This window comes from Bubalus kerabau, chromosome 11 (genome assembly GCF_029407905.1).
Source record: "Bubalus kerabau isolate K-KA32 ecotype Philippines breed swamp buffalo chromosome 11, PCC_UOA_SB_1v2, whole genome shotgun sequence".
Taxonomy (NCBI): Eukaryota; Metazoa; Chordata; class Mammalia; order Artiodactyla; family Bovidae; genus Bubalus; species Bubalus kerabau.
Window position 1 is genome coordinate 54527726 of NC_073634.1, and position 72089 is coordinate 54599814.

Here is a 72089-nt window from a genome sequence, read left to right on the forward strand (position 1 = left end):
TATATTCATTAGTATACTGTATTGGTGTTTTTCTTTCTGGCTTACTTCAATCTGTATAATCGGCTCCAGAAAATTTTGGATTTTTAGAGTCAAAAGTGGAGAAGGCAATGGCACCCCACTCCAGTACTCTTGCCTGGAAAATCCCATGGATGGTGGGCTGCAGTCTATGGGGTCATGAAGAGTCGGACATGACTGATCAAGTTCACTTTCACTTTTCACTTTCAAGCACTGGAGAAGAAAATGGCAATCCAACTCCAGTGTTCCTGCCTGGAGAATCCCAGGGACAGGGGAGCCTGGTGGGCTGCTGTCTGTGGAGTCGCACAGTCAGACATGACTACAGCGACTTAGCAGCAGCAACAACAGTAGCAGCAGTAGCAGAGTCAAAAGTAATGTCTTTATTCTATAAGGTTCTTCCATGATTTGTTGTTGTTTGCTAAACTCCATGAAAAAAATCTAATGAAATAAAAATATGTGCGCTCTTTATCTACTTTTCTCCCAAACCTAGAATTTGGTTTCAACCATAGTCTCTTGCTTTGTCAGCACATGTGTCTCCTCAGATAATTCATTTCTGAGTGCTAGACAAGAGCCCAGTTTCGGGCCCTGGAAGGGGTCTGCCTTCCTGCAACAAATGGCGACTCTGGCGGGGACTCTTCTTCACTGAGACTGACATCCTGAGCGCTCGGGGTACTCAAGGGCCAGCTTGCCTGCCAATGGACCAGACCCAGCGGCCACAACTGGGACCCTTTTGTCCCTGATCTCCTCCTAACACAGACAACCGGCCAGAGTGCCCTCACCGGCCCCTACAGTGGATTGGTCTATAGAGAACACAGCTGACCTGATCTCACCTTAAAATGATGCTCAAGCAGGAGAAACTACACTACACCAGGATGAGAAGATAACGACATCAGAGGTACACAGCTTGTCCAAGATGCTGGACCTGATTTGTATGATCATTTATGTTTTCTTGACTTCTTAGACCTCTGCATATAAATAAAATGCTTTTCTATCATAGGCCTGATTCTATGCTAGTTTTAGAAATCAATTCAATTGTTGGGTTTGTGGCCAATTACCTGTGTCTAGTTCTGGGTTACCTTGTTAAATTTCTCTACTATAAGACTCTAACTGGTTGGCCCTGAGAAAATTTACTTAAAAAAATTATAGTCATATTCAGGTTACTGTGATATTACTAGATATGATCCCCTCACTGGGCCAATTAATTATGCCTGCTCTGACTCTGGCCATAAATTTGAGCTTTTTTTCTATTACTCAAGCTCAATCAGAGCAACAAGAAAAGTTTAATCAAAGCAGGAAAAAATCTCCCACAATTATGGGATGGATTTATATAGATAACACGAGGCTATGGTAACTTAGGTTTAAAGTCTCCTCTGTGTTGGAAACAATTAGATCATACTAAGTGCAGACACACTGAAACCATACTCACAAAAAACTAGTCAATCTAATCACACTAGGACCACAGCCCTGTCTAACTCAATGAAACTAAGCCATGCCCGTGGGGCAACCCAAGATGGGCGGATCATGGTGGAGAGATCTCACAGAATGTGGTCCACTGGAGAAGGGAATGGCAAACCACTTCAGTATTCTTCCCTTGAGAACCCCATGAACAGTATGAAAAGGCAAAATGATAGGATACTGAAAGAGAAATTCCCCAGGTCAGTAGCTGCCCAATATGCTACTGGAGATGAGTGGAGAAATAAATCCAGAAGAATGAAGGGATGGAGCCAAAGCAAAAAGAATACCCAGCTGTGGATGTGACTGGTGATAGAAGCAAGGTCCTATGCTGTAAAGAGCAATATTGCATAGGAACCTGGAATGTCAGGTCCATAAATCAAGGCAAATTGGAAGAGGTCAAACAAAAGATGGCAAGAGTGAATGTCAACATTCTAGAAAGCAGCAAATAAAATGGATTGGAATGGGTGAATTTAACTCAGATGACCATTATATCTACTACTGCAGGCAGAAATCCCTCAGAAGAAATGGAGTAGTCATTATGGTCAACAAAAGAGTCCGAAATGCAGTACTTGGATGCAATCTCAAAAACGACAGAATGATCTCTGTTTGTTTCCAAGGCAAACCATTCAATATCACAGTAATCCTAGTCTATGCCCCAACCAGTAATGCTGAAGAAGCTGAAGTTGAACGGTTCTATGAAGACCTACAAGACCTTTTAGAGCTAACACCCAAAAAAGATGTCCTTTTCATTATAGGGGACTGGAATGCAAAAGTAGGAAGTCAAGAAACACCTGGAGTAACAGGATAATTTGGCCTTGGAATACGGAATGAAGCAGGGAAAAGACTCATAGAGTTTTGCCAAGAAAATGCACTGGTCATAGCAAAAACCCTCTTCCAACAACACAAGCGAAAACTCTACACATGGACATCACCAGATGGTCAACACTGAAATCAGATTGATTATATTTTTTGCAGTCAAAGATGGAAAAGCTCCATACAGTCAACAAAAACAAGACCAGGAGCTGACTGTGGCTCAGAACATGAGCTCCTTATTATCAAATTCAGACTGAAACTGAAGAAAGTAGGGAAAACCACTAGACCATTCAGGTATGACTTAAATCAAATCCCTTATGATTATACAGTGGAAGTGAGAAATAGATTTAAGGGCCTAGATCTGATAGATAGAGTGCCTGATGAACTATGGAATGAGGTTCGTGACATTGTACAGAAGACAGGGATCAAGACCATCCCCATGGAAAAGAAATGCAAAAAAGCAAAATGGCTGTCTGGGGAGGCCTTACAAATAGCTGTGAAAAAAAGAGAAGTTAAAAGCAAAGGAGAAAAGGAAAGGCATAAGCATCTGAATGCAGAGTTCCAAAGAATATCAAGAAGGCATAAGAAAGCCTTCCTCAGCGATCAATGCAAAGAAATAGAGGGAAAAAACAGAATGGGAAAGACTAGAGATCTCTTCAAGAAAATTAAGGATACCAAGGGAACATTTCATGCAAAGATGGGCTCCATAAGGACAGAAATCTTATGGACCTAACAGAAGCAGAAGATATCAAGAAGAGGTGGCAAGAATACACAGAGGAACTGTACAAAAAAGATCTTCATGTCCCAGATAATCATGATGGTGTGATGACTGACCTAGAGCCAGACATCTTGGAATGTGAAGTCAAGTGGGCCTTAGAAACATCACTATGAACAAAGCTAGTGGAGGTGATGGAATTCCAGTTGAGCTCTTTCAAATCCTGAAAGATGATGCTGTGAAAGTGCTGCACTCAATATGCCAGCAAATTTGGAAAACTCAGCAGTGACCACAGGACTGGAAAAGTCACTTTTCATTCCAATCCCAAAGAAAGGCAGTGCCAAAGAATGCTCAAACTACCGCACAATTGCACTCATCTCGCATACTACTAAAGTAATGCTCAAAATTCTCCAAGCCACGCTTCAGCAATATGTGAACTGTGAACTTCCTGATGTTCAAGTTGGTTTTAGAAAAGGCAGAGGAACCAGAGATCAAATTGCCAACATTTGCTGGATCATGGAAAAAGCAAGAGAGTTCCAGAAAAACATCTATTTCTGCTTTATTGACTATGCCAAAGCCTTTGACTGTGTGGATCACAATAAACTGTGGGAAATTCTGAAAGAGATGGGAATACCAGACCACCTGACCTGCCTCTGAGAAACCTATATGCAGGTCAAGAAGCAACAGTTAGAACTGGACATGGAACAACAGACTGGTTCCAAATAGGAAAAGGAGTTCGTCAAGGCTGTATAGTGTCACCCTGCTTATTTAACTTTTATGCAGAGTACATCATGAGAAACGCTGGACTAGAAGAAACACAAGCTGGAATCAAGATTCTGGGAGACATATCAATAACCTCAGATATGCAGATGACACCACATGCAGATGATATGGCAGAAAGTGAAGAGGAACTAAAAAGCCTCTTGAGCAAAGTGAAAGACGAGAGTGAAAAAGTTGCTTAAAGCTCAACATTCAGAAAACAAAAATCATGGCATCCGGTTCTATCACTTCATGGGAAATAGATGGGAAAACAGTGGAAACAGTGTCAGACTTTATTTTTTTGGGCTCCATAATCACTGAAGATGGTGACTGCAGCCATGAAATTAAAAGACGCTTACTCCTTGGGAGGAAAGTTATGTCCAACCTAAATAGCATATCCGAAAGCAGAGACATTACTTTGCCAACAAAGGTCCAGCTAGTCAAGGCTATGGTTTTTCCTGTGGTCATGGATGGACATGAGAGTTGGACTGTGAAGAAGGCTGAGCGCCATAGAATTGATGCTTTTGAACTGTGGTCTTGGAGAAAACTCTTGAGATTCCCTTGGACTGCAAGGAGATCCAACCAGTCCATTCTGAAGGAGATCAGCCCTGGCATTTCTTTGGAAGGAATGATGCTAAAGCTGAAACTCCAGTATTTTGGCCACCTCATGCGAAGAGTTGACTCATTGGAAAAGACTCTGATGCTGGGAGGGATTGAGGGCAGGAGGAGAAGGGGACAACAGAGGATGAGATGGATGGATGGCGTCACTGACTCGATGGACGTGACTTTGAGTGAACTCTGGGAGTTGGTGATAGATAGGGAGGCCTGGCGTGCTGCAATTCATGGGGTCAAAAAGAGTCGGACATGACTGAGCAACTGAACTGAACTGAACTGAATAATGAACATATGTTTTATATCATCAATTCTGGACCTCATTCTCATCTCTGACGTGTTCAGATAATTTATTTACTTTCTTAATGTAGAAGTATTACAAATCAAATGAGAAACAAATAGAAAAAGAGATAAAAGCATACCAGACCTTTAAAGGCTTAGAAACCTATCCCTAAAAATCTTAATACTTAAAACAAATCTAAATTTAAAAACAGTGCTTAAAAATCAGGGGATATAAAGTTTCCATCAGTTCATTTCAGTCGCTCAGTTGTGTCCGACTCTTTGCAACCCCATGGACTGCAGCATGCCAGGCCTCCCCAGAGTTTACCCAAGCTTATGTCCATTGAGTCAGTGATGTCATCCAACAGGCTCATCCTCTGTCATCCCCTTCTCCTCCTGCCTTCGATCTTTCCCAGCATTATGGCCTTTTCAAATGAGTCAGCTCTTTACATCAGGTGGCCAAAGTATTAGTGTTTCAGCTTCTACATCAGTCTTTTCAATGAACACTCAGGACTGATCTCCTTTAGGATGGACTGATTGCATCTCCTTGCAGTCCAAGGGACTCTCAAGAGTCTTCTCCAACACCACAGGTCAAAAGCATAAATTCTTTGGCACTCATCTTTCCGTATAGTCCAACTCTCACATCCATACCTGACTACTGGAAAAACCATAGCCTTGACTGGATGGAGCGTTGTTGGCAATATGAAGTTTAGGCTGCACTGATTAATTTGCATCCTACACTAATAATAACCAAAATGTCTGGCCTTATACATGCTGTGACATTGCTAAATTTTCCACTTTGTTCGATTTTCCTATATGTAATGCCCCCCCCCCTTTCCTTCTTATATCTCACTCTGTATTTTCTTGCATTGAAAGATGCTGAAACTGATCAGCCTTTCCCACTACTCAGAATTTATACTGAGTGTGTTAGTGAAACCCCTGACTAAAACCGCCCAACCTGGCCAGGTCCCAATGTAACCACTTGTATGAGTCATCTTAAGTAGAGGTCTTGGTACGGAATGTGGAACCACCAAGCTTCTATCAACCAGAATTCAAGAAAAGTCAAAAGGAGAGAAGAAATTTCAGTCCATATGTCCTATCAAACTCCCAGAATCCTTCTCACTGGAGTCCATCTTGGCAGAGCAATGCAAACACTACCAGGAAGCACTCTGACTCATAATAATTAGCCAGAGACAACCTAGAAAGCAATTTAATTACCATAAAACCAAAGACTGCAAGCCATATGGCAGAGCAATTATCCTGAGCTCCCTCCTCCTGCTGCTCTCTGTCTAGGCACCCCTTCCCAATAAAATCATTTGCTCAATCAGCAAGTCTGTTTCTTTGAATAATTCATTTTTAAGTGCTAGACAGGAGCCCAATCTTGAGCCCTGTAAGGGGTCCCCCTTCCTGCAAGAACTGTAGAAACAGGACTAGAATTTTCTTTAAAATAAATCATTTTGGAAAGACTTATTGACTATAGATTTGTTCCCCTCCTTTTTAAAAATTCTTTTGTTAGCATGAATTTTCAGAAAACAAGATTTTTGAAAGCAGAATTATTTGGCATTCAATATATTTAAAAATTGATCTAACCTTTAAATCAGAAATGCAAAAACCTTCTTAAAAATTTATAAGAACTTTTATTTCCTTGTTTCTGGCCTTAATTTCTATGCCAAAGCACTGTTAAATAATAAATTGCATAACAATTACCTTTAACTTTATTAGCAATAACTTTCTACATAAACAATAGACTTACATCCACAGCTACCATCTGCATCTTACTTAACATTATTTTAATGAATTTTTCTTTGCACATGGAAAACTTCAATAATTTTACATAAATTTCCGGTATATATTATTTATTCTAAAAGCAGAGGGAGAGTTGAAGTGATCTGACATGTGAATGATCCCCTGTCACAAAAATGTTTCTGAAAAACTGAAAACAAAATTTCAAATTTTATCTGACTGAGATAGTTACTGATTTACATGAATTGCAAAGTACCATTTATAATGATTTGAAGTTTAAATATTTACTAACATGCTTTTGACCCAGTTTTAACATTTCTGAAATTATCGAATATTTCAAAGTGCTTTCTCTTTCAGAAACACATATTAAAAAGAATGTTCCTTGGAGACCTTATATTTCTCTTAGCTATAATTCTACTATTGACACTACATTTACTGCTGTACACAGTCAATAATAAAATAAAATATAATGAAAATAATGAAATAAAAAATATGTGCTCTCTTTATCTACCTTTCTTCTAAACCTAGAATTTGCCTAATTTGCCTAAATATTTGCCTATTTCCATCAGTATATTCTGGCAGCTAAGAGAAGTTTTCGCTTTTCTCCAATAAAATTTTGCCTTTTGATATTTTTTGTTTTGGTGGTCACATGCTTGATTCCTCACCTAAAGGTCAGACCTCTGAGTTGTAACTGGAGTTGATTGATTGTGTCACAACAATTAGATTTTAATCTCTGTTTGGTCTGGACTTTTGAATATCCCAGTCACTTGTTCTGGCTTTGTCATCTCCATTTCACTGACTGAGCTATAATCAGGAGTGGGTCTACTTCATGAGTGCATGCTAAGCTGCTTCAATTGTGCCCAACTTTTTGCAACTCCATGGACTGTAGCCTGCCAGGCTCCTGTCCTTGGTATTTTCCAGGCAAGAATACTGGAGTGGGTGGTCATGCCCTGCTCCAGGGGATCTTCTCAACCTAGGGATCAAACCTGCATCTCCTGCATTTCAGGAAGATTCTTTACTGCTGAGCCACCAGGGAAGCAGAGGTCTACTTCAGGGCCTCTTATGTCTTCAATTCCTGGATTCCCCAGTGTGTTCTATCCTCCATGCTCATGGTGTCCAGTTATTTGTTTAATCAACACATACCTTTGGAAAACTCTGAACCAAAAGTGTGTTTGTGATGGGTTATTGTCTATCATTACAAATGATACACAAAGTGAAGAGTGATTTTTCTAACTAGATCTCTAGGCACCAGCATTTGCTTGACAAGGTTTCCATCTGTGACTGGAATACCAGCCACTTCCTGGGCATGGACATGCCCAATTTCCTTGCCCCTGCATAGATGTGAAACCACGTAACTCAGACTGGGACTGGAATCCATGCAGTCAGGGCTCAGACTGGCCAAAACCCAGATTGGGAATTAAACCAATGATCTGTTAACTGAGATCACACACCTAGTTTCAGGACTTAATGAAACTTGGGTTTTTGATGTCTCATGGCAGGGAGAATTCAGTGACAGACAAAGTGACAGGTAAGAAGTGGATTTATTTAGATAGAAACACACTCCATAGATGGAGTGTGGGCCATTTCAGAGAATGAGAGCAGACTGTAAATATGGCATGGTTAGTTTTTATGTGGGAATTAAAAAACAACAACAACAACAACAACAACACTATTCCTGGATAGCTCAGCTGGTAAAGAATCGCCTGCAATGCAAGAGTTCAGTTCAGTTCAGTCACTCAATCATATCCAACTCTTTGTGACCCATAGACTGCAGCATGCCAGGCCTTCCTGTCCATCACCAACTACTGGAGTTTATGCAAACTCATGTCCATTGAGTCGGTGATGCAAGACCCTGATTCAATTCCTAGATTGGAAAGTTCCCCTGGAGAAGGAATAGGCTACACACTCCAGTATTCCTGGGCTTCCCTGGTGGCTCAGATGGTAAAGAGCCTGCCTGCAATGCAAGAGACCTGGGTTCGATCTCTGGGTTGGGTAAGTCCCCTAGAGGAGGGCATGACAACCCATTCTAGTATTCTTGAATGGAGAATTCCTGCAGACAGAGGAGCCTGGCAGGCCACAGTCCATGGGGTCACAAACAGTTGAACATGACAGAGAAACGAAGCACAACACAGCACAGTTTTTATGGACTGAGTAATTTCATAAGCTAAAGAGTGAGAGGATTACTCCAACTATTTCAGGAGAAGGGAAGATTTCCAGGAACTGGGAATTTGGTCTTTGATGCTTGGCCTCAGAACTGTCATGGCACTGGTGGATCTGCCACTTAGCTTACTTATATGGCACTAAGTGCATATACTGAGGCTCAGGGTCAAGTGAAAGTAGAATCATCAACCATCTTGAGCTTATTTGTTGCTAATCAGTTTATATTATGTCCTCAACCTTTGTCATTCATTTAAATAAATGTTGTACCCTGCCCCCTTCCCTCCTGTTTCAGCTGGAGGACATCTTATGTTTTCACATCTAAATCTTCAAGATTTTGGTTGCAATTCAAGTCAGATTTAACTCAGTATTCAAAAAACTAAATCATGACATACTGTCCCATCACTTCATGGCAAATAGATGGGGAAAAATATGGAAACAGGACAGACTTTATTTTCTTGGGATCCAAAATCACTGTGGACAGTGACTGCAACCACAAAATTAAAAGATTCTTGTTTCTTAGAAAACAAGCTGTGACCAACCTAGACAGCAGGTTTATTAAAAAGAAGAGACATCACTTTGCTGACAAAGGTCCATAGAGTTAAATATGATTTTTCTAGTAGTCAAGTATGGATGTGAGATCTGGACCATAAAGAAGACAGCGCCAAAGAATTTATGCTTTGAACTGTGGTGTTGGAGGAGACTCTTGAGAGTTCCTTGGACTGCAAGGAGATCAAACCAGTCCTTGGTGAAGGACAGGGAAGTGTGGCATGCTGTAGCTCATGGGGTTGCAAAGAGTCTGACACTACTGAGAGACTGAACAACAACAAATCAGATTCTAATTCCAGGGCACAAATCAATAGAAAATAGTGCCTTAGAAAATGTGCCACAAGCAGCAGCCTCATTGTGTACTCTGTTTATTCTTATGCTGCAAGTTTATCATCTTGGGTTGAAAACATAACAAAGATACCATACTTAGACATAACTCAAGGGCACAAGCAAAGGAATGTTAAGGAACTTTTAGGAGCTAGTCATTAGGTATTATCTAGTCAAAGACCTCAGGGAGTTCTTCCAACTTCCTTTCCTCTTACTGAATTCAGAAACAGTGTGCAAACATAGTAGAGATGTTTCTAATTGAGTTTCTAACTAATACCAACCAGACCTCTTGAAAAAAAAAAAGTCCGGAGGAAGGAATGGAAGTATGGGGTAAGGAATAAAACTCACAAAGAAACAAGTGGCTTGAATAAACACAATCAGGTAAATGTGAATCATTTTGCTTAGTAGGCAAAAGGTCAATGCAAATGGAAGAAGATGGAAAGTTGTTCCCTACAGCTGGCTAGAGTATGTTTCTTATATGGGAAGACAGAAAGTGATGAGTTTACAATCTGCAAATGAGATTTTAGCTACTGTCTATCTGTCTTCTGGACATGAATGTTGCATTCATTCAATTACTTGTTTATTTTCTTGAACATATTCTTTGAAAACTTACTAAGCATTAGACGTTGTGATCAGTCTTGGAAAGCAAATGATTAAGAGGTCACAATCAATTTTTTTATACCAGAAATAGCACATGTTTACAATAGAGTGAGATAAATACAATAAAGATAAAATATTGGGAAATTGGAGAAGAAAAGAGCTAAATGTTTCTTGACAAGTCAAAGATGGTTTTGCAGCTGAGGAGACAGATAGGCTGTGTCTTAATGATTATACATGTGCATTCTGTATGGAGAAAGCAAACAATAAAGATGTAGAGTTAGAAATTGCAGATATCCATTGGATCATAGAAAAAGCAAGAGATTTCCAGAAAAACAAACAAACAAACAAACAAACTACTCCTGCTTCATTAACTACACTAAAACCTTTAACTATGTTGGAACACAACAAATTGTGGAAAATTCTTAAAGTGATGGGAATACCAGACCACCTTATCTGTCTCCTGAGAAACTTCTATGTAAAGTCAAGAACCAACAGAACAATGGACTGGTTCAAAATTGGGAGAGTAGTCCTTCAAGGGAGAAGGCAATGGCAACCCACTCCAGGACTCTTGCCTGGAAATCCCATGGACGGAGGAGCCTGGTAGGCTGCAGTCCATGGTGTCGTGAAGAGTCTGACACGACTGAGTGACTTCTCTTTTACTTTTCACTTTCATGCATTGGAGAAGAAAATGGCAACCCACTCCAGTGTTCTTGCCTGGAGGATCCCAGGGACAGGTGAGCCTGGTGGGCTTCCATCTATGGGGTTGCACAAAGTCGGACACAACTGAAGCAACTTAACAGCAGCAGCAGCAGTCCATCAAGGCTGTATATTGTCACCTTGATTATTGAACTTATATGCAAAGTACATCATGTGAAATGCTGGGCAGGATGAATCACAAGCTGGGATCAAGATTTTCAGGTGAAATATCAACACCTCAGATATGCAGATGATACCACCCTAAATGCCAGAAAACAAAGGGAAACTAAAGAGATTCTGGATGTGCCATGGGTGTACACGTGTTCCCAATCCTGAACCCCCCTCCTATCTCCCTCCCCATACCATACCTCTGGGTCATCCCAGTGCACCAGCCCCAAGCTTCCTGTATCCTGAATGGAACCTGGACTGGCAAGGCAAAACCAATACAATATTGTAAAGTAATTAGCCTCTAAATAAAATAAATAAATTTAAATTAAAAAAAAAGAGAGAGAGATTCTGGATGAAGGTGAAAGAGGACAGTGAAAAGGCTGGCTTAAATCTCAAAGAGAAAAAAAAAAAAAAAAAAGACCATGGCATCTGGTTCTATCACTTCATTGCAAATAGATGGGCAAAAAATGGAAACAGTGACAGAATTTATTTTCTTGGTCTTCAAAGTCACTACAGACAGTGATTGCAGTCATGAAATTAAAAGATGCTCACTACTGGAGCAAAACCTATGATAAAGCTAGACAGCATATTAAAAACAAGAGGCATCACTTTGCTGACAAAGGTCCATATAGTCAAAGCTATGATTTTTCCAGTAGTCATATATGATGAGAGTTGGGCCATGAAGAAGGCCGAGTGCTAAAGAATTGTTGCTTTTGAACTGTGGTACTGGAGAAGAGTCACTTGGACTGTAAGGAGATCAAACCAGTCAGTTCTAAAGGAAATCAACCCTGAATATTCACTGGAAGGACTGATGCTGAAGCTGAAGCTCCAATACTTTGGCCACCTGATACAAAGAGCTGACTCATAGGAAAAGACCCTGCCTGATGCTGGGAAAGATAGAAGGCAGGAGAAGGGGATGACAGAGATGGTTGAATGGCATCACTGACTCAATGGACATGAGTTTGAGCAAGCTCTAGAAGATAGTGAAGGACAGTGAAGCCTGGTATGCTGCAATCCATGGGGTCACAAAGATTCACTTATGAGTTAGAAGTTAGATTGTAATAGAAGTTCATGTAACTTGTATATAACATGTGATAGAATTTGACGTGGATGAGAGAAAACCTTGGAGTTCAAAAATATGTAATTTAAACTATTTACAAGAGAAATTTTAGAATGTATAATAAAACACATAACTCACACCTGAAACTGACTTAATGTTTTATGTCAACAATTCAAATTGCTCAGTTGTGCCTGCCTCTTTGTGACCCCATGAACTGTAGCCTGCCAGGCTCCTCTGTCCATGGAAGTTTCTAGGCAAGAATGCTGAAGTGAGCAGCCATCCCCTTCTCTGTGGGATCTTCTTGACCCAGGTATCGAATCCATGTCTACTACATCACAGGCAGATTCTTTACCATCTGATCCACCAGGAAAGCCCAAGCCACCCTATAACTCAATTAAAAAAAATAATAATACAATAAAGCAAATGCACCTGAGAAGAATAATCAGTTTGGTAAGCAAGCATTCCCAGAAAATCATTACTAAATTTTAAACATAATTATAGAAATACAAAATCTGACTAGTCATTAAATAAATCTCAAAATCACACTTTCTAAGGTTTTGCTTACACTGTACCTTTTCAGAGAGATTCTACTCAATCCATGTGAAAGTAGAAAACCACAACCTCCCATCCTTTTAAATTATTTTATTTTTTCTTTGAAGTTTTATACAGAACTTATCACTAAATTACTCATTCCATTTCATCATTATTTGTTCGGTCTTTCTCCTCCTTGAAGCTCAGTGAGAACTGTATTATTTTGCTTACCACTGCATCATAACTGCAAAAATTGTGCCTATCAATTGATAGACACACCAAAAATGTTTGTTGGTGAATAAATCCATACAGAAATTAAAACATCTTTTACTCATAATATTGATAAAAATTAAAAATAATGATAATGATGTCAACTATTAAAATAAACTATGTACTCATATAATTAATGTGAGTTTAAGCTGAAATATCTACTTTGGAGTTGAACTTTCTCTGTCAAAATTAAAATATATAACCCTCTTAAGAATATTTCTTCAGTTATATTTGTACAAATGAGGGAAAAGATATAAAAATTCTACAAATTGAAGTAACATTGTAGTATCAAAATACAACTATTCATCTGTGTGGGTAAAGAAAGATAAATTAGAGTATATTTTAAAATATTGGGAAAACATTACAAATAACGATAGCTACAAATAAAACTGTTCATAGTAATTTTTAACAAAAAAATGCAAATTCAGAAATAGCATTACCATTGAAAAATGAAGTTTGCTTTATATAAATGTCATGATATAAAATTGTGACATTTTATAAACTAAGGAAAAACAGATTCCTTCTGGGTAATGATGTGCCTACATATATTTGAGCCAGAACACAAAAAATAAGATTTAAAAACACAACCTGGGAACAACATTGGCAGCTCCAGCTACTTCACACTTTATCTGTGCCTTAGGATTACTAGGATTCTTGACACTATTTGAAAAGCTTTATATTGAATAAGGTGTCAGATTGTTGTAAAATTGAATTTTACTTGACAATCTAACCCTTTTTTGTAACCTCATATGGTTCTTCATATCCATATATAAATACATATGCAACTGTGCATAAACTGTGTGTTTGTGTGCGTGTGTGAGTTTAGAATATCTTTAGAGAGATTCATGGGAAACTCTCAAAAGTGATTACCTCTAGGGGATTTAACCAGCAAAGCAAATTGTGAGAAGGACGTTTTTTCTTTACTTGAGTGTGTTATGTGTTTACATACGCTTGAATTGAATTTGCAACAATAATAACAATGATAGCAAAACTGAAGACAATTAAAATATATTTGAATTAAGAGTATATTCATGAAAGAAATTTTTTCAGAAGGTATAAATACATCTGAATTTTAGAAAAAACTATTTTGGAATTGAAGAGTATGAAGTAAAGAGGTGAGATGGTGGTAATAACATCATAAAATAAAAAAATTGGTCCAAAAAACCAGGTATGAGCATGAGGAAGAAGTCAAGCTCATGTAGGAGACACAGAACTATGGACTTAATGAGTTAGAAATGTAAAATATTAACTGGCTCCCTGCAGTGAATGAGAACACAGAAAATACTAAAAATGGCTTTTAAATTTCTAGAGTGAGAGACAAGAAGAATTATTTAGTAACTCAGAAAAATGCAGGCTAGTTCTGTCAGTTGTCTGGAGAAGAGGCAAATCTTCCAGGAGGAAAATTACAATAGAAAAGCATCAGTGCCAAGATTAAGCTACAAGGTAAATAAAATGGAGTTAAACTGATTGTGTTCAGAGGTTATCTGAAGTCATTAAAATGATGGAAATCCTAGGTTAAATTAGATCAAGAGATATTAAACTGACAACATTAGGTTAAGCAAACCTTATCCTTGAGCAAAAATCTTGATTTTTATTACTGATGATATTAATATGAGTGATAGTATGGTTCTTCTTATAGTCAAGTTCATACATCTTCTATCATTTTCCATATACAAAATTTACTTTGTAATAGGCATAGTTAAATTATAGATGGAAAACTGAGGCTCCAACAGAATATCATGTAACATATGCAGCAAAATTATTGAGTGGTTAAACTGGAATTTGAACTTAAGCAATGAAATCATCCCACACTTTTAAGCCTTATGCTCATAATTGCATTGGGATTTAGAGTTATTTTGGATACCTTCAAATGATATTAGAATATTTCTATCATCTCTACCTAAGGATAAACCATTCATGAGTATTTAGACAGTGGCCTGAGCATCAAAGTCCTTTGGGGATCTCATTCAGGTCTGAATTCAAAGGGCTGGAGTGTAAAGGGAATTATTTTATTCTTGTCTCTAAATTTCATTTTTAATAGCTTTCATTCAAGGTTTATATGCCTCCAAGAAACCTCAAGTCAACAAAGATCACTTGTGATAAGGACAATGTGACAAACCACAAAATCATTCAATAGGAAGATCAAATGAATCATTATACTTAATAGGATTTGTTTGAAACATGCAATTTTCAGTGACAGCAAAACTTCTAGATTGTCCTTGCTAATGAGAGTAAAAGTAAACTGCATTATAAATTTTGCCAATATATCTCTTTTTGATCTAATTCTGATATTTTGTCTTGTTGTTTTTATCCCATTTTTCAAATGTTAGTTCACAATTTTTGCCTTGTTTTATTTTTTGTTCTCTCTCATTTTTGTTGGCCTAGCCTTACCTTTAATTCATAGTTATGAATAACACATAATTTGAGATATGAATGAAACAAAAGTGAAGTTTCCAGAATGTTTCATATAAATCTTCTTGAGGAAGATAGGCATATGGAAATTGAGACAACTCCGAAATTAGTTATTAATAAGTAACTCGATCTCTAAATTCAGAAAAGTGGCCTGGCTCTCTACTAAAAACTAAAATAAATTATTTTTCCACTTACAGGATAGCGTGAAAAAATTATTTTCTATTCAGAGTGTGTTTTCTTCTATGTAATATCATTTAAATTAGATTATAGACCTCCAGCTAGGGAGTCCTCCTTTTGGAATTTAGGAGTCTGAGTTTAAAAAGATGAAGATAAATCTATAAAACCTCTAGTGACAGTGCTTTAAAAAGTGGCGTGTGTGCTTTGCATGCTAAGTCGCTGCAGTTTGTCTGACTCTTTGTGACCCTCTGGACTGTAGCCCGCCAGGCTTCTCTGTTGATGAGATTTTCTAGGCAAGCGTACTGGGGTGGATTGCCATGCCCTCCTCAAGGGGATCTTCCTGACCCAAGGATCATACCTATATCTCTTAAGTCTCCTGCATTGGCAGGTGAGTCTTTACCACCTGAGAAGTTCACAACCTGGGAAGCCCATAAAAGAGTAACGGTTACTTTTAAAGATGGACTTGATAGCTAATTTAAGGCTGTAAAAGAGAACAAAGTTATCCAATTTCCAGAAACTTAAATTTACATTAGCTTCAGTGAACATCTCAGTTAACTAATCTAGCAATAGACTCTGTTCAGAGGTACCCTAAGTTCTCACCATATTATGAGTACATTTGATTATGATCCTGCTTTTTAACTTATTCACAGATCACATCATGTGAAACACTGGGCTGAAAGTGTTACAAGACGGAATCAAGATTGCCAGGAGAAATATCAACAACCTCAGATATGCAGATGATACCAGTATGATGGCAGAAAGCAAAGAGGAACTAAAAAGCCTCTTGATGAGGGTAAAGGAGGAGAGTGAAAAAGCCAGCTTAAAACTCTATATTAAAAAAATACTAAGATCATGGCATCTGGTCCCATCCACTGCATGGCAAACAGAAGGGGAAAAGATGAAAGCAGTGTCAGATTTCCTCTTCTTGGGCTCTAAAATCACTGTTGATGGTGACTGCAGCTATGAAATTAGAAGACAATTGCTTCTTGGCAAGAAAGTTATGAAAAACCTGGATAGTATGTTAAAAAACAAAGACATCACTGTGCCTACAAAGGTTCAAATAGTTAAGGCTATGGTTTTTCCAGTAGTCATGTACAGATTTGAGAACTGGATGATAAAAAAGGCAGTGCACTGATTAACTGATGCTTTCCAACTGTGGTGCTGGAGAAGACTCTTGAGAGTCCCCTGGAAAGCAAGGGGATCAAACTAGTCAATCTAAAAGAAAATCAACCCTGAATACTCTTTGGAAGGACTGTTGCTGAAACTGAAGCTCCATTACTTTGGCCATCTGCTGCAAACAGCTCATTGGAAAAGACCCTAATACTGGGGAAGATTGAAGGCAGAAGGAGAAGCAACAGAGAATGAGATGGTTGGTTGGCATCACGAATTTAATGGACATGAGTTTGAGCAAACTCTGGGAGATGGTGAAGGACAGGAAAGCCTAGTGTGCTGCAGTCCCTGGGATCAAGAAGAGTCAGACATGACTTGGCAATTGAACAACATCATCAAAATAGTGAAAGATTTGTTTTTAATAATATGTTGAAGAAGGTTATTATGATAGTTAACTATGAACTTCATTAGAAAAAAAACATAAAGTGTTTTACTCATTCAGTTTAAAATTATAAGTTAACACTCAGTTGAGTTAAAATCCAGAAGTATGCAATATTATCTTAGAATGAAAGGTTACATTTTATTTAGAAAAAACCCAGTGACCTCAAATGTGATGGTGTCACAACTGATAGAAAATTTCCTACTTAGAGATGCTTCCCTTGTGGTTCAGAGGGGAAAGAATCCACCTGCAATGTAGGAGACCCAGATTTGATCCCTGGGTCAGGCAGATCCCCTGGAGTAGGGAATGTCAACCCATTCCAGTATTCTTGCCTGGAGAATTCCATGGGCAGAGGAGCCTGGCAGGCTACAATCCATGGTGGCACAAAGAGTCAGACACAACAAGTAACTAACACTTTCACTTTCAGAATGATATATGATAAATATGGCAATTCAAATTGTTTTTCAATGAAGCCTAGACAGTTTCATATTCAATATCTTTCCTAATTTCAGAGACATTTGAAGTAGAAAATTAATATAGTAGATGAAGAATCAAAATCTGCATATTGCTTATTTTTTGTTTTGAGTTTCACAAGTATAAATTAATTTGATAGTACCAAGTGAGTATGAAACTGGTATCTTTTAGATTAAAAAAATTATCAAAAATAAGATGATAGTTGCATCAGTCAAGATGAGATATGAGTCAACTGATCTTATGTATGGAAACTGTACATCTTCTGTATATGATTATGAAGGATGGGAATATCAATTAAGGGAAGAAAATGGTTGGCATATTGCTTGACACAAATAACAGAGTGTATAACACACACGTGTATTAAGGATAACATGGTGTTATTTATTCAAATTTATTCAAATACAGTAAATAAATCCATGTTCTTTTAGTATTATTGGCTCAGTTCAGTTCAGTCACTCAGTCGTGTCTGACTCTTTGCAACCCCATGAATTGCAGCATGCCAGGCCTCCCCGTCCATCACCAGCTACCGGAATTCACTCAGACTCACGTCCATCGAGTCAGTGATGCCATTCACCCGTCTCATCCTCTGTCGTCCCCTTCTCCTCCTGCCCTCAATCCCTCCCAGCATCAGAGTCTTTTCCAATGAGTCAACTCTTTGCATGAGGTGGCCAAAGTAGTGGAGCTTCAGCTTTAACATCATTCCTTCCAAAGAACGCCCAGGGCTGATCTCCTTTAGAATGGACTGGTTGGATCTCCTTGCAGACCAAGGGACTCTCAAGAGTCTTCTCCAACACCACAGTTCAAAAGCATCAATTCTTCGGCACTCAGCTTTCTTCACAGTCCAACTCTCACATCCATACATGACTACTGGAAAAACCATAGCCTTGACTAGACGGACCTTTGTTGGCAAAGTAATGTCTCTGCTTTTTAATATGCTATCTAGGTTAGTCAAAACTTTCCTTCCAAGGAGTAAGCGTCTTTTAATTTCATGGCTGCAATTACCATCTGCAGTGATTTTGGAGCCCCAAAAAATAAAGTCTGACACTGTTTCCACTGTTTCCCCATCTATTTGCCATGAAGTGATGGGACCAGACGCCATGATCTTCATTTTCTGAATGTTGAGCTTTAAGCCAACTTTTTCACTCTCGTCTTTCACTTTGCTCAAGAGGCTTTTTAGTTCCTCTTCACTTTCTGCCATAAGGGTGGTGTCATCTGCATATCTGAGGTGATTGATATGTCTCGCGGCAATCTTGATTCCAGCTTGTGCTTCTTCCAGCCCAGTGTTTGTTGTGATGTACTCTGCATATAAGTTAAATAAGCAGGGTGACAATATACAGCCTTGATGTACTCTTTTTCCTATTTGCAACCAGTCTGTTGTTCCATGTCCAGTTCTAACTGTTGCTTCCTGACCTGCATACAGCTTTCTCAAGAAGCAGGTCAGGTGGTCTGGTATTCCCATCTCTTTCAGAATTCCTACAGTTTATTGTGATCCACACAGTCAAAGGCTTTGGCAAAGTCAGTAAAGCAGAAATAGATGTTTTTTCTGGAACTCTCTTGCTTTTTTGATGATCCAACTCTATGTATATTATAAAAATCTATGAAACTGAGATATTTTGAAGCTGCTTGATATAAAAATATTTTATTAGCATGATTTACTTAATACAATTTATTAAAAGTAGATATTTTTTTATATATTTGGATATAGAGTTTATAATGTTTTTTTTAAAAAAATACAGGATCACAAATCTGAGATATGAAATTCAAGTATCATAAATATAATAGTTTTATAGATGTTTCTGGGGATTAAAATATCAGTGCTACTACCTGAAATAAGCATTGACTACAATAACATATCTATCACATATGCAAATTATTTCTTATGGCAGAAACTGAAGAGGGATTAAAGAGCCTCTTAAAATGAAAGAGGAGAGTGAAAAAACTTGCTTAAAACTCAACATTCAAAAAACGAAGACCATGACATCTTGTCCCATCACTTCATGGCAAATAGATGGGGAAACAGTGGAAACAGTGTCAGACTTTTCTGGGGGGGCTCCAAAATCACTGCAGATGGTGATGGCAGTCATGAAATTAAGACACTTATTCCTTGGAAGAAAAGCTATGACCAACCTAGACAGCATATTAAAAAGCAGATATATTACTTTGCCAACAAAGGCTCCTCTAGTCAAAGCTCTGGTTTTTGCAGAATCATGTATAGATGTGAGAGTTGGACTATAAAGAAAGCTGAGTGCCAAAGAATTCATGCTTTCGAACTGTGGTATTGGAAAAGACTCTTGAGAGTACCTGGACTGCAAGGAGATCAAACCAGTCAGTTCTAAAGGAAATCATTGGAAAGACTGAAGCTGAAACTGTAATACTTTGGCCACCTGATGAGAAGAACTGACAGTTGAAAAGACCCTGATGCTTGGAAAGGCTGAAGGCAGGAGAAAGGGACAACAGAGGAGGAGGTGGTTGGATGGCATCACCGACTCAGTGGACATGGGTCTGAGCAAGCTCCGAGAGTTGGTGATGGACAGGGAAGCCTGGTGTGCTGCTGTCCATGGAGTTGCAGAGTCGGACATAACTGAGTGACTGAACTGACTGAGCATTAGCTTCTACTTGTGAAAATATGTACCATTATTCTTCTTTTCCTCCCTATAAAATGTGCAAAAGATAAAAGCAAAAACAATGCAGTCAACTGATGAAACAAAATTTATGCCTTTAAAGTCTTAGCTTTTCAAGATTCTATCCACTCTTACTCATTTTCCCAATAAACAACAAATTGCAGGTCCTAAAATAATGCAATAGTTTATTAAATTTCATCTTTGCTCTGGTGTCCTTCTATTTAATCCATCTTCAATATTCTATTGTTAAAATAAATTAATACATTCTTAGAGTTAGGATAAAGCCAAACCTCTTTTCTGGCTTAGTTTATTTCTTTTTGTTTGTTTGTTTGTTTTCACTTGCCAGCCATCCTCTGTTCACTTTACTATTTTTTTTTTTTCTGGCCATTAATGGATATCATGCAACATTACACACATGCCCTGATATTTGAATTTTGCTATCCATGTCTTAGACTTTCTTTTTAATTTTGAGGTATCACTTTTCCTTCAAGGTCTTCCTTTTTAAGCTATTTTAATATTCTTGGTCTAGTTATAAGTTTCTCTTTGGATAACATAACACAGTTTACTTTTCTTTTTAGCATAGAATATCACTTTTAAAAAACTCAACTCTCTCTCCCGTTATTTCTAAAGTACTTATCAAAAGCAAAGACTGTAGTTTCTTTCATCATGGGGTTTTTATTAGCTAGAACAATGATGGCTTTAAAGATGCATTTCATAAATGTTACCTGGATTAAATTAATCTTAAATAATCACAATAATAATTTGTTAACTTCTCTAACAAAAGTCTCATACAAATCATTTCACCAAGAACTTATATGAAACTTGAAAAACCTCTGTATTTAATTATCCAAACTGTGACTAATAATGACTGAATTTTGTTACAAGATGTCATGCTAAGACTTCTTATAAGACTCCAGGAAAAATAATAAAAAGAAAAACATTTTTATTCTTCTCTTACACAAGTTTTTATCTTAATTAGTGCTTTCTATTTGGAGACATACACAAATGTTTACCTTGTTCATTTAAAGGAATACATGAGCATGCCAAGATGTTTTAAATAAGTACAAAATAATACGGAATATAATAATACTTTTTTGTTTCTTCAGACTTTAGTCATATTATCTGAGGATGGTAAAATGATGAAACCATATTTCCAGCTTTATTCTATTTGTAGTTCTCTAATAATACCAAATGTGGCACTTATATTCCTATTTCTTGATGTATGAACTTAAAACTGATATTCTGAGATATAAAATGAGAGTCAATGAAATATTAGCACATGCATGGCTTATTATTGGTATTTTCTGCATTCCATATTATTTTCAATATATAAAATGGCTATAAATATCATTAATAATATGACTATAAAATTGTAGTCACTCAAAATGATTGGTTAAATTGGTTCTGTAGAGAAAAGACATGATCCTGAATTATTAAACATATACCTTCTAAAGAAAGGTGTGCAAAGAATCCAATTCTATCTATATACTCTATTTTCAAACATAATTCTATGAATTTTAAAGGCAAATAATAAGCCTTCTCTTGGAGTTCTCTTTAGAATCTTAAGAATAAAAGATGTTGGAGATGACACAAGTTGGGATCAATAGCTTTCTCACTTATCCAGCAAAAGAATTTTTTTGAGAATTCTATTTTATGAAATTATTAAATACTTCCTAACTATGTAACATATTTAGTAACCACTCCAATCACTTTAGTGTAATAATATATACCCATAATGGAAAAACAATTTTATTTTTCAAGCTTTATTTGTTGATATAAAATATTATCAGCAAGTCCTTCTAGATATAATATACCTATGTCATAGTAAAGAGAATAAAATAGTAGATATACATCTATATGTTTTATTAAAAAAGAATGTTTTAATAATTCCAAGCTAAAGGAATGACAAATTTAAAGAAATGTGAATCTCAGAGGACACCAGTAAAGTGAACAACAGAAAGTAGAGAAAGGAAGAATAGTTGCAAAATCTTTATATTATAGTTCCACTGAGTTAACCTTAACTTTAATAAAAATTTGATTCAATAAATCAAGTATTAATATAGGATATATAAAATGATTTGAAATATAATAAAATTTTATTAATATCATAAATTCTTCATTCCCCTCTCATAGATATAACTGAAGTTTTCCAACATTAGCACCAACCCCTGTAACTAGAAGTAAATAAAATGTATGTATATGTGTGAGCATATGTGCTGTTTGCTAGCATGTATATATATATATATTTGTGATTTAATCAATTGCCTTAAACAGAGAAACTAGATAAAATTAAAGAAGATTCAAATGTCAGTTAAAATGGAATAATTCCACCTCAAGTTTTCTTTCTAAATGATTATTATTAAAATCTGTAGAAAGATTACAAAACAAATCACCAGCAGTTCAGTTCAGTTGCTCAGTCGTGTTGGACTCTTTGCAACCCCATGAACCGCAGCATGCCAGGCCTCCCTGTCCATCACCAACTCCTGGAGTCCACCCAAACCCATGTCCATCGAGTCAGTGATGCCATCCAACCATCTCATTCTCTGTCATCCCCTTGTCCTCCTGCCCTCAATCTTTCCCAGCATCAGGGTCTTTTCAAATGATTCAGCTCTTTGCATCAGATGGGCAAAGTATTAGAGTTTCAGCTTCAACATCAGTCCCTTCAATGAACACACAACACTAATCTCCTTTAGGATGGACTGGTTGGATCTCCTTTCAGTCCAAGGGACTCTAAAGAGTCTTCTCCAACATCACACTTCAAAAGCATCAATTCTTCAGTGCTCAGCCTTCTTTATAGTTCAACTCTCACAACCATACATGACCACTGCAAAAACCATAGCTTTGACTAGACAGACCTTTGTTGACAAAGTAATATCTCTGCTTTTTAATATGCTATCTAGGTTGGTCATAACTTTCCTTCCAAGAAGTAAGCATTTTTAAATTTCATGCTGCAATCGCCCTCTGCAGTGATTTTAGAGCCCCCCAAAATAAAGTCAGCCACTGTGTCCACTGTTTCCCCATCTATTTGCCATGAAGTGATGGGACTGGATGCCATGATCTTAGTTTTCTGAATGTTGAGATTTAAGCCAACATTTTCACTCTTCACTTTCACTTTCATCAAGAGGTTTTTTAATTCTTTTTCACTTTCTGCCATAAGGGTGGTGTCATCTGCATATCTGAGGTTATTGATATTTCTCCTGGAAATCTTGATTCCAGCTTGTGCTTCCTTTAGCCCAGCATTTCTCATGATGTACTCTGCATATAAGTTAAATAAACAGGGTGATAATATACAGCCTTGATGTGCTCCTTTTCCTATTTGGAACCAGTCTGTTGTTCCATGTCCAGTTCTAACTGTTGCTTCCGGACCTGCATAAAGCTTCCTTAAGAGGCAGGTCTGGTATTCTGGTATTGCCATCTCTTTCAGAATTTTCCACAGTTTATTGTGATCCACATAGTCAAAGGCTTTGACATGGTAAATAAAGCAGAAATGGATGTTTTTATGGAACTCTCTTGCTTTTTTGATGATACAGTGGGTGTTGGCAATTTGCCATCTGGTTCCTCTGCCTTTTCTAAAGCCAGCTTGAACATCTGGAAGTTCACAGTTCATGTATTGCTCAAGCCTGGCTTGGAGAATTTTAAGCATTACTTTACTAGTATATGAGATGAGTGCAATTGTGTGTTAGTTTGAGCATTCTTTGGCATTGCCTTTCTTTGGGCTTGGAATGAAAAGTGACCTTTTTCTAGTCCTGTAGCCACTGCTGAGTTTTCCAAATTTGCTGACTTATTGAGTGCAGCACTTTCACAGCATCATCTTTCAGGATTTGAAAGAGCTCGACTGGAATTCCATCACCTCCACTAGCTTTGTTCGTAGTGATGCTTCCTAAGGCCCATTTGACTTCACATTCCAGGATGTCTGAGTCTAGGTGAGTGATCACACCATCGTGATTATCTGGGTCATGAAGATCTTTTTTTTGTACGGTTCTTCTGTGTATTCTTGCCATCTCTTCTTAATATTTTCTGCTTCTGTTAGGTTCCTACAATTTCTGTCCTTTATTGAGACCATCTTTGCATGAAATGTTTCCTTGATATCTTAATTTTCTTGAAGAGATCTCTAGTCTTTCCCATTCTACTGTTTTCTTCTATTTCTTTGCATTGATTGCTGAGGAAGGCTTTCTTATGTCTGCTTGCTATTCTTTGGAACTCTTCATTAAACTGAGTATATCTTTCCTTCTCTCCTTTGCTTTTCACTTACCTTCTTTTCACAGGTATTTTTTTAAGGTCTCCTCAGACAGCCATTTTGCTTTTTTGCATTTCTTTTTCTTGGGGATGGTCTTGATTCCTGTCTCCTGTACAATATTATGAACCTCCATCCATAGTTCTTCAGGCACTCTGTCTATCAGATCTAGTCCCTTAAATCTATTTCTCACTTCCACTGTATAGTCATAAAGGATTTGATTTAGCACATACCTAAATGGTCTAGTGGTTTTCCCTACTTTCTTCAATTTCAGTCTGTATTTGGGAATAAAGATTTCGTGATCTGAGCCACAGTCAGCTCCCAGTCTTGTTTTTGCTCACTGTATAGAGCTTCTCCATCTTTGACTGCAAAGAATATAATCGATCTGATTTCGGTGTCAACTATCTGGTGATGTCCATGTTTAGAGTATTCTCTGTTTTGTTGGAAGAGGGTGTTTGCTATGACCAGTGCCTTCTTTTCGCAGAACTCTATTAGCCTTTGCCCTGCTTCATTCTGTACTCCAAGGCCAAATTTGCCTGTTACTCCAGGTGTTTCTTGACTTCCTACGTTTGCATTCCAGTCCCCTATAATGAAAAGGACATCTTTTTTGGGTGTTAGTTCTAGAAAGTCTTGTAGGTCTTCATAGAACTTTTAAACACCAGCTTCTTTAGCATTACTGGTTGGGGCATAGACTTGGATTACCGTGATATTAAATGGTTTGCCTTGGAAACAAACAGAGATCATTCTGTCGTTTTTGAGATTGCATCCAAGTACTGCATTTCTGACTCTTTTGTTGACCATGATGGCTACTCCATTTCTTCTAGGGGATTCCTGCCCACAGTGATAGATATAATGGTCATTTGAGTTAAATTCACCAATTCCAGTCCATCTTAGTTCACTGATTCCTAGAATGTCGATCTTCACTCTTGTCATCTCCTATTTGACCACTTTCAATTTGCCTTGATTCATAGACTTAACATTCCAGGTTCCTATGCAATATTGCTCTTTACAACATCGAACCTTGCTCCTATCACCAGTCACATCCACAACTGGGTATTGTTTTTGCTTTGGCTCTATCCCTTCATTCTTTCTGGATTTATTTCTCCACTCATCTCCCGTAGCATATTGGGCACCTTCTGACCTGGGGAGTTCATCTTTCAGTGCCCTATCTTTATGCCTTTTCATACTGCTCATGGGGTTCTCAAGGCAAGAATACTAAAGTGGTTTGCCATTCCCTTCTCCAGCGGACCACATTCTGTAAGTGGATCAATTCCACTTCAATTTTTCTTTCTAAATGATTATTATTAAAATATGTAGAAAGATTACAAAACAAATCACCATAGGACCCTAAAAAATAAATAGTAACAGACGATTTGTGAATGAGTTAAGTCAAAACTTGAAAACTACCAATACAGTGGTGGTGATTTTTTCTTTCCTTTCTTTCTTCTTTTCTTCCACCTTCACTCATGAATGGGTAGAGTGAGCATTTGTGTATCAAGCAAGGATGTTAAGATCTCAAAAAATTAAACTATATTTTTAGCAAATGAAAACTGAACATCTGTAAGTCCAAGGGTTTGAAAAATATCATCATTTTTGTGTGAACTTTTTTGTTTGTTTGTTTTTTAGTTTTTTTTTTTTCTTCTCATGTTCCTGCCCCAGTTACACAAAACATAAAAACATTGCTGTCATAGTGAGAAAGACACTTAAAACTCTAAGAGAAAACATATATATGTGGATTGGGGGGGGGTGCGGGGGAAAGGAAGAAAAAAAGTCATATGATGAGTGCCAGGAAAATGCCTATGTTTTTTTCTTTATTTTAGCACCATTAACCTGAGAGCTACTCAGTATACAGTCTGTTCATGGTTAAAACTGAAAGAACCCCATAACTGTAGCTAGATGACTCAGGAAAAGGTACTGTGGAAACAGAGAGGAAGCCACTTGAGAAATCAATCCCTTAAAATAGTATATGCAAAAAAAAACAATTTATTTAAGCTTTGCCTTAGCATTATATACATAAAAGAGTTTCCTAAAGCCTCTGATAATAGAATTTAAACAGCTATCCAAATTTAAGAATGAACACAGAAGTGAAACATAAGAGGGACAACTGCAAAGATCATAGCAAAAGATTTGGAAACTGAACTGACATTGTAATCCATCACCCATAGTAGATGAGACACAAGTGACTGTTTGAAGTTAGGTCTGATTCCTTGTTAAAATAAACAAAAGAATTCAAGATTCTCCAGATTAATTATTACAAAATGAAGAATCAAAACATAGTTTCAAAGCTAGATAATATGTTATCTAGTATACAATTCAAATTTACTTAGTGTACCAACAACCAGGAAACCTAACCAATTCAAAAGGGAAAAGACAAAGAGAGTGGCCAAGATGGCAGAATAGGAAGACCTTGAGCTTATCTCCTCCCAGGGACACACAAAAATTACAATTATTTACAGGACAGCATTTACAAGAGCAACCTAGAGAGTAGCAAAAATATTTTCTGCAGCCAGATATAAAGAAGCAATCATGATTAGATGAGTAAGAGGGTCAGAGATGCAATGCAGTAAAGATCCACAAATGAGAAGGTAATTTCTAGGGCAGAGGTTCTCCCCAAGGAGCAAGGGTTCCAGGCCCCACATCGGGCTTCCCATCCTACAGGTCCTGCCCCCAGAATGTTTAGCTTGAAAAGTCAATTGGATTTAATCTTGGGAGAGTCAGATGGCTGGGGGAAATAGTGACTTCAGTTTTAAAGGTACACACAAAATCTCACGTGCTCCAAGACCCAGGGCAGAAATTGTTACTAGAATGGACTCTGGAAGAGTCCCATCCTCACCTGCTGACCTTTGAGAATCTCAGGGAGAAGCCAGAGACACCTGAGCCTCACCCTGCAGAACACAGATGCTGACAACATTCTTTTGGGAGAGCTCATCCCATGTGAGTACATTGTTGCTGGTGAGTGCCATTTTAGCATTTTATTCCCAACTTATCAGTGCCAGGTCCTGGCCCAATCATAAGTCAGTCAGCACCAGTCCTGGAATACCCTAGACTAGACAATTAGCTGGTTAGGCAAACGGCACCACCTACCAGCAGACCATCTCCCCTGGGTACCCCTGAATTCCCAACTGTTGGGAAATTCATGTCCACACACCAGAGGGCAGTCCATAACCCTGAGACCCCCAGACCTCCTGAAGCTGGACATCAGATGCAATCCAGCCCACCAGCAGGCTGGCAGTAGCCCAATCACTGGCTTCATACACCAGAGGCTGTGAGTTGCTGGGCCCTGGCCCCACCTACCTGCAGACCAGCACTGACTCCAGGAACCCCAGGGCCCTACAGTAAAATATCCTGGGCCTGGCTCTGTACCAACACTAGCCGTGAGTCCTTCTAGGCCTCAGCACTGCCTACCAATAGGTAGACATTAGCTCTAAGACCCTCTACCCTTCTCCATAGCCAGAGAACTTAGGCACAGCACACTGCATCAGTGAGCTGACACTAGTCCCAGGACTCAGCTTCACCTACTACTGTGTGTACACTATTCTGGCACTTCCTGGATTCTGACCATGCCTGCCAGTAGACTGCCATCAGACTCAAACTCAGTCCTATGACCAGCCATGTCAAGACCTGGTCAACCACTGGCCAGAAGCAACCTAGCAGGTACCCTGGATCCCAGTCTGCTCAACAACAGGAAAAATACAGTTTGGGTCTGTTAGTCTTGTCAGAATTTGGCCCTGCCTACTAGAAGGCCATAACCAGCTGTAGGTGATGCCAGACACCATAGCCAACCTTGTCAAGAATTGGCTCTATCTAGCAAAAAGTTGGTTTAAGGCTTGGGATCCTCAGGACAGGATCCCATACAACAGCAGGCTGACACTAGCTCTGGGAACTTCAGCCTTCATAGCTAGTTGCCTTGTGACCAGACAGTGTTCACCTGTGGACTGGCATCAGGATCAGGACTCCCCTGGAAGTGCAGCCAACTACAGAAGGTGCCTTACCCATCAGTGGTCTGCATTTGCTGCACAATCTCTGGCAATCAACCAGACCAGGGCCCAGCTACATCTGTTAGTATGCCCGTAGTAGACAGCCTACCAAAACAAACGTGCAGCCTCTAAAGCGGGCATATAACCTTGTAACAAAAAAGGAGTGTGTTACTGGGCCCCATAGGACATTTCTTACAGAAGAGTCTTTCTGCAGGGTCAGGAAACTAACAATTTTCCAAACGAAAACAGTATATAGGCCAAACGAGGTGACAGAGGAATACACATTCCAAAAGAAAGAATAAATAAGGCTCCAGAAGAAGAACTAAGTGAACTTGAGATAGGCAATCCACCCAATAACAATTTTTAAGGTTAATTATCCTAAAGATGCTTTAAAAACTTAGGAAAATTATGGATAAACAGAATGAGAAGATAAAAGTTTTTAGCAAACAGAAAATATAAAGAACAACCAAATAGAACTGAAGAATACAATTAACAAAATTAAAAATATGTTAGAAGAAATAACAGCAAATTAACAGATAGAGATGACCAGAGCAGTGAACAGGAAGACAGAGTAGTAGTTTAGTAGTTCACCAAAGTAGTTCACTAAAACGAAAAAGAATATGATGAGGGCAGTTTAAGAGACCTCTAAGACAACATCACAATAAACTGTGGAAAATTCTGAAAGAGATGGGAATACCAGAACACCTGACCTGCCTCTTGAGAAACCTATATGCAGGTCCGGAAGCAACAGTTAGAACTGGACATGGAACAACAGACTGGTTCCAAATAGGAAAAGGAGTATGTCAAGGCTGTATATTGTCACCCTGCTTATTTAACTTACATGCAGAGTACATCGTGAGAAACTCTGGGCTGGAAGAAGCATGAGCTGGAATCAAGGTTGCGGGGAGAAATATCAAGAACCTCAGATATGCAGATGACAGCACCCTTATGGCAGAAAGTGAAGAGGAACAAAAGAGCCTCTTGATGAAAGTGAAAGAGGAGCGTGAACAAGTTGGCTTAAAGCTCAACATTCAGAAAACGAAGATCATGGCATCTGGTCCCATTACTTTATGGGAAATAGATGGGGAAACAGTGGAAACAGTATCAGACTTTATTTTTGGGGGCTCCAGAATCACTGCAGATGGTGACTGCAGCCATTAAATTAAAAGACACTTACTCCTTGGAAGAAAAGTTATGACCAACCTAGATAGTATATTGAAAAGCAGAGACATTACTTTGCCAACAAAAGTCCATCTAGTCAAGATTATGGTTTTTCCAGTGGTCATGTATGGATGCGAGAGTTGGACTGAGAAGAAAGCCGAGTGCCAAAGAATTGATGCTTTTGAACTGTGGTGTTGGAGAAGACTCTTGAGAGTCCCTTGGACTGCAAGGAGATCCAACCAGTCCATTCTGATGGAGATTAGCCCTGGGATTTCTTTGGAAGGAATGATGCTAAAGCTGAAACTCCAGTACTTTGGCCACCTCATGCAAAGAGTTGACTCATTGGGAAAAACTCTGACACTGGGAGGGATTGGGGGCAGGAGGAAAAGGGGATGACAGAGGATGAGATGTCTGGATGGCATCACCGATTTGATGGACGTGAGTTTGAGTGATCTCCGGGAGATGGTGATTAACAGGAAGGCCTGGCGTGCTGCAATTCATTGGGTCTCAAAGAGTCGGACACGACTGTGGGACTAAACTGAACTGAACTGAACTGAACTGAAGATAACATCAATACTAACCATTACTTTATGAGTCCCACAAAGAGAAGAGAGAAAGAATATTTGAATATATAATAGCTTGAAACCTCCCTAACCTGGGAAGAAGCACGGAGTCTAAATTGTATCATCTTAAGGGGCGGACTCATTTTGATATTTGGCAAATCTAATACAGTTATGTAAAGTTTAAAAATAAAATAAAATTAAAAAAATAAATAAATAAATAAAAGCAACACAACATAAAAAAAAAAAGAAAGAAAAAAAAAAAGAAGAAGCAAAACCAAAAAACACCAAGACATATTGTAGTTAACATGACAAAAAATAAAGATAAAGATAGACTATTAAAAGCAGCAAGGGAAAAACACATTACATACAAGGGGATATCCTTAAGGCTATCAGCTGACTTTTCAGCAGAAACTTTGCAGACCAGAAGGGAGTGACATGGTATATTTAAAATGATGAAAGAAAATATAACCTACAAGCAAGAGTTGTCTACCTGACGAGGCTTTCATTCAGATTTGTTGAAAAGATCAAAAATTTTGACAGGCAAAAGCTAAAAGAGTTTAGCACCACAAAAGCAGCTTTAAAAGAAACAAACAGCAACAAAAAAGGAAATATTAAGGGCATTCTTTAGCTCTTTTTTATTTATATTTCAGTGCAAATTAATTTCAGATTCTCTACTGAGAGTATAATCTGACAATTCCAGTAGTACTATGTGGAATAGGGGTGGCAGAATGCCAAGGAATTGATGCCTTTGAACGGCCATGCTGTCCAGCCATCTCATCCTCTAATGCCCTCTCCTCCTCTGCCCTCGATGGTTCCCAATATCAGGGACTTTTCCAATGTGTCATCTGTTCACATCAGATGACCAAAATACTGGAGCTTCACTTCAGCATCAGTCTTTCCAGTGAATATTCAGAATTGATCTCCCTTAACATTGACAGGTTTGATATCCTTGCTGTCCAAGGAACTTCAGGAGTCTACTCCAGCATTACAGTTCAAAGGCATCAATTCCTTGGCATTCTACCATTCCTATTCCACATAGCACTACTGGAATTGTCAGATTATACTCTCAATAGAGAATCTGAAATTAATTTGCACTGAAATATAAATAAAAAAGAGCTAAATAATGCCCAACCTGTGTAGAATTTCTGATTACTCCTTACTGTTGTTTCAAGTATTACTCATTATATACATTTTATTTAAGATACTTAATAGGAAAATAAAGTGCCTGAACCCTTCAGAAATAATTTGATTTTAGAGATAAACTGAGATGATTCCAGTATAATTTTAGAGTATTTCAGCTTTATTTTTACATCCTGTAAATCCTTTATTTTCTCCTCATATTTCCCAATTTATTAAAGATATAGAAGGACACATACAAGTTAGAATTAAAGCATAACTTAGCTGTAGATGACAAAGCATTTGATATTTTTAAAATACCTGTTCCTAGAAAGACAACAATCTTGATAATGAATGTTGATCCTCAAAAGAGAAGCAGAGAATCTATTGATCAAACCAAGTTAAGCCGTTAAGCCTTACTGCAGTACAGGAGAAAAATCCCTTAGTAGAGAATTAGTAGAATTCTTCCTAGAAGGAGAAAATCAGGAGAGGGTATTATTAGAGTTTAAGTTAGGATAGAGGGGAATTTGTAAAACAATACTTTTGGATTGTGAGTCCAGGGCAGCTAATGTCTTGAAGCTGTGTGGATTCTTAAGCTGTTCATCTTAGCACATCAGTAGATACTTCATATTCTTATCTTTCAGGAGCAAGTGTTAAACTTACTTAACTGTAGCAACAGTTTTTTTTTTTTTTAATCTTCTGCTGTTTAGCATAGAGACAGGAAAGGTTGCCTAGTCCCAGGGATAGGAAAATATGTTGGTTTCAGTTTTCACAAGTCTTTATTGAGAGATAAAAAATTATATGAATTCTCTGTTTTTCCCGTTCATAGGTCAAATGGCAGACCAGAGGACTCTATCATTATCATTATTATAATTCAATGGACAAAAACTCAAGATAAAGTTTTTAAAAAGCCAGATTATTTTGAACAGGATAAGGGAAAATTAAGTAGGGAAACTAGACAATGAAGTTTATTTTGTTTTCTTGGTTTACTCTGCATTTCCCTTGGATATGACAAGACCCTGTATGAAGTAAAGTATAGTAGTGAGTGCTGAATCACAACATCTTTTTGCTGGCTAGAAAGAGAAGCTAAAGGATGCTCAATATTTTCATTAATAACAAGTCATTCAATATACTCTGTACCCAAGGGAATAAAAGTTTACCCCCATCTCTTGAAAAAGAAGTGTGAAAAAAATTTAGATGTGTTTCAAAATCATCACAGAGGTTAAGTATTTCAAGAACAATGACTGAGAATGATGAAATCTATCATGACTCAGGGAATGAAATTTTATTCCTACTTACATGTAAGTTTATACCTTACTGTCATGATATCATATGATATATCATATGATTAATGATATGTCATGGGTACACAGTCAATGTATATGCATTGTCTATATTGTTATAAAGACAGAAAGCTAATTTCAAAGAGAATGCATTTTTATTTTTTAAACTTTTTTAATAAAAATGAAGCCATTTATTACAAACACAATTAAAATAGGTTTCTGACTCAGAATTGCCAATTAGAACAAAATTGATGAAAATAATGCATCTCAATTAAACTAAATTATAATTAATTCAAACCTATTTGAGTATAAACGCCTAAAGTATAAACTGAAGAAACTATACTGTATATCTTCCTTTTTTGTTGTTGTTGCAGCAATAAAACGATTATCATTGTAAGTCAAGTAAGTCAGACAGAGAAGACAAACTTTATATAATATGACTTATATGTGGAATCTAAAATTGTGATATAAATGAACTTATTTACAGAACAAAACAGACTCATAGACATATAAAATAAATAAACCAAAGGAGAAAGGTGCATGAGTAAGGGATAAATTAGAAGGTTGGGGCTAAAATATACACACTATTATACATGAAATAGATAATCAAGGACCTATTGTACAGTACAAGGAACTCTACATAATACTCCATAATAACTTAAATGGCAAAAAATCTGAAAAAAAAATAGATATAGGTATATGTGTGACTGAATCATGTTGCTGTACACCTGAAACTAGCACAACATTGTAAATCAAATATACTCCAATATACAATAAATTTTTAAATAGGAAATACACTTTTAAATGTTGATATTTTATCACAAATTTCTCATTAATCTCCATCTTAATATGTAAGTAATTTGGGGAAAAAACAAAACAAAACAAAAACTAGACCTGGGGTGCTGGAAAATATGGTGGGTTGAATACAAGCATTAAACTCTGACCTTTCACAAAACTCCATTATCACAATATTAAAAAGCATTAAATGACATAAATTCACTAAGTGAAGAGGAGGGACAAGAAAAATACAATTTAGGAAATGGGGAAAAGAAAAATAAGAATAAAAAGATATAATCCAGAGGTTTAGATAACAATATTAAAAATGATTAGCATAAAAAATGCTCAACATCATTAGTTATTGCATGCTAAGTCGCTTCAGTTGTGTCTGACTCTTTGCAACCTTATGGACTGTGTCCCACCAGGCTCCTCTACCCATGGAATTCTTCAGACAAGAATACTGGAATGAGTGTCATTTCCTTCTCCAGGGGACCTTCCCAACCCAGGGATTGAACTCCTGTCTCTTAAGTCTCCTGCATTGGCATGTGTGTTCTCTACCACCAGTGCCACCTGACTCATTAGTCATTAAGGAACTACAAAATCGAGACCACAATTATAGGCATTGACATATCCATTGCACAGGATAAAGAAAAACTTTCAATTTTTTTTTGTGTGTGTGTGTGTGCAAATGCTAAATAAGAAGTGATTTGACAATTTCTACAAAAGTTAAATACATAATTATATGACTTAAGGCAGAAGCTATGTTGCAGATTTGTAGGGTTCCTGTAATAAATTACTATAAACTAGGTGGATTAAAACAGCAGAAATGTGCTTTCTCATTGTTCAGTAGACTAGAAGTCCTTCTTTGTAGGTTCTAGGAAAGAATCCTTCCTGTCTCCTAGCTTCTGCTGTTTGCCAACAGTCCTTTGCTTTCCTTGGTTTGTAGCTGTGTCACTCTAACTTTTGCATCTGTTGTCACATGACCTTGTGTCCCTTCAGTGTTTTGTGTCTCTGCATATATAAATCCCCCACCCCGACATAGAAACCATTCATTAGATGTGGAACTCTACCATAATACAGCATGACCTCATTTATCTTGATTACATAATACAAAGGCCCTCTTTTCAAATAAGGTCACATTTACAGTTTCTCAGTGAATATGAATTTTTGGAGGACACTATTCAACACATGAAAGTTCTATTTATAATCATTCAAAATTGGGAACAACTCAAATATTCTTCAATTGGAGATTGAATAAATCTGCTCTGCATACTGAAAGAATTGCTCCTCACTTCTAAGAAATCCCAGGCAGGATTAATATTAAAATATTAAAATTGTCTTTCAACAACTATGATTATCATGTGTGTGTGCATGTTCAATTGTGTCAACTTTTGCAGCCCCATGGACTGTAACCCACCAGGCTCCTCTGTCCACAGAATTTTCCAGGCAAGAATACTGGAGTGATTATCACTTCCTACTCCAGGGGATCTGCCCAATCAAGGGATTGAACCTGCCTGTCTTATGTTTCCTGCATCGGAGGCAGATTCTTTACCACTAGCACCACCTGAGAAGTCCCTATGATTATTATTTAATGACAATTCATTTAGTAATTACCAAATGGAGGGCACTGAGAGACAAACTAGAGGATAAAATCTGAGTAAGGCAAACATCCTTGATTTCAAAGGAGTTTAAAAGATAGTAGATAAGGTGGATTATTTTTTTTTTCCAGTTTTTTTTGGGGGGAAGAAAAAGAGTGAAACCAGTCTTTGAAAAAACGTCTTAAAATAGGATGTGCATAGAAACCCATGCTTTCAAGGTTCCAAGTTAATATTTGTATTTCTGCACATAATACCACTACCTCAATTCTAAACTCCACTGCCTGTCTTTTAAAAACTCCTTTGAAAGGTTGTACCTTTCTATTCCATTGTTCATCAACAAGGAATTCCTAAGCTAGGTGACTTCTTTAAATCCTGTGGATATTTCTGGTTGCTTCTAATTCCATTATTTTGTTATTTCTTTTTCCTAAGTTATCTCTGTCTTCTAAACTATTGTCTAAATCCCATTTTAATCACATTTCCTTTGCACAACTCTCATTTTAATATATAATAATATCTCCTTTCTTAAAAAATTAACATAATAGAATATTACACTTCCTTTAGGCCTGTCATTAAACGTTGTGGAGTCCAGGAAGGAATACATGAAGATGTACATCTGAATTTACACCATAAATCTAAATGTTTAAAGACATAAATTTAGCTAATAAATCATTAAATGTACTATATTCTAGCGTCTTATTTCAAAACTATTTTCACATTGGCACGATTGGAAAATGTGTGTAAAGCTTTAGTTTTATGAGTAAAATAAGCAAAGTCTCAAAGACAAAACATTTAATTATTTTTAAGTCTTTTTGAATAATCTGTATGTGTTTATCCTGAATACTGTTAAAGTTTGGATTAGTAGCCTAATAAAGTGAAAGTTTCTCAGTCGTGTCCGACTCTTTGTGACATCATGGACTATACAGTCCATGGAATTCTCCAGGCCAGAATACTGGGGTGGGTAGCCTTTCCCTTCTCCAGGGGAATCTTCCAAACCCAGGGATCAAACCCAGATCTTCCACATTGCAGGTGTACTTTTACCAGCTGAGCCATAAGGGAAGCCCAAGAACACTGGTGTGGGTAGCCTAAATCTTCTCCAGTGGATCTTCCCTACCCAGGAATCAAACTGGAGTCTCCGGCATTGCAGGCGGATTCTTTACCAACTGAGCTATGAGTTAAGTAAAAATACAAGAAAACTAGTACATTCTGCTATCATATAAATTGGCTTCTTTACATTCTTTTTAACAAAATTGCAAATGTTATAACCAATACTTTAGGTATGGTTTATTGAAAATAATGGCAAGCACAATGACCTTTGGTCTTCCCGGGTAGCTTAGCTGGTAAAAAAATCCACCTTCTATTCAGGAAACCTTGGTTTGATTCCTGGTTTGGGAAATTCCCCTGGAGAAGGGATAGATTACCCACTCCAGTATTCTTGGGCTTCCCTGGTGGCTCAATGGTAAAGAACCCACCTGCAAAGTGGGAGACCTGGTTTCAATTCCTGGGTTGGGAAGATCCCCTTGGAGGAGGGCGGCCAAGCGGCAACCCACTCCAGTATCCTTGCTTGGGAATCCCCATGGACAGAGGAACCTGGTGGGCTACAGTCCATGGGGTCACAAGAGTCAGACACTACTGAGTGGCTAAGCACAGTGCAACACTATGACCTTTATGAATCATTGTGGATAATCCACTCTCTGAGGAAAATAATCAACTTGTAAATTAGAAAGTATTGTAAGCAATGTGTTATTTATTCTTTTCAAACATTGGAATGGAGAAAGAAATGGCAACCCACTCCAGTATTTTTTTCTGGGAAATCCCATGGACAGAGGAACCTGGCAGATTACAGTCCATAGGGTCATAAAAAAGTTGGAGAAGACTTAAAGACTGGGCAAACATTGGAAAGGAGTCTGTAAATACCTCAAATATTGGGTTGGCTGAAAAGTTAATTTGTGTTTTTCTGTAAGATATTATGGCCAACCCAATAATTTAATTCCATCACACAAAACTTACCATTTGCATCACAATTTTCACTCTCTTAAAAATAATACATGGGTCCATATAGTAGTAAAAGAAAGGGTATTAGGCTTCATGTATGGTTTGCCAACACATACACACATTCAAATTAAAGACTGACAGGAATTGTTTGACTCTACAAAATGCTCCTCATATTCTATGTGCAACTGCCTTAAATATTGAAATAAATTGTATTTTTGGAACCAGAAATTAAAACATAAAGAACAGATCATTTGTCTTTTTTCTTTTCAAAGAATTTCCACCCCTCAAATCTTCCTTGTATTCAGAAGCAGTGTCATCAGACACATGGGCTCATGCCTATCCTGGCTTCAATCAGCACTCAACTGCCAGAGGAGGTTGAACACAAGTGGAGGAGAATTCCTGGGGGCTGAAGATGTTGCTCATGAGCAGGAATGTTGAAGGATACAGAGCAGCCTCCCCAGCACCAAGTTCCAGATCCCCAGGCTTGGACCCCAAATGTTTTTAAACAACTCAATCTTTGTTTGCCATATACAGACTCTTTCTAAATAAAATCAGAGGCCCTTTTGTTTAAGAGTTGCACTGCATTTGATTATTCTTTATTTTTCCCACCTTATGGTCTTTGATGAGGTCACATCAGGAATACATAATTTCTGTTAACTGGGTTGCGAGGAGACCAATATTTTTCTATGATACTACAATATAATATTCAAAATATTGCATATTCAAAATCAATATTTAATAAGAAAAACATATATATTTCTATGAAAAATGAGCTCAACTTATTTATTCACACTTCTTAAAATCTAACTTTTTTGTTTTAAAAAGTTAGATTCTTTAAAAGTTACCAGGACCTGCAAATTTTCTTCAAATTATGAAGTGCTCATTTGTACTACTTGCAAAATATTCTTTAGTCCCTAGTAGTTGCAAAGGGCTGTATAGCAATAGTGTGGCCAATGTGTTCTGGATGGAAGTGTCTTAACTACATATGTGACATTGTAGTACTCTCTTTCCCCACGCTTAGCTGTTGGTCATGATCTAGGTAATGAATATTCTATTAGCTGATGTACATTAGTGACTATGATCAGACCACATTGGGTGATTCACAATGGAAGTGTAGAGTCAGTTAGAAATAAGCTCTTTTAATCCCATATCTTTCTTCATTACCCCTCTTTCTCATTATTGATTTCATTGTGTATAATTAATCAGTTGTTATTTTTCTGTATCAAGACATCATTTAATTGTATCAGGACATCATTTGATTGTTATCATTTTTAACCAGTAGATAGCTCCACTCTGTTTATAGGGAGGGGTTGATATATATAAAGCTGAATTTAACATTTGGCAGCACTGTTCACAAAAATGATTCCTTAAAAATATGTATGACTGACATATGAATTAACAGAAAAGTAGAAAAATATATAAATAGGGCCTTTGTTGGTAATAGAGAGCTTTCCTGATAGCTCAATTGGTAAAGAATCCGCCTGCAATACAGGAGATCCTGGTTCAATTCCTGGGTCGGGAAGATCCTCTGTAGAAGGGATAGGCTACCTACTCCAGTGTTCTTGGGCTCCCTTGTGGCTCAGCTGGAAAAGAATCCTCCTGCAGTGTGGGAGATCTGGCTTTGATCCCATTGTTAGGAAGATCCCCTGGAGAAGGGAAAGGCTACCCACTCTAGTATTCTGGCCTGGAGAATTCCATGGACTGTATAGTCCACAGGGTCCCAAAGAGCCAGACACAGATGAGTGACTTTCACTTTCTTGGCAATATAGTATATATTAATAATGTATCATTTTTTTGATATTTCCAACTAGAATATATTTCTCATTCTATCATCAAATAGTCTAATTACTCTCATTCTTAAGAAAACTAAAGACAATTTTAGCAAAATACACATGGTTGAGAAAAAGTACTTTAGCTAATTTATCTCACTTTCTTGCTTTAAAGAAATGGAAAAAAAATGTACACCATTAAATTATATGCTTTCATTTTTCCTTCTGTTTGTTTTAACTTAAAACAACAACAACTTGATATTTGGCAAAACTAATACAGTTATGTAAAGTCTAAAAATAAAATAAAATTAAACAACAACAACAACCAAAAAAAAAATAGGTTTTCTGGCCACACTTTTCTGCATGTGGGAGCTGAGTTTCTGACCAGGGATCGACCCTGAACCTTCTGCAGTGGAAATGCTGTCTTAACCACTGGACTGCCAGGGAAGTCCCTATATATATTTTCTGATTTTATGCATACATAAATCAGAAATATGAGTTAAATATACCAATCCAGTTGGTGGTAGCCATTACTAAGAAAAACACATAGGAGAAATTTGTTGAATATACTGAAGTCATGGTACTACTGTTGAAGTACATTATCATTAAAAAAAATGTTGGTAAGAATTTAGTGGGAAGGAAATATCTGTTTTTCTATAATGATGAAACATAAAAATCTAAAGAATCCAGTTTTCTCATTATTAACACATTAACATATAAAGAGTTAATAAAATGTTATGTAAAACATTATTATCATCTTTTATTTTACTAATTTCTTTTTATGTAACACTAGTGCAAAAAACAGTGCTAACTGGACTGCTGGTAAATCTGTGGTGAATTCTAAAAAAACATCTTACCATCACCAGAAGAAAGGTTCAAATATTAAAGAAACAGTTTTGAATTTTGTTCCTAATGATCCAAACTTCCCCTTCAAAGCTATTTGCTAAATAAGCTAAAAATCAATAGTGAGAATTAACTCTCACAAATATTGGACATTCTTAAGTCTAACATGTAGAAAGAAGATGCTAAAGAAAAATAAATCATATTTGTGTGGTAGGGAACTGATAAGAATCATTACTTATTCATGGTAAATGGCAGAAAACCCAGCAAAGGCTAACTTAGATGGTGGAAAACATGGTTCACATAACTAAAAAATTCAGGAGAGACTGGATTCAGGCTTCATTTTATTCTGATGCTCAAACACACTCTTGTGGAATTTGCTTCTTGTCTTATGATTTTGACATTCTTATCAAATTTCACAGCATTTCCCTTTCTCAGAAAGTTTTTGTCTTGTGTTCACCAGTTAGATATAGCAGTTCTGGCCTACCACCATCCCAATTTCAAGTTGCAAAGACTAAAAAAGTCTGGTTCATTTAGAACAAATTAAACTTTTTTGTATTTCTATGAAAAATGCATTGAAACTTTTCCACTTTTAAAATGATAAATTTGGCCAACTCCAAATCTGCTTGCTAATGGATGACTACAAGTGTATCCTCATAAAGTGATAATCAAATGCATGTGTGTTCTCAGTCATGTCATACTCTTTGGGTCCCCATGGACTGTAGCCTGCCAGGCTCCTCTGTCCATGGGATGTTGCAGGCAAGAATACTGGAATGGGTTACCATTTCCTCCTCTAAGGGGTCTTCCTGACCCAGGGATTGAACTTGTGTCTCCTGTGTTTTCTGCATGGCAGGCAGATTCTTTACTGCTTGAGCCACTGGGGAAGCCCCATAAGGTGATGGATATGTGCTTTTATGTGTGTTACAAAATACGTGAATAATATTTGTCAAAATTTGGAATATTTTATTCATTAGTAATTTCCCATAAAATTTGTCTCCTAATCTCTCCATTTCAATAATTATACTCATATGAATCATTATGGGAATTGCTTCTGAGGTCTTGGGGCATAATGGGGAATTAAGATCCTTAGGATATTGAAAGACTGAAGTTAAGCACAAAAATGCAAAGTAGGAGATCATTTATATTAAAAAAAAATTTGCCCACTTTTCTGTTTATCCATGAAGCTATCTTTTGTTGATGATATTTTCTTTTCTTCATGCCTGGTGCTGCTGCTGCTGCTAAGTCGCTTCAGTCATGTCCAACTCTGTGCAACCCCATAGACGACAGCCCACTAGGCTCCTCTGTCCCTGGGATTCTCCAGGCAAGAATACCGGAGTGGGTTGCCATTTCCTTCTCCAATGCATGAAAGTGGAGGTGAAAGTGAAGTCTCTCAGTCATGCCCAACTCTTAGCGATCCCATGGACTGCAGCCTACCAGGCTCCTCTGTCCATGGGATTTTCTAGGCAAGAGTACTGGAATAGGTTTTTCATGCCTAGGGCTGCTCAAATGTGAGGAGAATTTTGTCATGGCATCTGCTGTTTGTAGAAAATTAAATCAGTGTACTGATTTTATATCATGCAATTACACCATTACAATATATTGAGAATAGAGAATTTTAACCAATTCAAATCATAACTAACCACAAATTCTTATTTTATTTTGTGTTACAATAAAGCATGTATATCAAAGGGGAGAATGCTCTGTATAAGATAGAGTCAAGGCTAACACAGTTAATAAACCATGCTGGGTGATACTCTGTCAAATACCAGCATGGCAGACAGAGAGTTTTAAAGTACTGCCACAAAAAAATGAAATTTTGAACATTGATCACTTTTCCTGTTTTTGTTACATTCAAAGCACAAATATTTAAAGGAGTAAACTTCAGTAGGACAAAAATGATTTCGATATAAAATTTATAAAAAGCTGAGGCATACTGTATTGGTGTTTTTCTTTTTGGCTTACTTCACTCTGTATAATAGGCTCCAGTTTCATCCATCTCATTAGAACTGATTCAAATGTATTCTTTTTAATGGCTGAGTAATACTCCATTGTGTATATGTACCACTGCTTTCTTATCCGTTCATCTGCTGATGGACATCTTGGAATTTAGAAAGATTGTAACAATAACCCTGTATACGAGACAGCAAAAGAGACATTAATGTATTGGACTCTGTGGGAGAGGGAGAGGGTGGGATGGTTTGGGAGAATGGCATTGAAACATGTATAATATCATATATGAAATGAGTCTCCAGTCCAGGTGTGATGCACAATACTGGATGCTTGGGGCTGGTGCACTGGGATGACCCAGAGGGATAGTACTGGGAGGAAGGAGGGAGGAGGGTTCAGGATGGGGAACACATGTATACCTGTGGCAGATTCATGTTGATATATGGCAAAACCAATACAATACTGTAAAGTTAAAAAATAAAATAAAATAAAATTTAAAAAAAAAAGCTGAGGCATTTCTAAAGGGAAGGTAACCTACTGAAAATGAAGTATGTATATATTTATTTAACCAATTTAAATTTATGTACTAGAAGTACTGTGTCCAAGATGAAAACCATTATGTTAGTGTGTCCTAAGGACTAAATTTTATTTAAAATTTAAATTTAAATGTATAAGCTGTTAATTAATTTATAACATATAACATATAATAGATATATCCAATTTGTATTAGTGTGACCTAAGGACTAAATTTTATTTAAAATTAAATTTAAATGTATAGCTGTTAATCAATTAAGTTACTAAAAACTAAGTGTGCTCAGAAGAATTTGAGCATGTTAATCTACATTTTTAATATTCAATTTTATAAAATCTGAAAACAAATAATGCATTCTGATGAAAATTTAGTACAAAACTTAAAATATGTAAATATTTCAAATAGTACAAAAAAACTTTGTACTAAGAAAACAATGTAAAGCATCATAAATACTTTTATATTTATTACACATTGAAACAATATTTTGAATATATTGGAGTAATTAATATTCTATTAGAATAGGTATCTGTTATAGATATATGAATATGCAGTAATAAAATTGGATATATGTATTATGTTATTCAAGTGAACTTTGTTTCTGTCACTCATTTAATATAGGTACAAAAAACTTAAAAGTGCATATGTTTCTTATATTTTTATTGGACATCAGTATCTCAAAATGATGAATGATACCTATCATGCGCTTGCAACTAATTTTCTCTGCCTTTCCTCCTTCTTTTTCCTCCCTTTTTCTTTTTTTTCTAAATGTGATTTCCTAGACAGCATATTAAAAAGCAGAGACATTACTTTGTTGACAAAGGTCCATCTAGTCAAAGCTATGGTTTTTCCAGTAGTCTTGTATGAATGTGAGAGTTGGACCATAAAGAAAGCCAAGTGCTGAAGAATTGATGCTTTTGAACTGTGGTGTTAAAGAAGACTCTTGAGAGTACCTTGGACTGCAAGGAGATCAAGCCAGTCAATCCTAAAGGAAATCAATCCTGAGTATGCATTGGAAGGACTGATGCTGAAGCTGAAGCTCCAGTACTTTGGCCACCTGATGTGAAAGACTGACTCATTGGAAAAGATCCTGTAGCTGGGAAATATTGAATTCAGGAGAAGGGGAAAACAGAGGGTAAGATGGTTGGATGGCACCAACGATGCCATCGTTGGACATGAGTTTGGACAAGCTCTGGGAGTTGGTGATGGATAGGGAGGCCTGGCATGCTGCAGTCCATGGGACTGCAAAGAGTCAGGCACGACTGAGTGACTGAACTGACCTGAACTGAGAGATAGTGGAGGACAGAGGAGCTTGGTGTGCTATAGTTCTCAGGGTCCCGAAGAGTTGAGCACAACTTACCAACTGAACAACAATATAGATTTATATCTTTCGCTAAACTTTGCAAGTTTTTAGCTATTATTTCTTCAGTTCAGTCTTTCAGTCATATCTGACTCTTTGCAATCCCATGGACTGCAGCACGCCAGGCTTCCCTGTCCATCACCAACTCCTAGAGCTTACACTTACTCATTGTTTTATTTCTTCAAGTACATTTAAGTACATTCAAGTACATTTCTTCAAGATCATTATTTCTTCAAGTACATTTTAATCATGGTTCTCTTTCTCCTTTTCTTCTGGAAACTCTGCTAAAACAAGTATCAGAAGTTTTGTGTTTGTCTCATAGATTCCTGGAGCTCTGCTCATTTCTTTAATTTTTCTCTTTATTGCTTATATGGAATTATTTCTATTGTCATATTTTCAAGTTCAGTCTTTATTCTACCATTTTATTTTACCATTTATCTTAGCAAATTTTTCATACCTATCATTATACTCTCTCTTCTAAAATTTCTATTTTGTTCTTTCTTATAGTCTTTGTTTCTTTGTTGATATGTTGAATGTGTTCACTTTTTCAAGTGTCAGTGACTGTTAGAGCATTTCTGTAATGGCTAAACACTTTGTCCTAAAGTTACAATATTGGTGCCATTTCATTACTGAGCCAGCTGATTGTCTATTCCCATATTAGTTGAAATTTTGCTGAGCAATTTTGGAGTATATTTTGGACACTGATTATTATGCAATGGGATGTTGAGTTACTTCAAGCCACAAGTTTTTACCACCTTTCTATGGGTTGTGATTTCAATATAAGTTTATTTTTCATATTTTTTTCATTGATTTTCAGATCTGCCCTGGTTTCACACCACCTGTGTTCACCCTCGGTCATTGATGTTGGTCAGTTATCACAGTATTTATTATGGTTGTTAAGATAATATCAATGCATGTGAAAGTTTGGATGAATCCAGTGTTTCATACACAACTTCATGGGCTTGATTTCTTGAGCTCATCCCTCAGTGTGATGTTCTAAGTACTTTATGATTCCCTGTGACTCCCTTTTATAAATACAAAAGGACAAAGTTTTTTTGTTTGTTTGTTTTTTGTTTTTTGAAGTGATGGGTTGGAGGGGAGTTGCTGATTGTAAACAAAGCTCCCCACTCTCAGAGTTTTGGTTCTTGTGCCCTACCTCACTACCTGACATGTCACTATTACTTGACATTTAACTGAAAGCTGGAATGTGAGAGAATATAGAGAAATAAAATGTGGGAGGGAGGAGAATCCCACACTGTTGCTGAGAGTCAAGAATTTCTTGCTTAACTCCTTGATTTAGAATTAGGGAAATTCTACTGGATCTCTCTTTGATTGTTTGTTGTTGCTCACTTACAGGTTTCATGCTGCATTCTGATTAAGGGGCATTCAAGAAAAATAAATGGCAAACTCATTATTTAGCTACTTTTGGCAACTTAAAAAAGTTACTGCTGGTATCCTTCTTTAATCTCCTGTTACTACTTTCAGTTTAGAGCTCTAAAATGCTTCTGAATGCATTAGGATCTTTTGCTTGGATAGAATCGATAAAGGATGCTTAGTCTATCATATCCAGAATTGAAATTGAACAATGATACACATTTTTAATCTCTGTCCTCTCAGATTTTGTGCCTTCCTTGTACCCCAAGATAGATGACACTTTCAGCTTCCCTCTGATTTCAGGCACCCTACTTGAACATCATCTTTTGCTGGTTTAAGCCTTATATCTACTAAATCTTCCTTTATTTTGAAGTAAATTTGACATGATATTTGATCATGGAAAGTTCAAAATGATTGAATATTCTTCTCTACCAAATTTCATTCTTCAGTTTCTGTGGGAAATAGATGACAATTATGGCCTGCAAGGGGAAAAATATGACTACATTGGGCTTGAATTCAACCCCAAATGGAAACCCTATCCTGGGAAGCTAGATTGGCTGTTGTAGGTTTTAAAATGGAGGATTCAATGCTATTTCTCCCAGACATTATTCTCATTTATTTGATTTTCAATAAGCTGTGATTTTCTATCAATGTGAGAGCTATGCAGAACAGTTTCTCACTTGAAGAGTATAGAATAGGCACTACTTAAACTAAACTTGGACTTCTTACTACACAGATAACAAGCATTAAGAAGGATTATTTTTTCTATTGTTGCCTCTTAATTAGATTATTCATCATCTTTCAGATTTTGAAACTCAATGAACAAAGAAATGAGTGATTCTCCATCTGCATGGAAATAATTTTAAATGCTTACTTTGCTGAAGAGGATATACAGAAACTGATCTTCAAACAGAATATTGTAGAAAGTAAATTTTATTTGAAGACAGTTTTCCATATTCCACTTTTATTGACAAACATTTTTCTAAACAAATGTTAAGAGTCTTACTTCCTATCTTACCCTTACTTATTTCAGTGTTAAAATGTACTGTAGTACTTTATTGTAATAAAGACATTTTGGGGAGATCCAAACATCACAAAGAAAGTCAACTTGATTGCTTTTTTGATGGCATATCACATAATTAAAGTTGTTGCAGTCTGCCGGGCATAGAGTAAGGATGTTTTAAGTCCAGAGAAGTAATAGCCTTAAAGAATTTAGTCATTAAATAGCAGAATTTGTGTCCCAGAAATGTGGAGTTTGGGTTGAACTTTGATTAAAAAGAAGGAAGCTGAAATAGTGCAAGAGAGTAAAGTTGAACATCTATTTTTCTAAAAAATTTAAATGCAACTACAGAATTTAAATCCCTTTCCTTTATATGAAGAATATGCAAATAAATATCACTACTTTGTATTTTTGAAATCTTTATTTTTATCTTCTTCAAATGTCTTCCTTCCACAGTTAAAGGTAGCTGCTGAATTAGACAGGTATGCCCTCATGCAAGACATTCTGAGTCATGAATCAAAATACTGATGGCCTTTCTGACTCTCCCCCAGTGTTTTTTTTAAAGTGCTGACTCTTAAAGGAGTTACTTTCCTACTCAGCAATGGAATGGAGTTTTTAATGAATAACTTATACAGCATTCTCCACATTTCAATTACATTTGGAGAGCTGATGCATAAACTCATTATTGACTCAGGGTCCCTGGGGTTTAAACTAGTTTGTAATGTATTTTTAAATAATGTTTAAATTGTACCTTTTTGATGTCACTGCAATTATTTTCAAAGTGCCCATATTTCACCTGGATTTCTGTTCTAATTTCTTATTCTGCATTTCCAAACAGCTGTTCCTTCCTCTTTCAATTGCTCTTGTTTCATAAGTACCACTAATAAGCCAATGAGAAGTCTACTAAATCCCCCCAAGCTGTACCAAATGTGAAGACAGAATTTGAATACTTGCTTTATTTGTACACCATTTAAATTCTAATGTCAAAATTAAACATACACATGCAGATTTCTGAAGCTGATTTTCCTCTTTTTTCTCTTATGCATGAAAGGTAATACTTGGTTTCTCTAAGAACATGTAAGCATACACTATTTTGGAAAATATTAATAAATACACAGACTCCTCTGTCCATGAGATTTCCAGGTAAGAATACTGGAATGGATTGCCATTTCCTCCACCAGGGGACCTTCCTGACCCAGGGATCAAACCAAGTCTCAAGTCTTCTGCATTTGCGGGCAGGTTTCTTTACAACTATTGCCACCTGGAATGCCCAATAAATACACAAATTTATACTGAATCAGTTGTAAAGTTTCATGTGTACATAGAAATATAACACTGATGAGTGTATCAATAAAAAGTAGGCAGTTGACTACATATAATGATTCAAGAGATGTCTTCAATGATTCACTTCAATGATTCAAGTCTTTGTATGGGCCCAGATATACACTTCCCAGGTATGCTTATGATAAAGAATCCAGCTGTCAATTTAAGAGCCACAGGGAAATGCCACAGGTTTGATCCCTGGTCAGGAAAACCCTCTGGAGAAGAAAATGGCAACCCTATCCAATATTCTTGCCTGGGAAACCCTGTGAACAGAAGAGCCTGGCAGGCTACATTCCATAGTATTGCAAAGAGTCAGACCCGGCTAAGCATGAGCACAGTGTGACATTCAAAGGAGCAAAAGACTAATAACTTTTAGTTAAAAATATGAGAGAGTTACTGGACACAGCTAATACTATCTTCCCTATTCACATTTAAAAAAAAATTGAATGGGAGAGAAATATGGAGTTATTGCTAACAATCAGAGCATTGTGGATTGTTCTCATCAAACAAATTTTGAAGCCCTTTTGTTGTTCAGCAAGGTTTTAATCCAAGTTGTAACAGAAGAAAGATTCCACCAGAAAGTATAGATGACTAAGAGGTAGGTCAGAGGTCAGGCCCATCCCTTGCAGATAGTAACACCTTAGCCAACAAAGATACAATAGAAATTGTCAGATCAGATCAGTCGCTCAGTCCTGTCCGACTCCTTGCGACCCTATGAATAGCAGCATGCCAGGTTTCCCTGTCCATCACCAACTCCCGGAGTTCACTCAGACTCACGTCCATCGAATCAGTGATTCCATCCAGCCATCTCATCCTCTGTTGTTCCCTTCTCCTCCTGCCCCCAATCCCTCCCAGCATCAGAGTCTTTTCCAATGAGTCAACTCTTCGCATGAGGTGGCCAAAGTACTGGAGTTTCAGCTTTAGCATCAGTCCTTCCAGTGAACACCCAGGGCTGATCTCCTTCAGAATGGACTGGTTGGATTTCCTTGCAGTCCAAGGGACTCTCAAGAGTCTTCTCCAACACCACAGTTTAAAAGCATCAATTCTTCGGTGCTCAGCCTTCTTCACAGTCCAACTCTCACATCCATACATGACCACAGGAAAAATCATAGCATTGACTAGACGAACCTTTATTGGCAAAGTAATGTCTCTGCTTTTGAATATGCTTTCTGGGTTGGTCATAACTTTCCTTCCAAGGAGTAAGTGTCTTTTAATTTCATGGCTGCAGTCACCATCTGCAGTGATTTTGGAGCCCAGAAAAATAAAGTCTGACACTGTTTCCACTGTTTCCGCATCTATTTCCCATGAAGTGTTGGGACTGGATGCCATGATCTTCGTTTTCTGAATGTTGAGCTTTAAGCCAACTTTTTCACTCTCCACTTTCACTTTCATCAAGAGGCTTTTGAGTTCCTCTTCACTTTCTGCCATAAGGGTGATGTCATCTGCATATCTGAGGTTATTGATATTTCTCCCAGCAATCTTGATTCCCGTTTGTGTTTCTTTCAGTTCAGCATTTCTCATGATGTACTCTGCATATAAGTTAAATAAACAGGGTGACAATATACAGCCTTGACGAACTCCTTTTCCTATTTGGAACCAGTCTGTTGTTCCATGTCCAGTTCTAACTGTTGCTTCCTGACCTGCATACAAATTTCTCAAGAGGCAGATCAGGTGGTCTGGTATTCCCATCTCTTTCAGAAGTTTCTACAGTATTGTGATCCACACAGTCAAAGGCTTTGGCATAGTCAATAAAGCAGAAATAGATGTTTTTCTGGAACTCTCTTGCTTTTTCCATGATCCAGCGGATGTTGGCAATTTGATCTCTGGTTCCTCTGCCTTTTCTAAAACCAGCTTGAACATCAGGAAGTTCACGGTTCACATATTGCTGAAGCCTGGCTTGGAGAATTTTGAACATTACTTTACTAGCATGTAGGATGAGTGCAATTGTGCGGTAGTTTGAGCATTCTTTGGCATTGCCTTTCTTTGGGATTGGAATGAAAAGTGACCTTTTCCAGTCCTGTGGCCACTGCTGAGTTTTCCAAATTTGCTGGCATATTGAGTGCAGCACTTTCACAGCATCATCTTTCAGGATTTGGAATAGCTCAACTGGAATTTTATCACCTCCACTAATAGGTACCAACAACTCCACTTGCTATGAGGAGACTTTTTTTTTAATAAATGTGATAATAATTGACTATCACTGTTTATATCTGACTAGCATTTTTAGGATCATTTTTAAATTTAGGATATCAAAATCATGTCTAAATCCCCTGTGTTTGTTTGTACAGATTATACATGTTTATACATCAAAACTGAAACCCTTTGGAAACTTGAAGGTTTGTTTCATAACTTTATATATGTTATTTTACAAACGTGTGAGTTTTTTTTTTTTTTAATATTTGTACAAGTTTAATAACACTGCTGGTACTAAGTTGCATATTATAAGATTACTGTATATCCTGGTATTGATACTCACATAGTTCAATATTCCTTTGTTTAGTTATAAGCATGTTTTATGAAAAATCACTTGGAAAATTATGGTTTTGTTTATTTGAAGAATTAGTTCTCATTATTAAAGATTATTCACATTTCAGCACATTTTTTACATGTCTTATAAAATGGAAATTGCTTTGTAATGCTGGAAATCTGGAGCAGACTTTGTTATCCATACTGGTGAAATGTTTGAAACTCAGTCCTTACAACTTACATTTTATCGACATTTGGAAAATATTAGTGACTTGGCTTGGAATCACTATAATCACTGCTGGATTAGATTAAATGAAACACGCACACACACACAAAGATCTTGACCTGTCTAATACAAATCAGGATATATGTGAATATGTGTGCAAGTCCACTCCTGTCTGACTCTTTGTGACTTCATGGACTGTAGCCCATCTGGTTCTTCTGTGCATGGGATTTTCCAGGCAAGAATACTGGAGTAGGTTGTCATTTCCTTCTCCAGCAGACATTCCCAACCCAGGGATTAAACTGTGTCTCTCGTGTCTCCTGCATAGGCAGGTGGGTTCTTCACCAGCTGAGCCACCAGGGAAGCCCCTACAAATCAGGATCAATTAGTTCATCTGACTCTAATTAAATATTACTCTAAGATTAGGAACTCATCTAATAGTTTAGGGTTCAAAGTTACTATGATGTGTTGGAGATTTAGAAATATATAAAAACTATCTTCAAAAAGAAGTAAAGTTGTTAGGTACTTTAAAATTATCACATCTCTGATAATGAGTGATGTTGAGCATCTTTTCATGTGTTTGTTAGCCATCTGTATGTCTTTCTTGGAGAAATGTCTATTTAGTTCTTTGGCCCATTTTTTGATTGGGTCATTTATTTTTCTGGAATTGAGCTGTAGGAGTTGCTTGTATATTTTTGAGATTAGTTGTTTGTCAGTTGCTTCATTTGCTATTATTTTCTCCCATTCTGAAGGCTGTCTTTTCACCTTGCTTATAGTTTCCTTTGTTGTTCAGAAGCTTTTAAGTTTAATTAGGTCCAATTTGTTTATTTTTACTTTTATATCCAATATTCTGGGAGGTGGGTCATACAGGATCCTGCTGTGATGTATGTCAGAGAGTGTTCTGCCTATGGTCTCCTCTAGGAGTTTTATAGTTTCTGATCTTACGTTTAGATCTTTAATCCATTTCGAGTTTATTTTTGTGTATGGTGTTAGAAAGTGATCTAGTTTCATTCTTTTACAAGTGGTTGACCAGTTTTCCCAGCACCATTTGTTAAAGAGATTGTCTTTAATCTATTGTATATTCTTGCCTCCTTTGTCAAAGACAAGGTGTCCATATGTGCATGGATTTATCTCCGGGCTTTCTATTTTGTTCCATTGATCTATATTTCTGTCTTTGTACCAGTACCATACTGTCTTGATGACTGTGGCTTTGTAGTAGAGCCTGAAGTCAGGTAGGTTGATTCCTCCAGTTCCGTTCTTCTTTCTCAAGATAGGTTTGGCTATTCGAGGTTTTTTGTATTTCCATACAAATTGTGAAATTATTTGTTCTAGCTCTGTGAAGAATACCATTGGTAGCTTGATAGGGATTGCATTGAATCTATAAATTGCTTTGGGTAGTATACTCATTTTCACTATATTGATTCTTCCAATCCATGAACATGGTATATTTCTCCATCTATTAGTGTCCTCTTTGATTTCTTTCACAAATGTTTTGTAGTTTTCTATATATAGGTCTTTAGTTTCTTTAGGTAGATATATTCCTAAGTATTTTATTCTTTCCATTGCAATGGTGAATGGAATTGTTTCCTTAATTTCTCTTTCTGTTTTCTCATTATTAGTATATAGTAATGCAAGGGATTTCTGTGTGTTTATTTTATATCCTGCAACTTTACTATAATCATTGATTAGTCCTAGTAATTTTCTGGTGGAGTCTTTAGGGTTTTCTATGTAGAGGATCATGTCATCTGCAAACAGTGAGAGTTTTACTTCTTCTTTTCCAATTTGGATTCCTTTTAAAAAGAATACATTTGAATCAGTAATAATGAGGTGGATGAAACTGGAGCCTATTATACAAAGTGAAGTAAGCCAGAAAGAAAGACACCAATACAGTATACTAACCCATATATATGGAATATAGAAAGATGGTAACAATAACCCTGTATACAAGACAGCAAAAGAGACACTGATGTATAGAACAGTCTTTTGGACTCTGTGGGAGAGGGTGGGATGATTTGGGAGAATGGCATTGAAATACGTATAATATCATATATGAAACCAGTCGCCAGTCCAGGTTCGATGCACAATACTGGATGCTTGGGGCTGGTGCACTGGGACGACCCAGAGGGATTGTATGGGCAGGGAAGAGGGTTCTGGATGGGGAACACGTGTATACCTGTGGTGGATTCATTTTGATATTTGGCAAAACCAATACAATATTGTAAAGTTTAAAAATAAAATAAAATTTAAAAAAAATAAAATTATCACATCATTTACCATAGCATCTGAGATATATGTCTCCTGATGTCTCTTTTTACAGATTAGGCAAATGAGGCTGGGAAGTGATTTTAGCATTACCCTGAAACAAGCAAATTCATAAGGGAGTTGGGAGTTTGTGATGGAGTGGTGATTTGAACTCTTGACAGAAAAAGTACTCACACAAATTTGAGATCCACAAAATGATTTCCTTTTTCTACTCTACCTGTGAAATTATATATTTCATGAGAAATACTAGATGCTACACTCATTATTATGCCCCTAAGAAATATATATTATGGACATTGGAAACTAATAGGTTAGGCAAGGAGAGCTTTGAATTATTAAACTTTGAATTATGGAAGATTAAAAATTAAAAAAATAAAATAAAACTTAAATGCCAGTGAGAAAAAAGAACTGAATAAGGGCAGTACATTTAACAATCATCCACAAACAACTATAGCCCACATAAGAAAACCATAAGCAGGCTATGTAATTGTGAGTGGGGAGTAGAATAAAAGATTAAAAAAATTGTTATTTAATTTTGATGCGTTATAATAATAGCCATAGCTAAGAGTTGTCACTTTTGCAGCACCTTTAATTTTCTCCTCCCAGTATTAATGTGCATTAATATAGAATGCTTTGTAGAAACAAAAAAAAAAAATTGACTAATAAAGTGCGATCTCAGTTCATGAGTTAAAGGCATGGTTGTTTAGAGGAAAATGTTTATCATGGGGCTATATTTAATGTACAGTTCTGGAATTTTAACAGATCAGTTTTTCATTTTCCTTCTTCTCTCTCATTTATATTACTAGTTTAGAGAAGCAGGGAGAAAAATGGTTTCAAGAAAGAGTAGAAACTACATGTTAAAGAGCTCTACTGTCAAACATACATGTATAAAATATGACTGAATCTCATTTCCTCAAACTCCCCATGTACATTGTAATTAAGTCAGTTTTAAGTCCCCAAATTACTGTTAATATGCCTACTAATTTTGATTTTTTTAAATAGTAATTACTCCATGTATTTTAACATCAAACTCTTCCTTCTTTGTTTTTTTTTCCCTTGACTTTTAATGTCTCCTGTTTTAACAGTGATAAAAAAGTGTTTGGAGTGCAAATGGACACTCTCTACAGCACTGAATTTAACTGAGTTGAATTACTTTCATGTTGGGGCCATTATGTTGTTGAAGTTGCTACTCTCTTTTATCGGGGTTTTTGTGAATATTATTAAGTTTATGACACCAAAAATTTTAAGAATGTTTCAAATTATCTGAATCACTAAGAATTATAAAGGCTTCAACTTAAATCATGATTCAATGCAGTTTCAAAATACTTTAGCATTTTTGTATTTATTAAATGAACATTTTATAGTTATTTAGACATTGTAATCTTACACCACTCTTGTGCATAAATAAAAATAAATTCTCAGCAAAATAATTCACTTCAGTGTTTCTAAAACCTCCTCACATTCAAAATCCAAATCTCCTGACTGGGAACATTTGTTGTGCTTGTCTTGCTCATGATAGCATCATCTGTTTCATCAGTACTATTAGAGATGCAGCCTTTGTTATTATTTTTGAAACATTATTCTTCCCTATAAAATAGTGTCATTTGTAGTCATCCAGGTATCTGAATAATTCCCACTATCATATTCTAGATCTAAAGGAAAACGTTTCACTGGAGAAACTGGAAAGCTATAGTTACCTAAGGATGTGAAGAATTAAGTCTCTTAATTCTCCTGTTGTCCTACTGATAGGAGAATCAGTAGCATGCTCTTCTGCTAGACATGGAGGACAGGATTGCTACCTAATGGAGACAACCTGCTCCATCTTATTATTTCCATTTTTCATTGAAAAATAGTGACAAGCAGCCTTGCTAGTGGGAACATGAACAAACTACTTCAGGACTAGACAGTCAACTTGGATGTTATCTCACATACTGTCTGAGAAGGCCACCTGTCCATCATCTGGGAATAAGAAGCAACAAAAACCATAGAAAGCTTGCCATTCCTAAACTCATAACATTGAGATAAAAGGGAGTCCCATGACTCAGCTAACCAATTTTCCAATCACCAAACTGGGCAATTTTTCAGAAGAATTTTACTGTAGTCTAATCTCTGTATCATATCTTTCAAGATGCTAACATCTCATTCTGTGACTTTTGGTGCTGACATCTAAACCTTATGGATAAAAATTAGCACTCAGATTCCGTTCTCAAGGGACCCTTAAATGGTTTGTTGACTAATTCATTGATGGGATGCAGTTGTCCTGTCTTGTCACCAGGAATATCAACCAAGTGCAGTCAACTATATCAGGGCTGCTTCCTTGCCCTCAGCAATTATAATAAGCCATATATTGTTGGATTTCTGGGTTGGGAAGATCCCCTGGAGAAGGTAATGGCAACCCACTCCAGTAGTCTTGCCTGGACAATTCCATGGACAGAGGAACCTGGGGAACTAAAGTCCGTAGGATTGCAAAGAGTTGGACAGAACTGAGCAACTAACACTTTCTCTTTTCATATATTGTAAGATACAGACAAATTTCAATTATGACAAACTGTGAATAATAGAAGTATTTTAGGATGTTGAAGGTATTCGCTTTTCATGCACTCTCTTCCTTTTCTCTTCTCAATTCAAACCGAGAAAAGAAAAAAAAAAAATACACTATCAGTTCAGTTCAGTCATTCAGTTGTGTCCAACTCCTTGCGACCCCATGAACCACAGCACACCAGGCCTCCCTGTCCATCACCAACTCCCGGAGTCCACCCACATCCATGTCCATCGAGTAGGTGATGCCATCCAACCATCTCATCCTCTGTCATCCCCTATTCCTCCTGCCCGCAATCTTTCCCAGCATCAGGGTCTTTTCCAATGAGTCAGCTCTTAGCATCAGGTGGCCAAAGTATTGGTGTTGCAGCTTCAAAATCATTCCTTCCAATGTACATTCAGGACTAATCTCCTTTAGGATGGACTGGTTGGATCTCCTTGCAGTCCAAAGGACTCTCAAGTGTTTTCCCAATACCACAGTTCAAAAGCATCAATTCTTTGGCACTCATCTTTCTTTATGGTACAACTCTCCCATCCATACATAACCACTGAAAAAACCAGAGCCTTGACTAGACTGACCTTTGTGAACAAAGTAATATCTCTGCTTTTTACTATGCTGTCTAGGTTGGTCATCACTTTCCTTCCAAGGAGTAAGTGTCTCTTTTAATTTCATGGCTGCAATCACCATCTGCAGTGATTTTGGAGCCCCCCAAAATAAAGTCTGACACTGTTTCCACTGTTTCCCCATCTATTTCCCAGGAAGTGATGGGACCAGATGCCATGATCTTAGTTTTCTGAATGTTGAGCTTTAAGCCAACTTTTTCACTCTCCTCTTTCACTTTCATCAAGAGGCTCTTTAGTTTTTCTTCACTTTCTGTCATAAGGGTGGTGTCATCTGCATATCTGAGGTGATTGATATTTCTCCCAGCAATCTTGATTCCAGCTTGTGCTTCTTCCAGTCCAGCATTTCTTGTAATGTACTCTACATATATGTTAAATAAGCAGGGTGACAATATACAGCCTTGATGTACTCCTTTTCCTATTTGGAGCCAGTCTATTGTTCCATGCCCAGTTCTTACTGTTGCTTTCTGACCTGCATACAAATTTCTCAAGAGGCAGGTCAGGTGGTCTGGTATTTCCATCTCTTTCAGAATTTTCCACAGTTTATTGTGATCCACACAGTCAAAGGCTTTGGCATAGTCAATAAAGCAGAAATAGATGTTTTTCTGGAACTCTCTTGCTTTTTCCATGATCCAGCGAATGTTGACAATTTGATCTCTTGTTCCTCTGCCTTTTCTAAACCAGCTTGAACATCAGGAAGTTCACAGTTCACACATTGTTAAAGCTTGGAGAATTTTTAACATTACTTTACTAGCATGTGAGATGAGTGCGATTGTGCAGTAGTTCGAGCATTCATTGTCATTGCCTTTCTTTGGGATTGGAATGAAAACTGACCTTTTCCAGTCCTGTGGCCACTGTTGAGTTTTCCAAATTTGCTGGCATATTGAGTGCAGCACTTTCACAACATTATCTTTCAGGATTTGAAATAGCTCAACTGGAATTCCATCATCACCTCCACTAGCTTTGTCCGTAGTGATGTTTCCTAAGGCCCACTTGACTTCACATTCCAGCATGTCTGGCTCTAGGCTAGTGATCACACCTTCGTGATTATCTGGGTCATGAAGATCTTTTCTGTATAGTTCTTCTGTGTATTCTTGCCACCTTTTCTTAATATCTTCTGCTTCTGTTAGGTCCCTACCATTTCTGTCCTTCATTGAGCCCATCTTTGCATGAAATGTTCCCTTGGTATCTCTAATTTTCTTGAAGAGATCTCTAGTCTTTCCCATTCTGTTGTTTTCCTCTATTTCTTTGCATTGATAGCTGAGGAAGGCTTTCTTATCTCTTCTTGCTATTCTTTGGAACTCTGCATTCAAATGGGTATATCTTTCCATTTTGCCTTTGCTTTTCTCTTCCCTTTTTTCACAGTTAAAATACACTATAGACTCATTTATATTCGAGAATCAGAGACTTAATATGTTTTAAAACCAGTGGCCTACTAAAATTTGAAAGGAGAAAGTAATAGTTTTCTCTAAAAATTATTCATTAATTTTGCTATTTTAAGATAGTTGAGGATATAAGTATTTTGATTCTCCCCCAAATTTTGAGGATTTCAATGGGAAAATTTTCTCTAGTTTAGAATTTCATGTCTAGCATGCTAATTTGCATTTACAAAGTTTTACATTGCCAATGAGAGTGATAATCACCTGTTATTGTTCCTTCAAAAATCCACCTTGTGGGTAGCTTACAAGCGAAGTTTCTTCTCAGATATGATTTAGATGAATCATGCTATCTTCATTCCATAGACAAAGATATAGAGGTTCAAAGAGATTAATTTCACAAGGACATGCAGATATTAAAAGGTCAGATTAGCTTACAACCCGTGCCTGGTTAACAATGTCATATCATCAGTGGTTCATGATCTCCAACTTCTAAATTAACTTTACTGACAAAGGTTAAGGATTTGTCCAGGATCACACACAGAAACTGTTGGCCTTTGAATACCAATCTAGGTTCTGTCAGTCCAAAGTGTAGGCTTATTTTATACTTTTCTATCAATTCTAAGCTACCTCTATGCTATGCCTGAATCTGTTCAGCCATCATTCTTATATGGAGGGTCTTTCTCACCTTATGATTTTTTGTAGTTAAATTATAGATAAATCTGATAGCTCCTTTATTCCCTAAAATCCATGTCTATTTGTCCTCTGTTCATGCCCTACCTGGACAGGACAGTTTATAAAAGCCTCATAAATTGATTTTTAAATTTATTAGTAATCTAAGTAGTTTAATTATGGCCATGGTGATTATGTACGTTTTTGTGAGATATAAGATATACAGCGGACATGAAATTTCTCTATCGATTAGTTTTGTTATTATATTAACTACTTTCATTTTTTTCCTCAAATATTCCTTTTTAGCTGAAATGCTATAATTAGATATTTCTCTAGTTTAAAATTTTATTTACAATTAAAATAAGATTCCCTTGAAAGTAATTATGTGACAATTGAAGGTGACAATCTCTTAAGAAGCTCATATCTCTAATAGAAAGAAGTTCACCAGCTCCATTCTACACACAGTTTTGAGACTGAGAAGCTGATGAGACCCAAAAAGAATAAAAGTCCTTCATCAGTGAGTATGGAGTCACTGCTGAGAACATAGAGACGAGGCCTGGGGAATTACACATATTACATGACTGCTGCATTCTGAATAGGTTCTGTGGATAAGCACCAATTTACAGTGGAGGGAGCTTTAATGTTATGTCAAAGTCATGTATATTATTAAGCCCCACAGACAGTAAAAATCATGTATTCTGATTCCTTTCATTTGTACCTCCCATGCGAATATTTCATTAAGGTTTAATTTGCAACCAAATTTTAAAATACTACATTTTTTGATAAGATTTTCTTGTTTGAATTACATCTAGAAAAATAAAAATATTGAGTTTAATAAAATGCTTCATTGAAAATTAATTTAATTTGAGACAGTGGAAGAGTCCAGGTGAAATACCAGGGTCCCTAATTGCTATACTTTTTGTTATAACTGGCTGTGACTGTCTTAGTCTTCCCATATATAAACGAATCTTCCTACAGTTATTACAATTAGATGGTCATTTTTGGATTTGAGAAAGCTAACATATTTTATGACTTTATTGTTTTCTATTTTCAGAGCAAGACTGTCCATTGTACACATATTTAACATGGAAAAAATGATAGAGGTTAATATCTTGATTTTGTTTGCATAATAATTTGTATTATAATATAAAAGCCCCAGAAGAAAGAGTGTAGAGAAATTAATCAGTGAGAACAAGGGGAAATTTCTGCATTTGAATAAAAGCTTGTATCACAGAGTACAGCTAAACTTTACCTTCTTTCAAAGTATTTATTATGTCTCCCAAACAGAAATAATTCTTAAGGATACACATCACACAATAGGCATCCCAAAATACAGAAGATTATCCAGTATAAGTAAGTTCTTAAGAATATCAAACATACCAATGGTTGAAAATGATCACCAGGGAGGGAGAATGAGAGGCAGGCAGAACATGTGATAGATATGAGTCTTCATTTCTGAGAATGATTTATGCTAAGCAGAGTTATTTTCAGTAATGAGCTTTTATAATCAATTATATTCATTTTAAATATGGTGATTATGTAAAGCACATTTATGCTGGCTTACTCCAAGCTCTTTAAATCCCCTGAACCTATCTAATAACTTTCTTGTCCTTAGACACAAAGAAAAAACTCAGTATCTGCCCCTACTAAGCAATCACACACCCAGTATCCTATCTCCCTGAATTCAGTCTTCTTACTTTTATTTTGTTGTTGTTGTTGCTTTTTTCTTATTTTAATTGGAGGTTAATTACTTTACAATACTGTGGTGTTTTTTGCCATACATTCAAATGAATCAGCCATGGGTGTACATGTGTTCCCCATACTGACCCTCTCTCCCACCTCCCTCCCCATTGCATCCCTCAGGGTCATCCCAGTGCACCAGCCCTGAGCACCCTGTCTCATGCATTGAACCTGGACTGGCAATCTATTTCACATATGACAATATACATATTTCGATGCTATTCTCTCAAATCATCCCACCCTTGCCTTCTCCCACAGAGTCCAATAGTGTGTTCTCTACATCTGTGTCTCTTTTGCTGTCTCACATAAAGGGTCATTGTTACCATCTTTCTAAATTCAATATATATGCATTAATATACTGTATTGGTGTTTTCTTTCTGACTTACTTCACTCTATATAATAGGCTCCAGTTTCATCCACCTCATTAGAACTGATTCAAATGCATTTTGAATAGCTGAGTAATATTCCATGGTGTATATGTACCGCAGCTCTCTTATCCATTCATCTGCCAATTGACATCTAGGTTGCTCCCATGTACTGGCTGTTGTAAACAGTATTGAGGTGAACATTGGGGTACATGTGTCTCTTTCAATTCTGGTTTCCTCGTGTGTATGCCCAGCAGTGGGATTGCTGGGTCGTATGGGGATGAAGAAAGCTGAGCGCCGAAGAATTGATGCTTTTGAACTGTGGGGCTGGAGAAGACTCTTGAGAGTCCCTTGGACTGCAAGGAGATCCAACCAGTCCATTCTGAAGGAGATCAGCCCTGGGATTTCTTTGGAAGGAATGATGATAAAGCTGAAACTCCAGTACTTTGGCCACCTCATGCGAAGAGTTGACTCATTGGAAAAGACTCTGATGCTGGAAGGGATTGGGGGCAGGAGGAGAAGGGGACAACAGAGGATGAGATGGCTGGATGGCATCACTGAATCGATGGACATGAGTCTGAGTGAACTCCAGGAGTTGGTGATGGACAGGGAGGCCTGGCGTGCTGCAATTCATGGGGTCGCAAAGAGTCAGACACGACTGAGCGACTGATCTGATCTGATCTGATGTAGATGATCATGTCATCTGCAAACAGTGAGAGTTTTACTTCTTTCCCAATCTGGATTCCTTTTATTTCTTTTTCTTCTCTGATTGCTGTGGCTAAACCTTCCAAAACTATGTTGAATAGTAGTGATGAGAGTGCACACCCTTGTCTTGTTCCTGACTTTAGGGGGAATGCTTTCAATTTTTCACCAATGATGATAATAATTGCTGTGGGTTTATCATATATGGCTTTTATTATGTTGATGTGTGTTCCTTCTATGCCTGCTTCAGTTCAGTTCAGTTCAGTCGCTCAGTCATGCCCGACTCTTTGCGACCCCATGAATTGCAGCACACCAGGCCTCCCTGTCCATCACCAACTCCTGGAGTTCACTCAGACTCACGTCCATCAAGTCAGTGATCCCATCCAGCCATCTCATCTTCTGTCGTCCCCTTCTCCTCCTGCCCCCAATCCCTCCCAGCATCAGAGTCTTTTCCAATGAGTCAACTCTTCGCAGGAGGTGGCCAAAGTACTGGAGTTTCAGCTTTATCATCATTCCTTCCAAAGAAATCCCAGGGCCGATATCCTTCAGAATGGACTGGTTGGATCTCGGTTTTGTTTTTTTTTTTTTTTTTATCATAAATCAATGTTGAACTTTGTCAAAGCCTTTCTCTGCATCTATTGAGATAATCATATGTGTCTTTAAATTTGTTAATGTGGTGTATCACATTGTTTGATCTGGGAATGTTGAAGAATCCTTATATCCCTGGGATAAAGCCCACTTGGTCATTATACATGATCTTTTTAATATGTTGTTGAATTCTGTTTGCTAGAATTTTGTTAAGGATTTTTGCACCTATGTTCATCAGTGATATTGGCCTGTAGTTTTCTGTCTTGTGTGTGTGTGTGGCATCTTTGCCTGGTTTTCGCATTAGCGTGATGGTGGCCTCATAGAATTAGTTTGGAAGTTTACCTTCCTCTGTAATTTTCTGGAAGAGTTTGAGTAGGACAGATGTTAGCTCTTCTCTAAATTTTTGGTAGAAATTACCTGTGAAGCCATCTGTTCCTGGGCTTTTCTTTGTTAGAAGATTTTTTATTACCGTTTTGATTTCCGTGCTTGTGATGAGTCTGTTATGATTTTCTATTTCTTCCTGATTCAGTTTTGGAAGGTTACACTTTTCTAAGGATGCATCCATTTCTTCCAAGTTGTTCATTTTATTGACATATAGTTGCTGATAGTAATCTCTTATGATCCTTTGTATTACTGTATTGCCATGATTTTTCCATTTTCATTTCTAATTTTGTTGATTTGATCCTCCTCCCTTTTATTCTTGATGAGTCTGGCTAAACTTTTGTCTTTTTCTTTTTTTTTTTTTTTAATCTTCTCAAATAACCAGCTTTTAATTTTTTTGACTTTTGTTATAGTCTCCTTTGTTTCTTTTTCATTTATTTTTGCCCGAATTTTTATGATTTCTTTCCTTCTACTAGCCCTGGGGTTCTTCATTTCTTATTTTTCTAGTTGTTTTAGGTGTAAAGCTTGGTTATTTATTTGATTTTTCTCCTGTTTCTTGAGGTAAGCTTGTATTGCTATGAACCTTCCTATTAGCATTGCTTTTACTGAATCACATAGCTTTTGGGTTGTTGTGTTTTCATTTTGACTTGTTTCTATGCATATTTTGATTTCATTTTTTATTTCTTCTGTGATTTGTTGGTTATTCAGAAAAGTGTTGTTTAGCCTCCATATGTTTGTATTTTTAATAGTTTTCTTTTTCCTGTAGTTGACATCTAATTTTACCACATTATGATCAGAAAAGATGCTTGAAATGATTTCAAGTTTGTTTGTTTGTTTGTTTGTTTGTTTAATTTACCAAGGCTAGATTTATGGCCCAGGATGTGATCTATCCTGGAGAAGGTTCCGTGTGCACTTGAGAAAAAGGTGAAATTCATTGTTTTGGGGGTGAAATGTCCTATAGATATCAATTAGGTCTAACTGGTCCATTGCATTATTTAAAGTTTGCATTTCCTTGCTAATTTTCTGTTTAATTGATCTATCCATAGATGTGAGTGGGTTATTAAAGTCTCGCACTACTATTATATTACTGTTAATTTCCTCTTTCAAACTTGTTAGCATTTGCCTTACATATCGTGGTGCTCCTATGTTGGGTGCATATATATTTATAATTGTTATATGTTCTAGGATTGATCCTTTGATCATTATGTAGTGTCCTTCTTTCCCTCTTTTCATGGCCTTTATTTCAAAGTCTATTTTCTGATATGAGTAATGCTACTCCTGCTTTCTTTTGGTCTCCATTTGCATGAACTATCTTTTTCCTTGTTTTGAGGTGGGCCTCTTATAGACAACGTATATAGGGGTCTTGTTTTTGTATCCATTCAGCCAGTTTTTGTCTTTTGGTTGGGGCATTCCACCCATTTTCATTTATTTTTTTATTTTATTTTATTTTTTAATTTTACAATATTGTATTGGTTTTGCCATATATCAACATGAATCCACCAAAGGTATACATGTGTTCCCCATCCTGAACCCTCCTCCCTCCTCCCGCCCCATACCATCCCTCTGGGTCGTCCCAGTGCACCAGCCCCAAGCATCCAATATCATGCATCAAACCTGGGCTGGCGACTCATTTCATATATGACATTATACATGTTACAATGCCATTCTCCCAAATCATCCCACCCTCTCCCTCTCCCACAGAGTCCAAAAGACTGTTCTATACATCAGTGTCTCTTTTGCTGTCTCGTACACAGGGTTATTGTTACCATCTTTCTAAATTCCATATATATGCGTTAGTATACTGTATTGGTGTTTTTCTTTCTGGCTTACTTCACTCTGTATAATAGGCTCCAGTTTCATCTACCTCATTAGAACTGATTCAAAGGTATTCTTTTTAATGGCTGAGTAATACTGCATTGTGTATATGTACCACTGCTTTCTTATCCATTCATCTGCTGATGGACACCTAGGTTGTTTCCATGTCCTGGCTGTTACAAACAGTGCTGCGATGAATATTGGGGTACACATGTCTCCTTCAATTCTGGTTTTCTCAGTGTGTATGCCCAGCAGTGGGATTGCTGGATCATAAGGCAGTTCTTTTTCCAGTTTTTTAAGGAATCTCCACATTGTTCTCCATAGTGGCTCTACTAGTTTGCATTCCTAACAACAGTGTAAGAGGGTTCCCTTTTCTCCACACCCTCTCCAGCATTTATTGCTTGTAGATTTTGGGTCGCAGCATTCTGACTGGTGTGAGATGGTACCTCATTGTGGCTTTGATTTATATTCCTCTGATAATGAGTGATATTGAGCATCTTTTCATGTGTTTGTTAGCTATCTGTATGTCTTCTTTGGAGAAATGTCTGTTTAGTTATAAGGCCCATTTTTTGATTGGGTCATTTATTTTTCTGGAATTGAGCTGCAGAAGTTGCTTGTATATTTTTGAGATTAATTCTTTGTCAGTTGCTTCATTTGCTATTATTTTCTCCCATTCTGAAGGCTGTCTTTTCACCTTGCTTATAGTTTCTTTTGTTGTGCAGAAGCTTTTAAGGTTAATTAGGTCCCATTTGTTTATTTTTACTTTTATTTCCAGTATTCTGGGAGGTGGGTCATAGAGGATCCTGCTGTGATGTATGTCGGAGAGTGTTTTGCCTATGGTCTCCTCTAGGAGTTTTATAGTTTCTGGTCTTATGTTTAGATCTTCAATCCATTTTGAGTTTATTTTTGTGTATGGTGTGAGAAACTGTTCTAGTTTCATTCTTTTACAAGTGGTTGACCAGTTTTCCCAGCACCACTTGTTAAAGAGATTGTCTTTAATCCATTGTATATTCTTGCCTCCTTTGTCAAATATAAGGTGTCCATAGATGCGTGGATTTATCTCTGGGCTTTCTATTTTGTTCCATTGATCTATATTTCTGTCTTTGTGCCAGTACCATACTCTCTTGATGACTGTGGCTTTGTAGTAGAGCCTGAAGTCAGGTAGGTTGATTCCTCCAGTTCCATTCTTCTTTCTCAAGATAGCTTTGGCTATTCGAGGTTTTTTGTATTTCCATACAAATTGTGAAATTATTTGTTCTAGCTCTCCGAAGAATACTGTTGGTAGCTTGATAGGGATTACTTTGAATCTATAAATTGCTTTGGGTAGTATACTCATTTTCACTATATTGATTCTTCCAATCCATGAGCATGGTATATTTCTCCATCTATTAGTGCCCTCTTTGATTTCTTTCACCAATGTTTTATAGTTTTCTATATATAGGTCTTTAGTTTCTTTAGGTAGATATATTCCTAAGTATTTTATTCTTTTCATTGCAATGGTGAATGGAATTGTTTCCTTAATTTCTCTTTCTATTTTCTTATTATTATTGTATAGGAATGCAAGGTATTTCTGTGTGTTGATTTTATATCATGCAGCTTTACTCTATTCATTGATTAGTTCTAGTAATGTTCTGGTGGAGTCTTTAGGGTTTTCTATGTAGAGGATCATGTCATCTGCAAACAGTGAGAGTTTTACTTCTTCTTTTCCAATTTGGATTCCTTTTATTTCTTTTTCTGCTCTGATTGCTGTGGCCAAAACTTCCAAAACTATGTTGAATAGTAATGGTGAAAGTGGGCACCCTTGTCTTGTTCCTGACTTTAGAGGAAATGCTTTCAGTTTTTCACCATTGAGGATAATGTTTGCTGTGGGTTTGTCATATATAGCTTTTATTATGTTGAGGTATGTTCCTTGTATTCCGGCTTTCTAGAGAGTTTTTATTATAAATGGATGTTGAATTTTGTCAAAGGCTTTCTCTGCATCTATTGAGATAATCTTATGGTTTTTATTTTTCAATTTTTTAATGTGGTGTATTACATTGATTGATTTACGGATATTGAAAAATCCTTGCATCCCTGGGATAAAGCCCACTTGGTCATTGTGTATGATCTTTTTAATGTGTTGTTGGATTCTGATTTCTAGAATTTTGTTAAGGATTTTTGTGTCTATGTTCATCAGTGATATTGGCCTGTAGTTTTCTTTTTTTGTGGCATCTTTGTCAGGTTTTGGTATTAGGGTGATGGTGGCCTCATAGAATGAGTTTGGAAGTTTACCTTCCTCTGCAATTTTCTGGAAGAGTTTGAGTAGGATAGGTGTTAGCTCTTCTTTAAATTTTTAGTAGCATTCAGCTGTGAAGCCATCTGGACCTGGGCTTTTGTTTGCTGGAAGATTTTTGATTACAGTTTCAATTTCCGTGCTTGTGATGGGTCTGTTAAAATGATCTATTTCTTTCTAGTCCAGTTTTGGAAAGTTGTACTTTTCTAAGAATTTGCCCATTTCTTCCATGTTGTCCATTTTATTGGCATATAATTGCTGATAGTAGTCTCTTATGATCCTTTGTATTTCTGTGTTGTCTGTTGTGATCTCTCCATTTTCATTTCTGATTTTATTGATTTGATTTTTCTCCCTTTGTTTCTTGATGAGTCTGGCTAATGGTTTGTCAATTTTATTTATCCTTTCAAAGAAACAGCTTTTGGCTTTGTTGATTTTTGCTATGGTTTCTTTTGTTTCTTTTGCATTTATTTCTGCCCTAATTTTTAAGATTTTTTTCCTTCTACTAACCCTGGGGTTCTTCATTTCTTCTTTTTCTAGTTGCTTTAGGTGTAGAGTTCGGTTATTTATTTGACTTTTTTCTTGTTTCTTGAGGTATGCCTGTATTGCTTTGAACTTTCCCCTTAGGACTGCTTTTACAGTGTCCCACAGGTTTTCGGTTGTTGTGTTTTCACTTTCATTCATTTCCATGCAAATTTTGATTTCTTTTTTGATTTCTTCTGTGATTTGTTGGTTATTCAACAGCGTGTTGTTCAGCTTCAATATGTTGGAATTTTTAATAGTATTTCTCCTGTAATTTATATCTAATCTTGCTGCACTGTGGTCAGAAAAGATGCTTGGAATGATTTCTATTTTTTTGAATTTACCAAGGCAAGATTTATGGCCCAGGATGTGATCTATCCTGGAGAAGGTTCTGTGTGCGCTTGAGAAAAAGGTGAAATTCATTGTTTTGGGATGAAATGTCTTATAGATATCAATTAGGTCTAACTGGTCTATTGTATTGTTTAAAGTTTGTGTTTCCTTGTTAATTTTCTGTTTAGTTGATCTATCCATAGGTGTGAGTGGAGTATTAAATTCTCCCACTATTATTGTGTTATTGTTAATTTCTCCTTTCATACTTGTTAACATTTGTCTTACATATTGCAGTGCTCCTGTGTTGGGTGCATATATATTTATAATTGTTATATCTTCTTCTTGGATTGACTCTTTGATCATTATGTAGTGACCTTCTTTGTCTCTTTTCACAGCCTTTGTTTTAAAGTCTATTTTATCTGATATGCGTATTGCTACTCCTGCTTTATTTTGGTCTCTATTTGCATGGAAAATCTTTTTCCAGCCCTTCACTTTCAGTCTGTATGTGTCCTCTGTTTTGAGGTCAGTCTCTTGTAGGCAACATATGTAGGGGTCTTGTTTTTTTATCCATTCAGCTAGTCTTTGTCTTTTGGTTGGGCCATTCAACCCATTTACATTTAAGGTAATTATTGATAAGTATGATCCTGTTTCCATTTACTCTATTGTTTTTGGTTCGAATTTATACACCCTTTTTGTGTTTCCTGTCTAGAGAGTATCCTTTAGTATTTGTTGGAGAGCTGGTTTGGTGATGCTGAATTCTCTCAGCTTTTGCTTGTCTGTAAAGCTTTTGATTTCTCCTTCGTATTTGAATGAGATCCTTGCTGGGTACAATAATCTGGGCTGTAGGCTATTTTCTTTCATCACTTTAAGTATGTCTTGCCATTCCCTCTTGGCTTGAAGAGTTTCTATTGAAAAATCAGCTGTTATCCTTATGGGAATTCCCTTGTGTGTTATTTGTTGTTTTTCTCTTGCTGCCTTTAATATTTGTTCTTTGTGTTTGATCTTTGTTAATTTGATTAATATGTGTCTTGGGGTGTTTCGCCTTGGGTTTATCCTGTTTGGGACTCTCTGGGTTTCTTGGACTTGAGTGATTATTTCCTTCCCCATTTTAGGGAAGTTTTCAACTATTATCTCCTCAAGTATTTTCTCATGGTCTTTCTTTTTGTCTCCTTCTTCTGGGATTCCTATAATTCGAATGTTGTAACGTTTAATATTGTCCTGGAGGTCTCTGAGATTGTCCTCATTTCTTTTAATTCATTTTTCTTTTTTCCTCTCTGATTCATTTATTTCTACCATTCTGTCTTCTAATTCACTAATCCTATCTTCTGCCTCTGTTATTCTACTATTTGTTGCCTCCAGAGTGTTTTTGATCTCATTTATTCCATTATTCATTATATATTGACTCTCTTTTATTTCTTCTAGGTCCTTGTTAAACCTTTCTTGCATCTTCTCAATCCTTGTCTCCAGGCTATTTATCTGTGATTCCATTTTGATTTCAAGATTTTGGATCAATTTCACTATCATTATTCAGAATTCTTTATCAGTTAGATTCCCTATCTCTTCCTCTTTTGTTTGGTTTGGTGAGCATTTATCCTGTTCCTTTACCTGCTGGGTATTCCTCTGTCTCTTCATCTTGTTTATATTGCTGAGTTTAGGGTGTCCTTTCTGTATTTTGGCAGTTTGTGCTGTTCTCTTTATTGTGGAGTTTTCTCACTGTGTGTGGGTTTGTACAGGTTGCTAGTCAAGGTTTCTTGCTTAGGGAAGCTTGTGTCGGTATTCTGGTGGGTGGAGCTGGATTTTTTATCTCTGGAGTGCAATGAAGTGTCCAGTAATGAGTTATGAGATGTCTATGGTTTTGTAGTAACTTTGGGCAGTCTGTATATTGGAGCTCAGGGCTGTGTTCCTGTGTTGCTGGAGAATTTGCTTGCTATGTCTTGCCCTGGAACTTGTTGGCCCTTGTGTGGTGCTTGGTTTCAGTGTAGGTATGGAGGCGTTTGATGAGCTCCTGTCAATTAATGTTCCCTGGAGTCAGGAGTTCCCTGGAGTCAGGGTTTGGACTTAAGCCTCCTGCTTCCAGTTATCGGTCTTATTTTACAGTAGTCTCAAAACTTCTCCTTCTATACAGCATCATCGATAAAACATCTAGGTTAAAGATGAAAAGTTTCTCCACCATGAGGGTCACCCAGTGAGGTTCACAGAGTTACATGGAGAAGAGAAGAGGGAGGAGGGAGTTAGAGGTGACCCGAATGAGATGAGGTGAAATCAGTAGAGGAGAGAGTGGGCTATCCAGTAATCACTTTCTTATGTGCACTCCACACCTGGACCGCTCAGAGATGTTCACAGAGTTATACAGAGAAGAGAAGAGGAAGGAAGGAGACAGAGGTGGCCAGGAGGATAAAAGGGGGGAATGAAAAGGAGAGAGACAGATCCAGCCAGCAATCAGTTCCCTAAGTGTTCTCCACCGTCTGGAACACACAGCGATTTACAGAGTTGGGTAGAGTAGAGAGGGGTTAGGGAGGAGACACAGGTGACCTGGTGGAGAAAAAGGAGAATCCAAAGAGGGAGAGAGCAGTCAGGCCAGTAATCTCGCTCCCAAGTAAAAAATGGGTACTGAAGATTGGGTTCTTAAAGGTACAAAATTGGTAACAAATACCTAAAAGCAAAAATTAAAAATCTAGAGTAGAGCTTGGAATTTCAAAAATACAATGTTAAAGAAAGGAAGAAAGAAAAGAAAGAGAGAAAAAGAAAAAAAAGTCACAAAAATTATAAAGAAAATATAGGTACAGAATTGGTAACAAATACCAAAAAGCAAAAGTTAAAAATCTATAGTAGAGTTTGGAATTTCAAAAATACAATGTTAAAGAAAAGAAGAAGAAAAAGAAAGAGAAAAAACAAACAAACAAAAACAAACAAAGTCACAAAAATTATAAAGAAAATATAGGTACAAAATTGATAACAAATACCAAGAAGCATAAATTAAAAATCTAGAGTAGAGTTTGGAATTTCAGAAATACAATGTTAAAGAAAAGAAGAAGAGAGAGAAAGAGAGAAAAAAAGTCACAAAAATTATTAAAAATATATATATATATATATATATAGGTACAAAATTGATAACAAATACCAAAAAGCTAAAATTAAAAATCTAGAGTAGAGTTTGGAATTTCAAAAATACAATGTTAAAGAAAAGAAAAAAAAAAAAGAGAGAGAAAGAGAAAGAGAAAAAGAAAAAAAGAAAAAAAAAAAACCAAGGTTACAAAAATTACGAAGAATATATATATGAAGTTTGCTTTAAAAAAAATAGGGTCTTTTTTTTTTTTGCAAAGTAATAGTAGATTATAAAAGTGAAAATTAAAGGAGTAATAGAGGATTTAAATTTTTTAAAAAAAATTAAAAAAAGAAAGAAAGAATGATCGTAAAAATATATCTAGGACTTTCTCTGGTGTTGTGGGTATTGTGGGGTCAGTTCATTTTCGGCTAGTTCCTTGGTCCGGCTTATATTTCTCAAGATCTATAGGCCCTTTCCTGTGTAGTCAGTACTAACGACAGGGTTTTAATCTATTGTCTGTCGCTTCCAAGGTGGTTCCCTCTGTTATAGCTTCTTCTGTTTGCTGGTCTCTTCAGTGTCTGATTTCCACCCTGATACAAAGGGGGCGGTGGTGGACACTTTTTTTTTTTAGGCTCACTTGTTCAGTCGCACTGTGGGGAGGGAGAGACGCTGCAAACAAATAACACTGGCATGTGCTCGCAGTGCCTCAGCCACACTGGGCCTGCCCCCGCTCATGGCACGTGTAGCCTCCCTGCCCACAGTGCTCAGGCTCTAGGTTGCTCCACCGGGAACCATCCGAGGCTGGCCCTGGGCTGCTTGCACCTCCCAGGTCTAAGCTGCTCAGGTTCAGGCACTCGGGTAGTCCTCAGAGGCGCAGACTCGGTTGGACCTGCATTTTGTGCCCTTCCCAGGTCCTAGCAGCTCAGGTGATGACGTGTTTGGCGAGTGGGTTGCTGCTACTTATTGCCTCTCCACCACTCGGATTTCTGGGTGTACAACCGGTGCACCTTCTCCAGCGGATGTTGACCATCCAGAACCCCAAGAAGTCTTAGTTAGCAAAGAAGCCTGCTTACAGTTTTGTAGATAATGTCTCTCTGGGGCTGCAATTGCCCCTTTCTGGTTCTGGCTGCCTATCACCGGAGAGGGATGGTCTGCAGCCGGCTACCTCTGTTCAGTCCTTTGTTCCGTGCGTGGGCCTGGTGGTGTCTTAGGTTAGGGCTGGCTTTTCGGGTGGTAGTTATCCCACAGTCTGGTTTGGTAGCCCAAATTAGTTCACTCAGATAGCGCTCGGGGCATTCAGGCCAGATCCTTACTTTAAGCGATGCAGCCCGCGCCTCCCTGCCGAGCCCCTGCTTGCTAGTGGTGGGTGCAGGCATCTGCGCTGCTTCTCTGCTGGGGGAGCTACTATTGGGCTCGTAATCTGTGGGTTTTAATTGTTTATTTATTTTTCCTCCCTGTTATATTGCCCTCTGTGCTTCCAAGGCTCGGCACAGACTGGGCCGTGAGAGTGTTTCCTGGTGTTTGGAAACTTCTCTCTTTTTAAGACTCCCTTCCAGGGACGAGCTCTGTCCCTCCCTCTTTTGTCTCTTTTTTTTGTCTTTTATATTTTTTCCTACCTCCTTTTTGAAGACAATGGTTTGCTTTTCTGGTTGCCTGATGTCCTCTGCTGGCATTCAGAAGTTGTTTTGTGGAATTTACTCGGCGTTTAAATGTTCTTTTGATGAATTTGTGGGGGAGAAAGTAGTCTCCCCATCCTATTCCTCTGCCATCTTAGCTCCTCCCCCCCATCCATTTTCATTTAAGGTAATTATTGATAAGTATGATCCTGTTGCCATTTACTTTGTTGTTTTGGGTTTGAGTTTATACACCCTTTCTGTGTTTCCTGTCTAGAGAAGATCCTTTAGAATTTGTTGGAGAGCTGGTTAAATGGTGCTTAATTCTCTCAGCTTTTGCTTTTCTGTAAAGCTTTTGATTCCTCCTTCATATTTGAATGAGATTCTTGCTGGGTATAGTAATCTGGGTTTTAGGTTTTTCTCATTCATCACTTTAAGAATGTCCTGTCATTCCCTTCTGGCCTGAAGTTTCTATTGAAAGATCAGCTGTTATCTTTATGGGAATCCCCTTGTGTGTTATTTGTCACTTTTCCCTTGCTGCTTTTAATATTTGATCTTTGTGTTTGACCTTCCTTAATTTGATTAATATGCTTTTTGGGGTGTTTCACTTTTTTGTTTATCCTGTTTGGAACCCTCTGGGTTTCTTTGACTTGGGTAGCTATTTCCTTCCCCATTTTAGGGAAGTTTTCAACTATTATCTCCTCAAGTATTTTCTCATGACCTTTCTTTTTGTCTTCTTCTGGGACTCCTATGATTCGAATGATTAGGCCTTTAACATTGTCCCAGAGGTATCTAAGGTTGTCCTCACTTCTTTTAATTCTTTTTTCCTCTCTGCTTCATTTATTTCCACCATTCTATCTTCCACCTCACTTATCCTACCGTCTGCCTCATTGATTCTACTGTTGGCTCCTTCCAGAGTGCTTTTTATCTCAGTTATTGCATTAATCATTATTGATTCTTTTTTATTTCTTCAAGGTCCTTAATAAACATTTATTGCATCTTCTCAATCCTTGTCTGTTGTCTATATATCTGTAATTCCATTTCGTTTTTAAGATTTTGGATCATCTTTACTCTCATTATTCTGAGTTCTTTTTCAGTAGATTCCCCATCTCCTCCTCTTTTGTTTGGTTTGGAGGGCATTTATCATGTTCTTTTACCTGCTGAATATTTCTCTGCCTTTTCATTTTGTTTAGATTGTTGTGTTTGGGGTGGACTGTCTGTATGCTGGAAGTTTGTGGTTCCTCTTTATTGTGGAGGTTCCTCCCTCTGGGTAGGGTTGGACGAGTGGCTTGTCAAGGTTTCTTGGTTAGGGGAGGTTGTGTCTGTGTTCTGGTGGGTGGAACTTCATCTCTTCTCTCTGGAGTGCAATGAAGTGTCCAGTAGTGAGTTTTGAGGTGCCTGTGGATTCGGTTTGACTTTGAGCAGCATGTATTTTAATGCCCAGGGATATATTCCTGTGTTGCTGGAGAATTAGCATGGAATGTCTTGCTCTGGAACTTGTTGGCTCTTGGGTGGAGCTTGATTTCAGTGTAGGTATGGAGGAGAAGGGGAGGACAGAGGATGAGATAGCTGGATGGCATCACTGACTTGATGGACATGAGTTTGAGTGAACTTTGGGAGTTGGTGATGGACAGGGAGGCCTGGCGTGCTGTGATTCATGGGGTTGCAAAAAGTCGGACACAACTGAGTGACTGAACTGAACTGAACTGAACTGATGGAGGCTTTTGGAGGAGTT